Below are 72,089 nucleotides of genomic sequence, written 5' to 3' on the forward strand. Positions count from 1 at the left end.
ATGCCACAAATTGGCAGTGTTTCAGGACCTGGGAAAAACTACTATTCTCCCTTGAGGGTACTATCTATTTAAACAACCAGAATCTAATGCCTTGAAAAGATCTGGGCTCTCTGACATATTCAATGAATGTGTTGAGAGCCTATCATCTTCCAGACCCCAACTCAGAAAGGAATCCACTTCAGAACTGCTCCAGGAGGCACGAATCTGATAGTGAGGTCACTGAGAGCACACCTATCTTTGTCTGACTGTATCTAATGTAATGAGAGATGCTTCAGATGTCCAGGGGTGTATTCTTTGCAAGAGGTCACCAAACAGAAAACTTCCTGTTTTCTTACTGATTTAAAAAGGAGAAAACACCAGGTTCACAGCTTAATAAAATGACCTATGAGAACTCATAAGCTGATTTGTATGAAGAGGAAAACCTGAAATGCCAATCCTTTCTTTGTTTATATCACCTTTCTTTGTTTATTTCTGCATTCACAGTTGTAGCTGATGGTGTAAAGGCAGCATATTCCCTGCCTAAGGCCAACTCCAAATATGTTTGTGTTTGTAAACATCATTGATTCACTGAATCACTTAGACTCCAAAGTATAATTTTCTGAGTTTGAACATCAGGGTCTAGACACAATAAAATGTAATCTCAAACGTCATTTTTATTTGAAAGTAATCGTATAGACTATGTATGTACCGTACGTTCAAGCCTTCTGAAAAAGAGGCTAGCTGGTTAGATGAAGCCTTAGGTGGAAATTCTATTTCCAGTGTATCATTACTATTTGTTAACAGCATTCCTGATTTTGGATAATCATAGGGGAAAACACACAAAAAAGCCACTAAGCTATAAATCTCCAGCAAACTTGTGGAAAGGCGGGGGCAGCCAGCCTCTCATTATACAGCTGTTTCCCAACAGGCTCTTCAGGCACACAGAGGGCCTTACTGAATTTGAATGTGCTGCGTACCATGTTTTCTTCTTTACTAAATCATTTCGCCTATTCTATAAGCTCCAGTAGCAATCTGCTTTTTAAAATACTGTTCCGAATATTTGAATTAAGAGTATACATCTTGACTATTTGAAGGTATAGCATTATGAAGTTTTCCTTCTCTGTGGGACTGCAATATAGTATAATAATTAAGTATCATGTATATTTATACAAGTATAATTATACATTCCATATTTTATATATAATTTGAGTACCTTGCCAGGGTTTAAAAGGCCCTGTAGGGCTTCCCTGGTGGCGCAGTGGTTGAGAGTCCACCTGCCGATGCAGGGGATGCGGGTTCGTGCCCCGGTCCTGGAGGATCCCGCATGCCGCGGAGCGGCTGGACCCGTGAGCCGTGGCCGCTGGGCCTGCGCGTCTGGATCCTGTGCTCCGCGGCGGGAGAGGCCACAGCACTGAGAGGCCCGCGTACCGCAAAAAAAAAAAAAAAAAAAAAAAAAAACGCCCTGTAAAATGTGGCATGTTCTGATTCTCGCAGTCTCATCCTGTGCCCCTCTCCTCTTTACTCTTTGCCTTCTAGCCAACCTATCTTCAGAAATTGCTTCCAAATGGCCAGTTCTCTTTCTGGCATTTTAGAACCTTACATACATGCTGTTTCATCTATCTGGGTGGAAACCTGGCTACTTACAACTCATTTTTGTTTAGAACCTAGCTTAAATATCAGTTCACTCATTCATTTATTCATTCATTCAAGCAATAGGTGTTCATTGAACACATGCTAAGTTTAGGAAGTGTTTTAAGCCTTGAGTATGTGAACAAAAGAGATGAGGCCCTTATTTTCATGGAGCTTAGAGTCCAATGAAGAAGAAAAGCAATGAATAATTACACTAACTTACACATAACACAATTATGATGACTGGTTTGAAGGTACACAATAGAGAGAAAAACAGAGGACCTAATTTAGATGAGCCAGGGATGAGGCTGGTGGGAGAAGATTAAGGAAATTCTCTGAAAAGTGGCAGTTAGGTTGAGATCTGAGAATTAAACTAGACAAATGATAGTGGGAAGAGTTTTTCAGGTATAGAAAACAGCACAAAGACCCGGACCTCCTTTATAAAACCAGTTCTACATACTATGTTCTTATTGCATTCTACATTAATTACAATGGTAATTAAACAATTATTTGGGAAATACTTGCCTCTTCCACTAGACTGTAACTTTCATAAGATAGTAATAGTACCTGCCTTGTTCTCTGCTCTGTCCCAGGCACTAAGCACAGTGAGGGCCTGATCCATGGTGGGTACTGAACAACGGACTGTCAATGAATTGGATGAAGCAAACGTTGTTCATGAGCTGGGGAGGTCAGAAAAGGAAGTGCTGCATTGTTACTTTTAATCAACAATGAAGCCCTATTTAAATATGTACAATGTAATTCATTCCACTCTGCCCATTAAAAAGAATTTAGACTAAAGCACGCATGTTGGTTGGGGGGTAAATGTGGGCATTATACTGAAGGGGAAAGATCATAAGTGGAAATATTGACTCATTCTGAATTCACACATCATTTCAGTTAAAAACTGTCATTCATGCTATTATCTCCATATAGCACACTATCCTTCTGGCACATAGTAGGTACTCAAATATTTGCACAATCAATGATAATGAATGAATTAATGGAAGACACTGTTAAAGTTATGTTTGGTTATTCCAATTCATTTATTGAGCAATATCCACTGACCACCTACTATGTATGTAGAGTTTTGCTGGGTTCTGGTAATACACAGGTAGATCTCAAAGAGCTCACAGTACTCAGAAGGAGAATCAAGATTTATAAAAGCAATGAGGTAAGGGCTGAAAACGTCATAACTATAACTTACTATGGGAGTTAGGAATGGGGAGAAAAGTAGGAAGTTATATAAGTGTAGGGTGAGTAACAGTTTTTTCAAAAAGTGGCGATAGTTGCTATTTTGCATAGGACCAGTAAGAGTTACCCCCACTTGCAAACAAAGGAAGTACATTCATCCCAGCTATTCAGAATTTTAGCCATTGATAATAAAGACTAAATTACTTGGCTGTTCAGGCTTTCCAGCCACATGGGAACTGTCTCCCCAAAACATATGTAATTGAATTTTTCAGGCAAAGTTATTTCATACTGAGTTATATTGCTGAATTACCTGCATTACAACGGAAGCTGAGGTCTAACTCACTTGATATGTAATTAAAAGACATGAATTGAGGTTAGAAATGAACTCCTTACAAAGAAGGTAATTTTTGTTTTTGTTTACATCCTCAGTGATCTGTGCTTTCTTTTGGACCTGAAAGGATTTAGGGAGGAGTTCTGTTCATGAGAAAGCATTTCTAAGACAACAGTAGCTTGAAATTTACTCGTGATGTTAAAATAGTGGCAAAGGTGGCAGAAATGATTCAGTGTGACTGAGACCTGTTTGTTGTGAATTGCTAATTAGTATAATTATTAACATCCAAAGAATAGCAAAGCAGGAAATTTTCAGCCCCGACTGCTTATCATTCACATGACAGTACTAAATTAAAATAAAACAGCACAGCCACAGAATAAGTAACAAAATGTTCTATAACATTTCTCAGGAACAATCTATTAGAGAACTATAGAAAATTGTTCATCTATGCAGAATGCCATTCTATTCCATTTCTATAACATTTTTTTTAGAAATTTCAGAGACTGTGTTTTGTAAAGAGGAATATCTACAAAGGCTGTATATTGAACTCCCTGCAGATCACAAGTGCAAGAACATACCTTCAATATATGGCCTTTCTCTCAGCCCCTAAATATCCTTTATTAAATATAATGTTGAATCTCCTTTATTGCTCATGCAAAAGCTGAAAATTGTGTTCCAAAGAAATGAATACATATTCTAAGCAGAAGAAAATTCATGGAAATACGCAGGCATGTTGGAGATTATAAAAAAAATTGTATTATGCCTACTGGAAAAAAATGATAAAAGGAAAAAGCACATTCACACACAAAAAATCCTCAGACAAGTATTTTGAAATTGTTTTCTATCTGAGATTCAATTAAAAAATTACTAACTAAAATTAATACTTATCCTTGAACTGGGAGTTGAATCAAATTCAAAACAGAAGTCTGATTTGGAGTAGTTTTAATTTAAATAAAAAAGTAAACTCAAATCAGTATTTTTCTATTTTGTTTAAGTTCTTTTTGAACTAAATTCAAGAAAAGAATTACATAGGATCAAAAAGTAGCAGTAAATGAGGTTGACACCATCTACATCATATGAGTGTAGCTACAAAAATAGAGATGAGATTTTTAGAAATTACAGCCCTCAAAATAAAAGATATAGTGAGGCACATCAAAATAATTGCTGACGTGACTCCCTAAAATGTCTCTGACCCACCATGTGTGTGTATATAATATGAATTTTAATATACAAGTATTCATTTAGGGCACATTATTACCAATTTAGCTTTTAGAAACAGTGACTAAAGCTTCATACTATGTATATGTACCTGAAAATAGCATATATGAACATGTTAATTACATATTTTAAAGTTAAGGCATTATTTCACTTATTCTTATTCAACATTGAGTAACTCCTCTATGGGTCACACTGTGCTTAGTACCGAAAATACAAGAGAATGAGAAAGAGCCGACCCCACCTTCAAGAAGTTTTGATACAGGAAACACTCAGCATCCATTTTTATGGTAACCAAATAATTTAAAAGTCTAGTTAATATGGGTCAGACAATAATAAAACTAATTCCCTGGTCTATCGCGATATATTTTTTCCTTCTTGGGCTTCACAACTATGGACCAACATGGAGAGCATAGAGACTGTTTAAATGATAATTAGAAAATAGAACTATTGTCATCATAAATGAACCAGAAATAATTAAGTTTGAGTAAATAAATATTATTAATAGTAGTCCAGCATAAGGGAAATAACCATCAAAGAAAGGGTCTTTGTGGACTGAAGAGAATTTAGGCACAACCATGAATAAAGAAGACAAATTTAATTAGAACTAGAACAGAAACAATTCCCTTAGCTTCATCTGGGTAAAGACTATCTATCATTTTCTAAGGCAGAAGTGGAAGTTAAAACCAAATCATTGTTTTGAATTAGTTATAAATGGTAATATAATAATATGTATAGTTCTCACTCTATAGTATGGGTCCAACCATTCTCAACTAAACATCTCTACTCTCTTCATAAAATTCCAAGTTTAAGAAACACTTCATGTGTTATTACAAATAAGTGCCTGTCTCCCATTTGATCACTGTTTCCAAGCTTCCTGTGCCCAGAGCAAGGCTTTCTTACAGGTTGATGCTGTAATGATGTTATTTTTGTTTGGACACAGCATATTATTTCTAACTGCTTGGCTTGCAACTTTGATGTAATTTAGCCTCTTATCTAGTTTTGCTCATGAATTTCCTTGAAAGACGTCCTCTCTGGTAAGTAAGCTGCTTACCCATGTTCCCCATGCACTGCAGACAAAAGAGGGAAGCTATGAACACTCCCTAGAGATTTTATCAATGTTCCTGGAAATATTTTAGGTTTTTCACACCATCTTACTTCAATAGCATCACCACCCAGCTTTGTTCAACCTCTACTCAAGTCACTGGTTTTCAAAGTCCATCTTTGTTCAATTTAATCTGAGTTTCTTGGTTGTCAGCATGCATGGACTAATTTATCCTTTCCTTTTTTGTGAACCCATAGTGAGATGAGAGCTGCCATCACCTACTTCTTGAACCTGAGAAATGAGACATTGCAGGAGAATAATTGAGAGCTGTCAGGGTTGGTTCCTCCCTGATAGTATAATTAACTGAAACCAAGTCATATATTCACCCTGTGGTAAATGCCTTAATATGTGATTTAGTTTTTCCTTATTCTTTTTACTTTTGGTATCCTAAAACGTCTCTTTTCTGGGAAAAAAGCTGTATCTTTCACATTCTTCTCTATTTTCCATCTTTTTTGTCTTTCTACATGAATTCTTCATGATTCTCCTATTGTTCACTTCATTAATACTCTTTTTGGCTATACTATGCTACTGCTAAAACTATCCACTGAGTTCTTCATTCTGGTTATTGTATTTTTATTTCTGGAATTTGTATTTGGTTTTTTTCAAATGTGATAATTTAGTCTATACAGTTTCAGTTTCCTACTAGAATTTTCAAATGTGGATTTTTTCATTCTTAATCTGATACTGTATAATTTTAATCTGTTTTTGAAATTCTAATATGTCAACTTTTTGCATATATGTTTCTTTTGTCTACTGAGTCTTCAGATTCCCATACACGATGCCTTTTTCTTTATGTGTCTACTCATCTTTGACAAGTGCTAATGCCTGTGATACGTGCATTCCTAGCAGTAATTACAGCAGATTTCTTGTTGGAAACAATGTAAACCAGAAGACTATGGATCAATATCTTTAAGGTAATGAAAGAAAAAACTGTCAACTTAGCAAAATTATCTTTCAAATATTAAAGCAAAAAAAACATTTTATGATTTGCAAAAGCCAAAATGATTCATCACCAGCAAACTTACAAGAAATGTTAAAGAAAATCCTGCAGGGAGAACGGAAGTGATATCAGATGGAAATATGAATCTACACAAAGAACTGAAGAACATTAGAAATGGTAAATATTTTTTAAATTTAAAAATCCATTGAAAATACAATTGAATGTTTAAACACAAACAGTAACAATGAATTGTGAGGTCTATAATATATGTAAAAGTAAAATGGATGACATCAATAGCACAAAAACTGGAAATAGAGAAATAAAAGTATATTATGAAGTTCTTAAATATAATGTGATTTTACATGCTATCACTTATGGTCAATTGGGTATTTAAAAATGTACAGTGTATATCTTTTTTGAAAAAAACACTAAAAATGATTTATAATGAATAAGCAAACATAAGAGATCAAGCAGCATCATAAAAATGTAAAAAAAATTAGTACAAAAGAAAACAAAAGGATAAAAGAGGAACAAACAATAAATGTGACAAACAGAAAATAATTAGCAAATGTCAGATTTAAACTCAACCATTTTAATAAAAACAGTAAATATAAATGGTAAAAAACCATTTAAAATAAAAATTTGTCAGCATGGATTAAAAAAAAAAAACTTAACTATGTGCTGCCTACAAAAAAACTTAACTGTATGCTGCCTTAAAGTAACCCACTTTAAAGGTAAAGAAACAAATGGATTAAAAGTAAAATAATGGAATAGATATACTTGGCAACACTAATCTGAAAAAAGCAAAATAGATTTCAAAGCAAAAGATATTATTAGGGATAAAAAAAGGATCATTTCATAATGAAGAAGGGGTCAATTCATCAAGACACTATAACAATTCTAAGATTTTATACACTTAATAACAGAGTTTCAAAATACCGGAAGTAAAAACTGATGCAACTACAAGGAGAAGTATATAAATCCAGTTAAAGTGAAAGATTTCAATACTCTTCTCAATGTCTGTTAGAAAAAGTAAGTAGAAAATCAGTAAGGATACATAAGATTTGAATGACTGTCAACCAACTTGGCCTAACTGATATTTATAGAACACTCTGCTCTATAATGGCAAAATATATATTCTTTTCTAGGACACATTTATTTAGAAATAATTAGAGAGTTGAGTAAGTTGTCTGGATATATAATCAACATACAAAAATGTTTATACTCACCAACCATACATTTAGAAAATACAATCTTAAAAGATATTTACAAGCTTATAAGAACAAGTATAAATTAATAGCAAAATTGTATTCAACTGATCCAGAAAAAAATATAAAATTTATGAAAAATCACTACAGAATACCTAGAGAGACACCAGATACATGAATAGGATAATTCAGTATTTTAAGATGTCAGGTTTCCCAAACAATATGACTTTAAATCAATTTTAATCATAGCACTAATAGGGTTTTTCAAGGACCTAGGCAAGCTGATACTAAAATTTATATAAAAGGGGAAAAGTCAGAGGATAAGGAAGAGAGTCCTGACAAAGATTAGGGTAGAGGGGGGCTTGCCTTTTCATACTTCAAGACTTATTATATAGCCATAGTAATTAGAACTATCTATTATTGCTGATGCAATATTTCTATTGAAATAGAAAATGTCAATATTGGTACAGTTGGTAGAGTCCAGAAACAGACTCACACATATAAGCAAATTTGATATATGAGAAAGGTGGCATGGCACATTACAGGGAAATAAATGAGCCTGAACAATAAGTTGTCCATAAAAAAGAATGGAAATAGAATTAACACTTCATATCATACATATAAATCAATTTACAATAGGTTAAAAACTTAAATATGAAAGACAAAACCTGTAAAAAGCATTAAATGAGGAGAATATTAATAAATTTTAGGAATAAAAATAAATTAACAAAAGTCTTCATAAAGGAAGGACTTGGATGAATGGGACTACTTACAATGGGAATTTAAGTTACTGCAGTCACTATAGAACAACTTGGCACTATCTCACAAAGCTCAGCATTCACATAACCTAGAACCCATCAATTCCGCTCCTAGGAACTTTTACACATGTGCACTTGGATACATCTATAAAAATATTCATATTAGAGAAACTGGAAACAAGTCAAATATTCATCCACAGAAGGGATGAAAAAATTGTACTATGTTCCTTTACTATGTTCCTGCATTGGAATATTATACAGTCATGAAAAATTGTGAACTGTAGCTACATGTAAGAACATGGATGAATCAAAGAAAATATTGAGAAAATCTCAAAAGATTACATATATGATTTTTATAAAGCTCAAAGAAAGCAACACTAAACAATTTACTAGCTTTTAAGTTGTGTTCACATATTTTCATGTTAATGTTCTACATCATAGCCTACATCTTTTTTACCTGCATTCACTTGTATATTTCAAATATTATAAAATAAAACTTGTTAAAATCTACAGTCATCATTTTAAAATGGTATTCAGCTTCAAAAGAGCTGATTAAGTCTGCCCTCAGCGTCATTTTCTTCAGTCAAAATCAATCAATTCCATCTCTTCTCAGTAACTCCTCCATTTTTTTCTGTTTCTCACTGAAACAACTTCATTCTCTTATCATTCCCCTTATAGTACAAGCTATAAAAAAATAGAAATTATTTTCAAGTAGGTGTTGAGTTTTGGGGGAGGATTACTTTCTAAATATTTCTTGTTACTTTACTGTTAATATATCCCAGAATCATGTGAGTTTTTGGCTAGGAGTACTCCTACTGACTCATTTTAAGCACACAGTCAAAGCAATAATGCCTAGCAATTTATTTCCCATATGTATAGTTTATTTTTATCACATTATTTAGTACCTGGCATTTATTTCTATCTTTTAAGGATCACATAGCTAATTTGTGAAAATCACCTTAAATTATATGCCTGCCTTCAGAGAAGCTGACAACTTCATTTAAATTAAAGTAGGTCTACCTAACATTAAGCTATCTGATTAATATAGAGGAAAGGGAACATCTAGAATCTTAGGTTCTACTCCTGATAAACGAATTCAACAAGGTAGCAGGATATAAGATTAATGTACAGAAATTGGTTCCATTTCTTTACACTAACAATGAAATCTCCAAAAGGGGAAATAAAGGCAATTCCTTTTTAAATAGCTTCAATAAAAATAAAATACTTAGGAATAAACCTGATCAAGGAGGTCAAAGACTTATACACTGAGAACAATAAAACACTGAAAAAGGAAATTGAAGGTGACTTAAAGAAATGAAAAGATATCCCATGCTCTTGGTTTGGAAGAATTAATATTGTTAAAATGGCCATGTTACCCAAAGCAATCTACAGATTTAATGTGATCCCTATCCAATTACCCATGACATTTTTCACAGAACTCAAACAAATAATCCTAAAATGTATATGGAATCACAAAAGACCCAGAATTGCCAAAGCAATCTTGAGGAAAAAGAACAAAGCTGCAGACTTCAGACAATACTCCAAAACAACAGTAATCAAAAAAACATGGTGTTGGCACAAAAACAGATATAAGAATCAATGGCACAGAACAGAGAGCCCAGAAATAAACCTACACACCTATGGTCAATTAATATTTGACAAAGGAGGCAAGAATATACAGTGGAGAAAAAGTCTTTTCAGCAAGTGGTGTTGGAAAAGCTGGCCAGCCAGTAAATCAGTGAAGTTAGACCACTCCCTCACACCATACACAAAAATAAATTCAAAATGGCTTAAAGACTTAAATATAAGACAGGACACCATAAGGCTCTTAGAAGAGAACATAAGCAAAACATTCTCTGACCTAAGTCATACCAATGTTGGGTCAGTCTCCCAAGGCAATAAAAATAAAAGCAAAAATAAACAAATAGGACCTAATCAAACTTACAAGCTTTTGTGCAGCAAAGGAAACCATAAACAAAATGAAAAGACAACATACGGCCTGGGAGAAAATATTTCAAATGATGCGACCAACAAGGATTTAATTTCCAAAATATACAAACAGCTCATACAACTCAATAACAAAAAAGCAACCCAATCAAAAAATAGACAGAAGACCTAAATAGACATTTTCCAAAGAAGACATACAGATGGCAAAGAGGCACATGAAAAATTGCTCAAAATTGTTAATCATCAGAGCAATGCAAATCAAAACTACAATGATGTATCACCACACACTGGTCAGAATGGCCATCATTAAAAGGTTCACAAACAATAAATGCTGGAGAGGGTGTGGAGAAAAGGGAACCCTTCTACATTTTTGGTCGTTATGTAAATTGGTTCAGCCCCTATGGAAAACAATACAGAGGTTGCTTAAAAAACTAAAAATAGTTACTATATGATCCAGAAATCCCATTCCTGAGCATAAATCTGGAGAACACTCTAATTTGAGAAGATACATGCAGCTCAATGTTCATAGCAGCACTATTTACAATAGCCAAGACATGGAAGCAGCCTAAATGTCCAATGACAGATGAATGGATAAAGAAGATGTGGTGCACGCATGTGCACACACACACACACACACACACACACACACACACACACTGGAATACTACTCAGCCATAAAAAAGAATGAAATAATGTTATTTACAATAACATGGATGGACCTAGAGATCATCATACTAAGTGAAGTAAGTCAGACAAAGACAAATATTGTATGATATCATTTACATGTGGAATCTAAAATATGACACAAAAGAACTTATTTACAAAACAGAAATAGACTCACAGACATAGAAAACAAATTTAAGGTTACCAAAGGGGAACGGGGGGAGGGATAAATTAGGAGATTGGGATTAGCATATACAATCTATGATATAAAAAACAGATAAATAACAAGTCCTACTGTATAGCACAGGAAACTATATTCAATATCTTGTAATAACCTATAATGAAAAAGAATATATATAAGTATAACTGAATCATTTTGCTGTGTAACAGAAACTAATACAACATTGTAAATAAACTATACTTCAATAAAAAAAAAGTATTAACTACCCAAGTATTTAATGGGATAATGTAGGGATAAATCTGATAAATGAGGTGTGACACAAGTATTCTGAAAACTAAAATATATTGATTAAAAATATCAAAGACTTAAATAAATGGAAAGATATACCAAATCCATGGATCAGAAAACTCAGATAGAGAGTGCACAAAAGAGAGAGAATTCAAGAACTGTGGGAAAATACTGAATGCTCTAATGTAAGTGAAATTGAAATCCTAGAAGAAAAGAAATATAGCCACAAATTTCTCCAACATGTTTAAAGACGTTAACTCATAGGTGTAAGATCCCAGGGACATGCAAGCAGGAAGTATATCTCTACTATTCAAGTTAGGGTCAATGGAGTGCCATCTTTAAACTACTAAAAGGAAGAAAAATGAAAAAAAACAGATTGTCAACCCAGAATTCCATACCCAGCAAAAATACTTTTCAAAAATGAAGGCAGGGGCTTCCCTGGTGGCGCAGCAGTTAAGAATCCGCCTGTCAGTGCAGGGGACACAGGTTCTAGCCCTGGCCCAGGAAGGTCCCACATGCCACGGAGCAACTAAACCCGTACACCACAACTACTGAGCCTGCACTCTGGAGCCCGTGTTCCACAAGAAGAGAAGTGAAGACACCGCAAAGGAAAAAAAGTAGCCCCTGCTCACCGCAACTAGAGAAAGCCCACCTGCAGCAACAAAGACCCAATGCAGCCAAAAATAAATAAAAATAAAATTAAAAAAAAATGAAGGCGAAATAAATGCTTTTTTTCAGTGGAAAACAAAATTATTGGAGAGAATTCTCTTCCAGCAGAACTGCATTGCAAGAAATGTTAAAGGAGGGCTTCCCTGGTGGCCCAGTGGTTAAGAATTCACCTGCCAATGCAGGGACATGGGTTTGAGCCCTGGTCTGGGAAGATCCCACATGCCGTGGAGCAACTAAGCCCATATGCCACAACTACTGAGTCTGTGCTCTAGAGCCTGTGAGCCACAACTACTGAAGCCTGAATGCCTAAAGCCCATGCTCCACAACAAGAGAAGCGCACACACTGCAACGAAGAGTAGCCCCTGCTCACCGCAATTAGAGAAAGCCTGTGCACAGCAACAAAGACCCAGTGCAGCCAAAAATAAACAAATCGATTTAAAAAAAAAAAGAAATGTTAAAGGAAAGTCTTTAGGAAGAGTAAGTATGATACCACACTGGAATAGAATTTACACAAAGAAATGAAGATCACTGGTAATTATATAAATGAAAGTAAACGTAAAAGACAATTTTCTTATTTTTAATCACTTAAAAGAAATTCGACTGTTTATAGCAAAAATTGTAAAAACATTATTATGAGGTTTAAACCATACATAATATTAATGTATATGACAACAATATCAAAAAAGATAGGAGAGAGGATTTGGAAGTGTACTGTTGTAGGATTCAGAAGCTACTTATGTACTAGTACATTATTATTTGAAAGCAGCTTGTCATAAGGCAAAGATGTACCTTATAAGCCCTTGGAGACAACCACTAAAAAAGAAAAAATAGTATAACCTATTAACTAATAGTGGAGAAAAACAAAATTATTTTTAAACATACAAATTTTTTTAAAAGATAGAAGAAAGAAACAAAGAACCAATTGCACAGATAGGAAATAAGAAGGAAGATAAATTTAAACAGTTATCAATAATTAAGTAAAATGTAAATTGTCTCATCACCCCCAATTAAGACAGAGATTTTCAAAACTGAATAACAAAGAAAAACCTAACTATATGTTGTCTGTAAGAAACTTGCCTTAAGTATAAAGAAAAGGATAAATTAAAAGGTTTGAAAATATTGCAAAAACTAATTAAATAGAAAAGCTGAACTGATTATATAAGTATTAGACAAAATACACTTCAGAACAAGGTTCTGAATTACTAGAAATTTAAAGAGGGACATTACATAATGATAAATTGATAAATCCATCAAGAAGTCAAACCATTCCTAAATGTCACTGGATAAAAATCAATATACCAAAATATATATATATAGGAAAAATGTATATTATTATTATATTTATATAATCTATGTCATATAAGATAAATAAATATAAATGTATTATATAATATTTTTAAATGTGTGATATAAAATAATACATTTTATATATAATGATTACATACAAATAAATACCATAAATATAAAAGCATCAGAAACATTAAATACCTAGGTATTTAATGGGATAAGCTGAGGATAAATCAAACAAAAGAGATGCAAGATTTGTATACTTAAAACTACAAAATTTTGACTAGAGAAATCAAAGACCTAAATAGAGAGATATACTATATTCATGGATAAGAAAACTCAGTATGAGTAAGATTTCATTTTTCTCTGAATTGATCTCTAGATTCAATGCAATCCCAATCAAAATCCCAAACACTGTCCCCTCCCTTTTTTTTTTTTTTTTTAAGTAGAACTCAACAAGCTGGTTATAAAACTTGGATGGAAAAATGAAGAACCTAGAATAACAGAAGCAATTTTGAAAAAGAATAAAGATAGATTTCTTTATTTCTAGGTTTACTATAAAACTGAAAATTACTGACATACAGAACAATGTGACAGAATGGCAAGTACAGAAATAAATCCATATATATATATAAGCCATTGATTTTTTTAAAAGTCGCCAAAGTAATTCAATGGATAAAAAATAGCTTTTTCAGAAAACAGTGTGGAAACAATTAGAAAAACAGTTTAAAAAAAAAAAAAGGGAGTTCCGGGAAGATGGCGGAAGAGTAAGACGCGGAGATCACCTTCCTCTCCACAGATACACCAGAAATACATCTACGCGTGGAACAACTCCTACGGAGCACCTACTGAACGCTGGCAGAAGACCTCAGACCTCCCAAAAGGCAAGGAACTCCCCACGTACCTGGTTAGGGCAAAAGAAAAAACTAAACAGAGACAAAAGAATAGGGACGGGTCCTGCACCAGCGGGAGAGAGCTGTGAAGGAGGAAAAGTGTCCACACACTAGGAGCCCCTTCGCGGGTGGAGACTTCGGGAGGCGGAGTGGGGGAGCTTGGGAGCCGCGGAGGAGAGCACAGCAACAGGGGTGCGGAGGGCAAAGCGGAGAGATTCCAGCGCAGAGGATCGGGCCGACCGGCACTCACCAGCCGAGAGGCTTGTCTGCTCGCCCGCCGGGGCGGGTGGGACTGGGAGCTGAGGCTCCGGCTTTTGTCGGAGCGCCGGGAGAGGACTGAGGTTGGCGGCGTGAACACAGCCTGCAGGGCGTTGGTGCGCCGCGGCTGGCCGGGAGAGAGTCTGGGGAGGGGTCTGGACCTGCCGAAGAGGCAAGAGACTTTTACGTCCCTCTTTGTTTCCTGGTGCACGAGGAGGGGGGATTGGGAACGCTGCTTGGGAGAGCTCCGGAGACGGGCGCGAGCCGCGGCTAAGAGTGCGGAGCCCAGAGACGGACATGGGACGCTAAGGCCGCTGCTGCCGCCGCCAGGAGGCCTGTGTGCGAGCGCAGGTCACTAGCCACACGCCCTTCCGGGGAGCCTGTGCAGCCCGCCGCTGCCGGGGTGGGACGGCTCCCCCGGGAGAGCGCACGGCGCGCCTCAGGCTGCAGCGTCACGCCGGCCTCTGCCGCTGCAGGCCCGCCCTGCACTCTGTGACCCTCCCTACCCCCCGGCCTGGGTGAGCCAGAGCCTCCGAATCAGCGGCTCCTTTAACCCCGTCCTGTCTGAGCAAAGAACAGACGCCCTCCGGCGACCTACACGCACAGGCGGGGCCAAATCCAAAGCTGAGGCCCTGGGAGCTGTGAGAACAAAGAAGAGAAAGGGAAATCTCTTCCAGCAGCCTCAGAAGCAGCGGATTAAAGCTCCACAATCAACTTGATATACCCTGCATCTGTGGAATACCTGAATAGACAACGAATCATCCCAAATTAAGGAGCCCTGTGGATGAAAGGCTCTTGGTGCTGCAGCCAGGACTCAGTGCTGTGCCTCTGAGGTGGGAGAGCCAACTTCAGGACACTGGTCCACAAGAGGCCTCCCAGCTGCACATAATATCAAACAGCAAAAATCTCCAAGAGATCTCCATCTCAACGCCAGCACCCAGCTTCACTCAACGACCAGCAAGCTACAGTGCTGGACATCCCATGCCAAACAACTAGCAAGACAGGAACACAACCCCACCCATTAGCAGAGAGGCTGCCCAAAATCATAATAAGTCTACAGACACCCCAAAACACACCACCAGACGTGGACCTGCCCACCAGAAAGACAAGATCCAGCCTCATACACCAGAACACAGGCACTAGTACCCTCCACCAGGAAGCCTACACAACCCACTGAACCAACCTTAGCCACTGGGGACAGACTCAAAAAACAACAGGAACTACGAACCTTCAGCCTGCAAAAAAAAAAAAGGAGACCCCAAACACAGTAAGATAAGCAAAATGAAAAGACAGAAAAACACACAGCAGATGAAGGAGCAAGATAAAAACCCACCAGACCTAACAAATGAAGAGGAAATAGGCAGTCTACCTGAAAAAGAATTCAGAATAATGATAGTAAGGTTGATCCGAAATCTTGGAGATAGAATGGACAATAGAATGGACAAATTGCAAGAATCAGTTAACAAGGACCTAGAAGAACTAAAGATGAAACAAGCAACGATGAACAACACAATAAATGAAATTAAAAGTACTCTAGATGGGATCAATAGCAGAATAACTGAGGCAGAAGAACGGATAAGTGACCTGGAAGATAAAATAGTGGAAATAACTACTGCAGAGCAAAATAAAGAAAAAAGAATGAAAAGAACTGAGGACAGTCTCAGAGACCTCTGGGACAACATTAAACGCACCAACATTCGAATTATAGGGGTTCCAGAAGAAGAAGAGAAAAAGAAAGGGACTGAGAAAATATTTGAAGAGTTTATAGTTGAAAACTTCCCTAATATGGGAAAGGAAATAGTTAATCAAGTCCAGGAAGCACAGAGAGTCCCATACAGGATAAATCCAAGGAAAAATATGCCAAGACACATATTAATCAAACTGTCAAAAATTAAATACAAAGAAAACATATTAAAAGCAGCAAGGGAAAAACAACAAATAACACACAAGGGAATCCCCATAAGGTTAACAGCTGATCTTTCAGCAGAAACTCTGCAAGCCAGAAGGGAGTGGCAGGACATATTGAAAGTGTTGAAGGAGAAAAACCTGCAACCAAGATTACTCTACCCAGCAAGGATCTCATTCAGATTTGATGGAGAAATTAAAACCTTTACAGACAAGCAAAAGCTGAGAGAGTTCAGCACCACCAAACCACCTCTACAACAACTGCTAAAGGAACTTCTCTAGGCAAGAAACACAAAAGAAGGAAAGGACCTACAATAACAAACCCAAAACAATGAAGAAAATGGGAATAGGAACACACATATCGATAATTACCTTAAATGTAAATGGACTAAATGCTCCCACCAAAAGACACAGATTGGCTGAATGGATACAAAAACAAGACCCATATATTTGCTGTCTACAAGAGACCCACTTCAGACCTAGAGACACATACAGACTGAAAGTAAGGGGATGGAAAAAGGTATTTCATGCAAGTGGAAACCAAAAGAAAGCTGGAGTAGCAATTCTCATATCAGACAAAATAGACTTTAAAACAAAGACTATTAGAAGAGACAAAGAAGGACACTACATAATGATCAAGGGATCAATCCAAGAGGAAGATATAACAATTGTAAATATTTATGCACCCAACATAGGTGCACCTCAATACATAAGGCAAATACTGACAACCATAAAAGGGGAAATCGACAGTAACACATTCATAGTAGGGGACTTTAACACCCCACTTTCACCAATGGACAGATCATCCAAAATGAAAATAAATAAGGAAACACAAGCTTTAAATGATACATTAAATGAGATGGAGTTAATTGATATTTATAGGACATTCCATCCAAAAACAACAGAATACACATTTTTCTCAAGTGCTCATGGAACATTCTCCAGGATAGATCATATCTTGGGTCACAAATCAAGCCTTGGTAAATTTAAGAAAATTGAAATTGTATCAAGTATCTTTTCTGACCACAACGCCATGAGACTAGATATCAATTACAGGAAAAGATCTGTAAAAAATACAAACACATGGAGGCTAAACAATACACTACTTAATAATGAAGATATCACTGAAGAAATCAAAGAGGAAATCAAAAAATACCTAGAAACAAATGACAATGGAGACACAACGACCCAAAACCTGTGGGATGCAGCAAAAGCAGTTCTAAGGGGGAAGTTTATAGCAATACAAGCCCACCTTAAGAAGCAGGAAGCATCTCGAATAAACAACCTAACCTTGCACCTCAAGCAATTAGAGAAAGAAGAACAAAAAAACCCCAAAGCTAGCAGAAGGAAAGAAATCATAAAAATCAGATCAGAAATAAATGAAAAAGAAATGAAGGAAACAATAGCAAAGATCAATAAAACTAAAAGCTGGTTCTTTGAGAAGATAAACAAAATAGATAAACCACTAGCCAGACTCATAAAGAAAAAAAGGGAGAAGACCCAAATCAATAGAATTAGAAATGAAAAAGGAGAGGTAACAACTGACACTGCAGAAATAAAAGAGATCATGAGAGATTACTACAAGCAACTCTATGACAATAAAATGGACAATCTGGAAGAAATGGACAAATTCTTAGAGAGGCACAACCTGCCAAGACTGAATCAGGAAGAAATAGAAAATATGAACAGACCAATCACAAGCACTGAAATTGAAACTGTGATTAAAAATCTTCCAACAAAGAAAAGCCCAGGACCAGATGGCTTCACAGGCGAATTCTATCAAACATTTAGAGAAGAGCTAACACCTATCCTTCTCAAACTCTTCCAAAATATAGCAGAGGGAGGAACACTCCCAAACTCCTTCTACGAGGCCACCATCACCTTGATACCAAAACCAGACAAGGATGTCACAAAGAAAGAAAACTACAGGCCAATATCACTGATGAACATAGATGCAAAAATCCTCAACAAAATACTAGCAAACAGAATCCAACAGCACATTAAAAAGATCATACACCATGATCAAGTGGGGTTTATTCCAGGAATGCAAGGATTCTTCAATATACGCAAATCTATCAATGTGATAAACCATATTAACAAACTGAAGGAGAAAAACCATATGATCATCTCAATAGATGCAGAGAAAGCTTTTGACAAAATTCAACACCCATTTATGATAAAAACCCTGCAGAAAGTAGGCATAGAGGGAACTTTCCTCAACATAATAAAGGCCATATATGACAAGCCCACAGCAAACATCATCCTCAATGGTGAAAAACTGAAAGCATTTCCACTAAGATCAGGAACAAGACAAGGTTGCCCACTCTCACCACTCTTATTCAACATAGTTTTGGAAGTTTTAGCCACAGCAATCAGAGAAGAAAAGGAAATAAAAGGAATCCAAATCGGAAAAGAAGAAGTAAAGCTGTCACTGTTTGCAGATGACATGATCCTATACATAGAGAACCCTAAAGATGCTACCAGAAAACTACTAGAGCTAATCAATGAATTTGGTAAAGTGGCAGGATACAAAATTAATGCACAGAAATCTCTGGCATTCCTATATACTAATGATGAAAAATCTGAAAGTGAAATCAAGAAAACACTCCCATTTACCATTGCAACAAAAAGAATAAAATATCTAGGAATAAACCTACCTAAGGAGACAAAAGATCTGTATGCAGAAAATTATAAGACACTGATGAAAGAAATTAAAGATGATACAAATAGATGGAGAGATATACCATGTTCTTGGATTGGAAGAATCAACATTGTGAAAATGACTTTACTACCGAAAGCAATCTATAGATTCAATGCAATCCCTATCAAACTACCACTGGCATTTTTCACAGAACTAGAACAAAAAATTTTGCAATTTGTATGGAAACACAAAAGACCCCGAATAGCCAAAGCAATCTTGAGAACGAAAGAAGGAACTGGAGGAATCAGGCTCCCAGACTTCAGACTATACTACAAAGCTACAGTTATCAAGACGGTATGGTACTGGCACAAAAACAGAAAGATAGATCAATGGAACAGGATAGAAAGCCCAGAGATAAACCCACGCACATATGGTCACCTTATCTTTGACAAAGGAGGCAGAAATGTACAGTGGAGAAAGGACAGCCTATTCAATAAGTGGTGCTGGGAAAACTGGACAGCTACATGTAAAAGTATGAAATTAGATCACTCCCTAACACCGTACACAAAAATAAGCTCAAAATGGATTAAAGACCTAAATGTAAGGCCAGAAACTATCAAACTCTTAGAGGAAAACATAGGCAGAACACTCTATGACATAAATCACAGCAAGGTCCTTTTTGACCCACCTCCTAGAGAAATGGAAATAAAAAGAAGAGTAAACAAATGGGACCTAATGAAACTTAAAAGCTTTTGCGCAGCAAAGGAAACCATAAAGAAGACCAAAAGACAACCCTCAGAATGGGAGAAAATATTTGCAAATGAAGCAACTGACAAAGGATTGATCTCCAAAATTTATAAGCAGCTCATGCAGCTTAATAACAAAAAAACAAACAACCCAATCCAAAAATGGGCAGAAGACCTAAATAGACATTTCTCCAAAGAAGATATACAGAGTGCCAACAAACACATGAAAGAATGCTCAACATCACTAATCATGAGAGAAATGCAAATCAAAACTACAATGAGATATCATCTCACACCAGTCAGAATGGCCATCATCAAAAAATCTAGAAACAATAAATGCTGGAGAGGGTGTGGAGAAAAGGGAACCCTCTTACACTGTTGGTGGGAATGTAAATTGATACAGCCACTGTGGAGAACAGTATGGAGGTTCCTTAAAAAGCTACAAATAGAACTACCATATGACCCAGCAATTCCACTACTGGGCATATACCCTGAGAAAACCATAATTCAAAAAGAGTCATGTACCAAAATGTTCATTGCAGCTCTATTTACAATAGCCCAGAGATGGAAACAACCTAAGTGTCCATCATCGGATGAATGGATAAAGAAGATGTGGCACATATATACAATGGAATATTACTCAGCCATAAAAAGAGACGAAATTGAGCTATTTGTAATGAGGTGGATAGACCTAGAGTCTGTCATACAGAGTGAAGTAAGTCAGAAAGAGAGAGACAAATACCGTATGCTAACACATATATATGGAATTTAAAAAAAAAAATGTCATGAAAAACCTAGGGGTGAAACAGGAATAAAGACACAGACTTACTAGAGAATGGACTTGAGGCTATGGGGAGGGGGAAGGGTAAACGGTGACAAAGCGATAAAGAGACATGGACATATATACACTACCAAACGTAAGGTAGATAGCTAGTGGGAAGCAGCCGCATAGCACAGGGAGATCAGCTCGGTGCTTTGTGACCGCCTGGAGGGGTGGGATAGGGAGGGTGGGAGGGAGGGAGACGCAAGCGGGAAGAGATATGGGAATATATGTATATATATAACTGATTCATTTTGTTGTGAAGCTGAAACTAACATACCATTGTAAAGCAATTATACTCCAATAAAGATGTTAAAAAAAAAAAAAAAAAAAAAAAAAAAAAGAACCTAGGTCTTCATACCATATTTACAGATTAACTTAATATGGATCATAGGCCTTGATGTAAAACCCAAAACTTTTAAAAGGAAACAAAGAAGAAAATCTTTGTGATTTTGAATTAGGCAAAGATATTTTAGATAGGATAGGAAAATTGCAGTCCATAAAATTTTATAAACTGTACATCTTCAAAATTAAAATTTCTGCTCTGCAAAACAGACTAATAAGAAAACAAAAAGGCAAACCACAGACCAGAAGAAAATATTTGCAAAACATATCTTTGGAAAATAACTTGTATCCATAATACATGAAGGACTCATAACTTAATAATAAGAAAACAAACAACCCTATTAAAAAGTTGGCAAAAGATTTGAAAAGACACTTCACTAAAGAGATACTGATGACATATAACCACCTGAAAGATGCTCAACATCATTACTCATATGGAAATGTAAGTTAAATCCACAGTGAGGTATCACAATATATTTACAATCTAAAATAAAACGCTGACAACCACAAATATCACCAAGAATGCAGAACAACTGTAACTCTCACACATTGCTCATGGTAATAAAAAATGATACAGTAATTTTGGAAAATAGTCTGGTAGTTTCTTAAAAATTTAAACATACCTTTACCATATTACCCAGCAATTCCACTCCTAGCTATTTATTCAAAAAAAGACAACTTATGAACATGTAAAAATCTGCATGTACATGCTTATAGAATCATAAAGTCTACATAGCAGGAACAATCAGCTATAAACCCAATTTATTGTCCATTGTCACTTTAGTCAATGTCTTGTAAGCTCTATTTTTCTAGCTACAAATAAAAATATTGAGAATACTGGGCCTGAGATTATCCCTTATGGAAAGATTTATTCTCTCATAAAATGGCAATAATTTTTCATAAATCTTCCCATAAAACTTTCAGTTAGGTGAAAAGTCTTTCATAACTCATACATATTATAGCTACTGCACTCCATTAATAAATAGAAAACCTAAAGAACCTGCTATTTTTGAGAAGCTGTAGATGGTATCAAAGTACCACAGGGGCATGTTGATCAAGAAAGGCATTGGGGCAGAAAAAGAAAATAAGAATCTAATTTAAATTACTGGAAAATAAGTAGAAGATACCCTTAAATGATAAAAAAAACACTTCTTAAAATTATCTTCTAGTTACAAAATAAATAATAGGGATGTAATGCACAACATGATAAATATATGGTATATATGAAAGTTGTATGTTATACTACTACTGTACTAACTACATAACAATAGTTATACTACAGTAACATACTACTGTATGTTATATATGAACATTAAGAGAGTAAATCCTGTGTTCTCATCACAAAACATGTTCTTCTATTTCTTTAATTTTGTATCTATATGAGATGATGGATGTTTACTAAACTTATTGTGACAGTCATTTCCTGATGTAAGTCAAATCATTATGCTGTACACCTTAAGCTTGTACAGTGCTGTATGTCAATTATATCTCAATAAAACTGAAAGAAAAAAGGTAATAATCACAACTAATTTAATGGCTACTATATAACAATTTTTCAGTAAATATGAATGAATGAATAAATACAATCTAGAAGATCACAGTGGGCAAAATTTTATTCAAATATAATTAAAATATTAGTAGATGCATGCAAAACATGGTGATAAACGCTTGAAGTAAGTATATTTAAAAATATTACTTGAAGATAAATTCTCTTTCTCTTTTGTTCCATTTACCATGTTCTAGTTTCTGACGAGTTTAATACAAAGGAAGTTGCCCTTAATTGCACTGTGGACAAAGTGAGTGCTTGCTTTCATTTCATTGGTGACTCTGGTCGCACCATGAAAAAAGAAAACGAAAGAACTCTTTACCTGGCTGCCCTTGTTCTAAGGTATGAATTAGAGTGATCCTTAAATAAAAAGTTTCTTCTTTCTCCTCTTTGGCTTCCAATGTAGCTACCATATAACTCTTGAATTGTGCTGTCCAGTATGGTAGCCACTAGTCATATGTGATTACTTAACTTTAAAGTTAAATAAAATTAAAAATTTACTTTTTCAGTTACTTTAGCCTTAAGTTAAGGGCTCAAATTTCACAGGTAGTAGGGCTTACTCTACTGGGCAGTGCAGATTATAGAATTGTTCCATCATCAAAATAAGATCTATTGGTCAGCACTGATCAAGAGCCAGTAACTTCCCATCTAAAAGTAACTACTTAAAATAGCGATACTCTTCCTCAAATGTTATTCTTCTCCCTATCCCTATCTCTATAATGTTCTTATTTTTAAATCAAATTATCCATCGTGATATATGGCCTGACAAGGTCAACTGCCTTTGTAAGCTCTCTACTCCTTCAAAGTTTCTCCTACCTACAATGGATTTGGTTATCATTGAAACATAATAGCCTTTCTAAACTGCATCATTTCCTCTCCTCCTACACTGCAACTTTCTAGAGACCTATCTGAGAAAATTATTGTATTAAATGAGATGGGAGTTTAAAACACTGTGAAATGCAGCTAACAAAATTAATTCCCATTGCCCTACATAAAAGTACCATCAAATAGATTTAATACTGGATGAAAGTCTGTGAGTAGAAAACTGATAAATTGTTCTATTTTCAGTTCAGGTTTTGTGTCTCATAGGCTGCCAAGGAGTTCTTTGTTTGGCTTGGTTTTATTTAACAACTTTATTAATGATTTGAAAAGAGGAGTAAACAGGTTGTTAATGGAACTCATTGATGAGGCTGCCTTGGTAGTGTTACAAACACAACTGATGACAAAGAAATTACCTAATAAAATGCAGAGGGTCGTGAACTATTGACAAAAGCACCCCAAATTATATTCCAGTTGGTAAAAATTAATGCTTAGTACTAAGGATGCCTAATTCAAAACAAGAGTGCTCAATGAAAACATAAGGAAAAGAGTTTCTGGCCTTTGCAATATTAAACTGCAATATACAGGTACTTACAAAGGAAACAGTAGGTTCTATTCTCTTTGACTGAAGCTGTATTATCTGAAAAAGACAAAAATAGATATTTTTAGCCATGTCACTATCATCTGTGGTATGCATGGTTAATCAATATGTTAGAATAAATTTGACTTTTTTTTTCACTGAATTGATCTTCAGGTTATGTTTTTGAGTTTGGTTATATGTGTGTGCAAACAAGCACATGCAAAATGCAAATGTAACTAGAGACATTAATGTCTATGCTATTCGTAGTTTCTTATAATGAACTCTGGCATGTATTGAGAATATTTATATTTGGTTATACTCTTTTACAAACTGTACTCTCATATCCAATTGCATTCAAACAATGGTGAAAATAATAACAACAAATAAAAACTACTGCCTAGTTTATACATATGGTTATAAATATTTAAATGTTATATAACTCAATTTTTTTATTGTGGCAAAATATATATAACATAAAATTTACCATTTTTTGGAGTACAGTTCAGTGACATTGACATTGCTGTGTTACCATCACTACCTACCATCTCCAGAACTTTTCCATCTTTCCAAACTGAAACTCTATACCCACTAAATAATAAATTCCCATTTCCTCTATGCTCAGCACCTGGCACCCAGCATTCTATTCTCTGTCTATATGAATTTCACTACTCCAATTACCTTATATAAGAGGAATCATACAGTATTTGTCCTTTTCTGTCTTCCTTATTTCACTTAGCATAATGTCTTTAAGGTTCTCCCATGTCAAAGCATGTGTTAGAATTTCCTTGCTTTTTTAAGGCTGAATAATATTCCATTGTATGTGTATACCACATTTTGTTTATCCATTCATCCACTGGTGGACATTTAAGTTGTTTCTACCTTTTGGCTTTTGAAAATAATGCTGCTATGAATATTGATGTACAAATACTTGAGTCACTGCTTTCAATTCATTAGGGTATTTACCCAGTAGTGGAATTGCTAGATCATATGATATTCTATGTTTAATTTTTTGAGAAATTGTCATTCTATTTTCCACAGCAGTGCAACCCATAATATTAGCTCCTTGCCCTTTCAAGTCTCACTGTGCTCTGATATCCTTAGGAAAATGTAAAATATTCATTGTGTCCTTGAAAATTTCATAAAACAGTTCTACCTTTGTATTATGTGAACCTCCTTCCTTCTCACAGAATTGCTACGACCAACCGCTCATTTAACTTTTGGCCGCACCTGTCATAGCTATAGGTATATGGCTTAGGGAAACTCTTGCAACATGTTCATCAAGATACATGTATAAATACATTCATAGCAGTAGTGTATACTACATAAAAATAAAAATAGAAACAACTCAAACATTCATCAATAGCAGAAGGGATAAATTATGACATATGCACACAATGTAACATACAATAATGAAACATAGCTATGTATGACAACATAGATGAATCCCAGAATAAAATTCTATTAAAAAACCAAGTCACAGAAAACTACAAACAATATGATACAATTTCATGTCATATTGCTAAAGCTCAAAAGTAAGATAATCTTAACAATGTTATTTAAGGAAACACATGTGTGATAAATTTATTTTTTTAAGACAAGGGAATAAACATAAAATTCAGGTAGGTAATTATTTCTAGGGGTCCAGAAAGATGCAAAAGAGGTAAACCTCCTAGGAAGATGGACACTTTTTTTTTCTTTTTCTTTTTTTTGCGGTACACCGGCCTCTCACTGCTGTGGCCTCTCCCGCTGTGGAGCACAGGCTCCGGACGCACAGGCTCAGCGGCCACGGCTCACGGGCCTGGATCAGGGCACGAACCCGTGTCCCCTGCATCGGCAGGCGGACTCTCAACCACTGCGCCACCAGGGAAGCCCAAAATGGACACTTTTGATCATACTACAGATCTTAAAATGGGTAGTGTTCCTTTTAATTTGGAATGGAGTAGTAGACTGCTTGCAGAGATGCTGCTGACAATTCTCAAGTGTGTGTTAAAAGGTAAAGGTGAAAAAGGCAAGGCTTCCTTTACTGCCATGGCTCCTACTTCCCATCTGCCCACCACACCATGGTAAGGGGAAGTTGTGTCACTGCAGATCAGCGGTGCTCAACATTTTTTGGCACCAGGGACCGGTTTCCTGGAAGACAATTTTTCCACGGATGGGGGCTGGGGGAGGGGAGGATGGTTCAGCAATGCAAGCGATGGGGAGCCATGGGGGGCGACGGGGAGACAGCAGATGAAGCTTCGCTTACTTGCCCACCGCTCACCTCCTGCTGTGTGGCCTGGTTCCTAACAGGCCATGGACCGCTACTGGTCCGTGGCCCAGAGGTGGGGGACCCCTGCTGTAGACGGTTCCCATAATTTTCACTTATAAAATAGGTCTCTGGTATTTTTCCTTTTTCAAATATAACATTTGTCTCAATTTTAAGCCATTGCTTGCTTTCATAGTTTTTAAATTCCTAAAATTGGCCTATCTTACAATTGCTGCATACACATGCAAAATGATCGTGGTTTATTCGCAAACTTTTCCAGTCACTAAGATCTCTTCCTAAGTCAAGGAATTGTCTCTCAATAAATGAATGAATGAAGAAATGAGTGAAAGAATGAGTTAAATATATTATAATAATAGATTGTTTAATAGATCATTTAATACATCTTATAATAGATCATTTAAATTAATTAAAATACCCTGATACAGTTGAAAACTGTACACCATCAAAAAAGCATTTATGTATGTATTTATATGGAAAAACATATAAAATACAGTTTTTAGTAAAAGCATGTTTTATAATTATGTTTTTTCTATTTGTTTAAGAATTTTGATAAGTAATTATCTCAATTAGGGATGGATTGGGGTCCATCAAAATGCCTTTTAAAATGATTGTTATTTTTTAATAATACATGCGTATTTTTGTTTTAGACTCATATAATATATATCTTCACATCTCCCCAGTTTCCCTAGGGCAGTTCTCACATGTAGAACCACTTTTTATACTTTCCTTTTGGTTCTCTTTTTCTATGCCCTGCTTGACCCCTTCACTCAGTGGAGCAAGGGGAATGTTTTTATTACCTAAGCCTCCTCTACTCTCCCTTATATCTCTTAGCATTCTAATCTGGGGCCCACCGCATCTGCCTGATGTACCTGTGGCTTTTGACAATAGGTCTAAATTCCTTTTTATTCATTCTCTCCTAAAACAGGTCCTTTCAGTTATTGACATTTAGGTTTTCCATAACCAAAAAGAGCCACCCACTGTCTAGTCACCTGCAATAACACCTACAGTTTATTAAGTCACCTGCAATAACACCTACAGGTTATAAAGTCCTATCTTTATACACAGTTTGCAACAGCTTCTTAGCACTTTAAAAAATGTTTTTTATTAAACGATACACATACAGAAAGTGCACAAATTTAAATGTAAAGATCAATGAATTATGCCACAGTGAGCAAACTCTTATAACTATCCCCAAATTAAGAAATGAATCAGCAACCCAGAAGCCCTGCTTACATCCCTCCCATAATTAGCTCCTCCCTCTTCCTCAAAGGTAACTATTCCTGACTACAAACACAACAGATTAGTTTTATTTGTCTTTAAAATTTTTGTAAATGGGATTATATATTATGTATTCCTTTCCCTCAATATGTTTGTAAGGTTTGTCCAATGTAGTTGTGTATAACAGTAGCTCCTTCATTCACCTTCAAGTTTCATTCACTTTATTTATACATTGGATCATTGATAGATATGTGGATTTGGGGTTATTATGAGTATTTTTATTATAATTATATATTTTATATAATTATATATTATATATATATTATATGTTATATATATTTTATATATATAACATTTTTTACTGTAGTGCAGATCTGCTAATGAAAAATTGCCTCAGGTTTCATTTTTCTGAAAGAGTCTTTATTTTTTCTTCATTTTGAAAGATATTTTCACTGGGTGTATAATATTTTGGTTGACAATTTTCTTTCCTCATCTTAAAGATGTCTCTCCATGATCTTCTCACTTGCATAATTTCTGAAAACATGTGTGGTTTTATTCACATTTTTCTTCACAGCTGACGTTTAAGAATTTCTTCACAAATGACCTTGGGTGCGTCATTTATCAGTTCCTTTGTTTTTGAGGGAAGAGAACAGTATGCAGATTTTTGACTGCGCAGGGGTTAGCACCCTTAACCCCTACTGTACTTGTTCAAGGGTAAACTGTACTTCTAAAATATCTGTAATTTTCTAAAATCAATATTTCTAATTTTCTGTCTACCTTTTCTATCAATTACTGAAAGAGGTGAGAAATTTTATCACTATGATTGTGGGCTAATCTATTTTTCTTGTAATTACTTTATTGTAATTTTTCTTTTATGTATTTTGAGGTAACATAATAATGTGAAGTTACCTCAGAATTAAGTTCAGAATTACCCTAATTCCTTGCAGTTGAAATTTTTATTATTCTTAAATGTCTTTCCTTACAGTTGTTCTCAATATGAGGGTTGATCCAAATCACATAGTCTACCATTACAGGTATGGAACCATTGACATGTGAATGTATGTTCACAAATCGGAAGATATTTGAGGAAAGCTTCTTGTATGAAATATAGAGATAAAAATAATCAAAAGTGTAAAGGGAGACACAAGGAAACAAACACTTCTTTAATTAAAGCTATAACATTTTCTCTGGGACAAAGAGATAAGGAGATATTATATCCATTTAAAATAGCAGAATGCATAAATCAAAGAAAACAGGAGAAAAAATGATACTTGAAATCAAGAACATGGTAATCAAGTTAATACAAAATATGAAATTGAAAAAAATCAGAAGCTCTCACAGAAAGAATAAAAATTAAGACATATAGAAAATAGAAATGAGGGCTTCCCTGGTGGCACAGTGGCTGAGAGTCCGCCTGCCGATGCAGGGGACGTGGGTTCGTGCCCCGGTCCGGGAAGATCCCACATGCCGCGGAGCGGCTAGGCCCGTGAGCCATGGCCGCTGGGCCTGCGCTTCCAGAGCCTGTGCTCCGGAACGGGGGAGGCTGTGGCAGTGAGAGGCCCGCGTACTGGAAAAAAAAGAAAAAAGAAAAGAAAATAGAAGTGAGAAGATAAGGAAAGGAGGGACTTTGATGAGGAAAATGGAGGCTTGGTGTTAAGCCTATGAGGGCCAACATCCAACTAATAGGAGTCTAAAAGTAGAGAGAAGAGGGAACAGAGGAAGGAGTTATGAAAAAAATAATATTAGGAAAATTTGAACCTACACATTGAATGCATCCACAATAAAAAAACAATGTATCATAATATTTTTAATACACATAGTTCCATAATCCTACAGTTTCAAAATACCAGAGATCAGATGAATTACTAAAAGACTTTAAAGACAGGAAGAAAATGAGTACATATGATATGGAGAAGTCAAAACGGCATGGGACTTTTCAGAGAAGAGTAGAGAAAGTAATTCTATGGCGACAGTAAAGGACAACTCCAGGTCAACAGCTAAGCAGCTGGCCTGGGAACAACCAATATAGGTGGGAAGAGGGGATAGAGGTATGTCAAAGGGAGGTTTCTGGGAGAAAAAGTGGAACTCATAGATCATTTGATGTATTTATGAATTTGAAAAAAATTAAAGGTACGCGTTGAAACATTTGGCAAACTAAAAAAGCAGATCTATAGAAATCTAAGCAAGTGAAAAATGAAGACAATTATTGACCCCAGAAAAACAAGAAGTTTACATGAAACAAAAATTATAATCATAATTCATTACATGAATCATCAGGAAATAATGTTTACAAGGTCATATTAATGTAATAATGCAACCACTGATTTAACTAACATTATAATATTATTAAAATGAGCAAATAGTGAGAAATAAAATGGGGAGTTTAAAATGTTCAGAAAACACAGCAGGAAGTCAATGCCTGAAATTGATAAATCAAAAACTAGTGGGATATGAATATTGTTTATAAATATAGAAGTCACTAATCCAGCTCTTTCTCAAATCTCATTTTTCTTGATATTCTCCACTGCTTATCTACCTTTCAATCCACTTGCCACATGTCAGCTCCAGGGAGTTTTCAAAATGCAAATCTTGTCATTTTCACGCAACTCTGAAAACCCATAATAGAGTTCTTCAGATGCATCCCATTGTCTTAGATTAAATCTTTCACAGGGTTTTGAAGACCACGGATAGACTGGTTCCTGCCTCCTTCCACCTCTTATCACTCTACTCCTTAGGCCTTCTATGCTTCAGCCACACTGACCAAGTTCTACTTCTCTGAAAACATCAAACTTCCTGCCACACTGGGGTTTTGATATATGCTGCTCCTATTTCAAAACATTACCCCACCCCAGTTCCCACATCCTTTTTACACACACACACCTTCGGTTTCAGAAAGTTATCTCCTTTCTTTTCCTTTCAAACCCCAGTTCAAGGACTTAGTTTGATACCGATGACTCCCAGTACATTAACGTCCTCTGGCTTGAGTTCTCCTTTAGAGCCCTTACTCGCTTTTCCACCCTTATTTGACTGCCTGCCTCCACACCCCTCCCTTCCCTGCCATTAGACTGTAAACTTCAAGAAGTGACAAATATTGTCTCTTTGCTCATCACTGTACACCAGTTTGTAGCACAATACCTGGAACATAATAGGTGTTCAATACATATCTTATGAATGAATGAACAAATTAAAAATAGACTAAAGCAATTATACCCCAATAAAGATGTTAAAAAAAAAAAAAAAAAAAAAAAAATAGACTAAACATCCAAGACCTAGGTGAAGTCTTACCTCGCTAGCTCTACCACTTACTAGCTATGTGACCTTGAGCAAAGCATTTAACCACTCAATGTCTTACTTCCTCATATATAAACATGACAATACATAGTTCAAAAATTATTATAAAGATTATATGAAATGTAATGCATATAGAAATAAGTTTTGCCCTGTGTATATGCTATACAAACATAAGCTTTCTTTTCTTTCCTTTCTTTAAATCATTAATGATAACCTTGGCATATATTTGACCATAACATGTATTCTCTAAACTTAAAAGGAAAAAGGAAAAGAGATGGCACCTCATCAAGAGCAGTGTGCTTCAAGGGGCAGTGGAATATCTATGTTCACAGAGTAAAAAGGGCAAGGCTTCCCTGAGCTTTAAAGTTTTCAACCCAGTTCATCATTATTCACATTCTACCAACAAAACAAGTTTAACTATGGCACAGTTCATAAGTGCAAAATATTTCATTTGTGGCTGGAATAAATGAGACACATAATCACATCAAATGTATATTCAGTTGAAATTCCACTTTGCCATCTGTGAGTTTTCACATACTTCAGTGTAACTGAGTTTCTAACAGAAAATCCAGCTCTCAAGGACATTATATGAATTTGTGACATGACTGTAGGACACTCACTGGGAAGGTAAAATAATGAACAAGTTAGTTTTCTTTTTTTCATCTATCTAGGAGATTCATCTGTGACAGATATCATAGTGATAATAGTTGAATCATAATTTTACTATTATGCCATATTATTATGACAGTTAAGTTTATAATTTAATGTCACACCGTTTTAATTCAATAAAAGTTAGTAATACACTCAAAATCTTTTACTAGTAAAGGTTTACATTTAGCCAAGATTTTCTTTCTCTTGATAGTACGAAAATTATATGCTCAGATAAAAAATAATTTCATTGCTTGAGTAACAAACTGGGTATTAAATTTGGATTCTGAGAGGTGTTGGGTAACTTCCTAAATTTTCACCCATGGATCACGAGTGTTTCCTTCCCTCCCTCTCTCTCTCTGCCTCTCTGAAACATTTGTTCACTACTTCACCAAGATTTTTTGTTTGAAAAATTTTCCCTCACCAGTTATGTTTCGCTCTTTTGACATCATCCAGCTGTGTTCCCTTCATGACTGGAGCTGTAGTGAAAGCATATATAGGCATTAGAGACAGGTCTGGACAAAAAGAGAAAAAAGAAAGAAAAAGAAGCTATTGTGATAATGTTGGCAGCTTGCCAAGTCTCTACTATTTTGATGTGATTTCCCCTGAGTCTGGCTGGAAAGATTGCTGGGGCCTTAGCCTTTCTAAATCCCACGGCAACCCCTCCTGAGCAATCTCCCTCTTCATTAGAGTACAGAACCTCAGGTTTACAGACAGCACTGCAGGTCAACTCAAACTCTCCAAAGTGACTGAAAATACCAACTCAGCCTATATTCGATCAAATCAGTCACCTGACCAGTGCTTCTGAAAATTTAATATGCCCATGAATCACCTGGTGATCTGGTTACAATACAGATTCTAATTGGGTAGGTCTAGAGTGGGAACAAGCTAGTGGGCCCTGGACCATATATCCATAACAAGGACCGAGTGTATCGTCTCTACTCTGAAAATTCACGGATGCCATTAACTGACCGGCTTCTCTACCTCTCTTTTCCACTTCTCCCAGATTCCCACATTTTTACTACTCTGCTTACAGTAAAAATTAAAAAAACATAATTGACCCAGCATGAACCAGGCTTATATAGAATACAAAAATACTTCAAGGAGTATTTCTTCGCTTTTACAACTTTTCTAATTCTAAGAAAGAATGGCGTGGTTGAATGCACACTGGCTGTGTAATTATACAGAACTGGATGTGAATTCCAATTATGGCTCTTAAAAGCCAGGCAAATTTTAGGACAAGTTACTCAGTCTCATGTCAGTCTTCTCATCTGTAGAGTGGAGATAATAAATCTACTTCATAGGATTTTTGTGAAGCCTAAAAAAAGAAAACCATCAAATAGTTCCTGGTATACTATAAATTCTTTTTTTTTAATTTTATTTTTTTGTGGTATGCGGGCCTCTCACTGTTGTGGCCTCTCCCGTTGCGGAGCACAGGCTCCGGACGCGCAGGCTCAGCGGCCATGGCTCACGGGCCCAGCCGCTCCACGGCATGTGGGATCTTCCCGGACCAGGGCACGAACCCGTGTCCCCTGCATCAGCAGGCGGACTCTCCACCACTGCGCCACCAGGGAAGCCCTATAAATTCTTGATAAATGTTGGAAAATAGTGATTAGATATACTCAGCTCAATGGAATTACTAAATACTATATAAAATTATTTTTAAGTTGGAATTTAGTGTGCAAAATATGTCAAAGTTTAAGAAAATGCTTTTTTAAAAAAATAAAAAAATCAAGGTATTATTAACTGTTATATGCTTGGCAAAGAGAGTCTATTTTTAAATTTTGAATTTCATTTGAGATAAATTATTTTGTATTATAAAGCGGCTGTGTGGCAAATATTTTAAGCAGCTTTCACAGCCTTTGAAATACATTTGTTAATTGGAAACAAAATAAGTGGCTTAAAATTTCTGTGGATGCAGCAACTCTAGTTAATATTTTCTAAATGGTGCTTGAAAATAAATATGTAGGTAACAAAAAGTATTTGATAAGCAGCTAAATATGAAGACACCCCCCCCCCAAAATCACTAGTGCATCAAGTTATATTGATGCCTTGATAGAATGGTCTCTAGTGATTTGCTGCTAATCAGTTTTAAGAAATGGAGGACAGCAAGGTATTTTTAAAGAGTTCTCTTGCAGCTGACATGGATTTGGACTATGTAAACTGACTCACCATTTAAATTAGACTATATAGAATAGTGTGCTATTGATTCAGACAGTACTTGACCTCAAGGATAACATTTGCCTTAGCTGAGGAAGCCAAGTTTTAGTTTGTAACGTGCTGTCTTTCAGCATCTTTGCCTATTGACAACAATAAAACAGAAAGATTAGGAAAGCATACGTTGAGTTAATACAAGAAAAGGAATCCACCTTTACCCAAACTGCTCATGCTAGGCAAAGAATAACAATCTCCCTTCCCAAGCTAGGCTTTGGGGGTATTTTTAACTGCCACCCCCCTGTACAGTTTGATTCACATTTTGAGGTGAGCAGCTCTGGTTTCTTTTCAGTGTCACTATTGTCTTTAGAATGAAAATACCATTTGAATTGCCTGTATCATCCCGAATTTGGAGTATGAAGATATGCTGCTGGAATATGATTCAAGCTGTGTAAGGATGTACCTGACTCAGAATTGGAAAATTGTTAAATAAGTTTGGAGAACAACTCCCTTAGTGGTGCTTTCTCTTTTCACTCTCACAAATGGGAAAATAGAGCACTGTGATGAGGAGAGCATGTTTTCTAAAAGGGTCTTCTCCAGCTGGAGAGATGCCAAATCCCATAGTCGAAAGCAAAGCTTTTCAACCGAATATTTAATTTTATTTCCGCCAAGTAGCAACAGTTTCTTGTTCTCCTCTTTTCCTTCTATTAATTGTTTTTTTAAATTTCTCCCTCTCTCTCTAGATCTACAGATAGATCTCTATCTCTATCTCTATATATCTATATTTATAAGATTTATATCTATATTTTATAGATACAGATAGATGATAGATCTGAATATCTCTATATATCCATATAAGATATATTGATATAAAATATTTATATCATATAGATATATGATGATAAAGATGAAAGAAAGAAAGAAAAACACATTCTCATTCTCTTTTTCCCCCCTATTTTGCTCTTAGTCCCTCTCGTCCCGCCTCCCAATCCTGTGTATGGATGAAAATAAAGAAGTACATTATATATCCATCAGAATTAATCTACAGGAATTCCATCTTTGAATGGGACTATTAAGCTTAATGACTGTCTTTTTAATGGTATCTCATTTTGGTTCATGGCGTAATATAGAAAAGAGTGTTTTTAGGAAGTTTATTTTACATCATCTTCAATATCCTTACACACACACACACACACACACACACACACGAATCTGCTTGAAAATGTAGCCAACTCTTGATTATGCTGCAAATGGGAAATCATAGAATATACACAACTTATTAAAATCCATACATAATTTTTAAAAAACGTATCTAGTCCAACTGGTTTAAACTTTCTTCTCAAATTTTCATCAAAACTGCTACAAGTAACAAATAATTTCATTTAAAGTCTGAAAGCTTTGATTACTTTCTGTCCTTTTTGCAAACACTGAAATGCCCCCAAAAAACAATCAGCGAAGGATGAGGGGAAAATACTAAATTTAGATCCAGATAACATAGACATATTTTGACCCTAAATTAAAAATGAGACGTATATTTAATGGCTATGAATCAAATCATAACATGGTTATTTGATTATATATATGCACACAAATGCACATCATTTACCCGTATATTGATAACATTTTTATTATGTACCAATTCATTTGTTCTGCCAGTAATGGCAATCCATACACTCTCTACCTGGAAAACCCTATACTTACTTGAGACAGCTGAAGTGACATATCTCTTTTCTGTGAAGTCACCCAAGACTTCAGGATATAAAACTCAAAAAAAATAAAATGCATCTCTTCAAATTGTAATCTACCTATATACTTCTGTTCTGCTTTACAATGTCAGGTTTTTGAAGGTAGGGGTACACAATACACACGTACATATTTCAAAATTTTACAAGTCCCTTCTTATTCTAAAAATTCCATGTGCCAAAGATCTAACAGGAAAACTGCTGAAAGAAATCATATTACTAACATTTTATCAGTTCACAAATCCTACCATCTCTAATGATTAGAATATAAAGCAAATGATGCCACTATTTGAGTGGGGTGTGTGTGTGTGTGTGTGTGTGTGTGTGTGTGTGTGTGTGTTCTGCATGGCAAAACTACCCACTCAAGTACTTTTACAAGTACTCAACTTCTGCCAAAGCAAAAATTGGGGCAAAATTTATGCTTAAAAAGTCATTAAAAAATTGAGTGTACCTTGTTAAACCACACTGTACATATGGGAAAGAAACATGAGTGGTGTGAAAGTACAATGCAATCCATACATATTTTATTACACAAGGACCTAAGTGTGAATTTACCTAAGATTAGTGATATACCATGATTACTCTCATCCTAGGAAATCACTATGTGAAACAGTTCAACATCACAACAAGGACATTGCTGCTTTTTATGGGCATAATTTTAAGTAAAGTAATTGCTTCCAGTGACCTTCCTGCTTTTGTGAGTGTTTCATAGTGTATTTTCAGCATTGTCTACAGCTGAAATTCTCTTCATTATTTCCACTTTTAAACAAGAATTTTCCCTGTTGTGTGTACCAGTCATTTGCATTCTAAACATTTGAAACCATTAAGTCATTTTACATTCTTAGCCACAAAAATAACCACTTATTTCATTTATTTGTGATTCTATATATTTTTGCTAATGCAGCCTATAAAGAGAAATCATAATGCACATCTCAGCTTTAATTTCAAGAGATGCAGGCAGCAATTTCAGATAGTTAGTCTTTCTTACAGACTAGTGTCTTTTGATATATTGACAAGACTAGAGAAGCTGTTACAATGATAATGGAAGAACCTTATACATTTTCATTGACATCAAGTTGCCATTGACATCATGGAATTGACAAGGTAATGGTTTTCACACATACTTTCATTGACACCATAACATCAGAAATGTCAGACACAATGGAAGTGTCTCCTACAAGATCTACTCGTATTAAAAAAAGAAGGAAAGTAAATGCGAAGGGATATGATGATATAATATTATGTCTCTTAACATTCCTAATTGTCCATAATTCACCTGATTTATAATAAACTCCTCATCACCTTTCACACACACAAAGTTGAGGAAGGGGAAAGGTGAGAAAATTGGAGGCAATGAGTGTTAAGGCTATTGTGATAGATGTAAAAATAAACTTTATCTGGAGCTAACATTTATAAAGTACAATGTACAATTGTTCAAAACCAGGAGCAGACTGTGGTAATTAGAAAATAGTCAACGAACTTACACCAATTTGGTATTTTAGGTTAATTGCTTTATTATTAATCCAGAGAGGTTACACAATAGTTCTGTATAATTAGACAGAAATTATGCAGTGTTTGGTAATTGTAGCAGAATTCTGCAGTTTGCTATAACTCTGCGCTGAACCAATATAAAAAATAAAGAATTGCAATCTTTAAAAAGAGAGACATAGTTGGCATCAGAGCATAACTTGAAGCAGAAGCTGATAGATGACAGATTTTCATTGTTTCTGAGAGGTAGGTTAACTCGATCATATCTGTATGACATGGTATTAATAAGATACTGCGTGATATTTTTAGTGTAACTAGAAGTATCTCTAGCAGCCAGAGATTTAACTTGTTTTCTTCCCATTTAGAGCACTTAGATTTTGGATTACCTGATTCAGTTTATAATCTTAAATTAAGACTCTTTAGAAAAGTAGCTGGGATTGGATCTTTTCTGTTACCATAGTTAAAATTATGCTTATCTGAACAATAATTTTAATGTCTATAAATGTGTATAAATTTTAGTGCATTCTATGTCTCAAAGACATGCCAAGCATTAGAGATAGGGAGATGACCAAGGGAGACATCATCTCCGACCTGTAGACTGTATATTTCTCTGAGGAAGGCAGAGTCTGAACAGCTAATTTCCAACTTGTTATTTATTTACAGGACAGTTGAAAGGTATCCTGGAGAAATCATGGTGCTAAGAGATCACAGAAAAAGGCAGGTCTGAAATAATCTTGGAGAAGGCAGGCTTATCAGAGGAAATGGCATTTGTTCTGAAACCTGAAAACTGAGTAGGCTAGCTGGCAAAAGGAGAGGTGATGAGAAAAACATTCAGAGTAGAAAGAAAAATTCTACTTGAAAGCCTTGAGGTACAAAGTATGAATATGGAAGAAGATCAGGCTGGCACTCTGTGTTCCTTTAGAATGTGTTTATTTTCATTCTACATATCTGAGTGAAATACACCCGAGTGAAGGAAGCTATGAAGAAAGAGCATCGTCCACTTCCCTGTAAACTGGTCACTGTTGCCAGGTTAGTGTATCTGTGAAACTGACTTTGGGGGCTTCCATCATGCTGTCATTTTGCCAGTTTTGACAAGGTTTTCCCTCCCTCTTCCCTAATCTATCTCAGAATATTTCTGTTTAGAATTCCAATGATTAGGTTAATTTTTAAAGTAAATTTAATTGCTAGCTAATTTCCTTATTCATAACTAGAACTTACTTTTTCCTGAAATTCCTGTTAGATAGGTAGCAGACTATCTTTTTAAAAGAGGTATGTGCCAGGCTGGACTACACTAATGAATAAACATACATAGTTTTGCCCTTACAAAACTTATCATCTAACAGGAAGTCAAATAAAGCACAGCAAGTACCAATATATAAAATCATGAAATTATAAAATATTTCTAAAATATAAATTAGCACCTTAGAGAATACAAGGATGAGAGAATTAACTAATTCTGCAAATATATTCTCTGCCAAACATTATACTAAGTCTTAGAACTCTTTAACCCATAAGCTGTGTACCTCACAATTTCAAAACTAGATTTATTGCAAGTCAGCTAATATTTTACTGAGCACCTACTATATAAAGCACTATAGTTGTACTATTCTTCTCGCTAAGCTTCACTACTCCAGCCTCCTTGCTCTTCCCTGAATATGCCAGGCACACTCCCATCTCAGAGCTTTGCATGTGTTTCTTCTCTGGAAATGTTCTTCTCCTAAATTACCTCTAGGATCACTCCCTCACTTCCTTCACTTCTTTCTCCAATGCCCACTTCTCACTGAGACATTCTTTGGCCACCTTATCTAAAATTGCTCCACAACCCCCATAGTGCCCATCTCCATTCCATATACTTCAGTTATCTTCAAAGAAAAGGTTTCTTTACCATCTAACATGCTAAATATTTTCTATATTTATTTAAATTTATTTCCTATTTTCCTTCTCACTTCTGTATAAGTATAGTCCCATCCTGGCACATACCTCTTTTGAAAGAATAGTCTGCTACCTTTTCTTATCATTTCCGTAAACTCCTAGTGTTCAGAGACATATCCTATGATTATGAGGTCATTAACATTATTTTTATATATACAAGCTAAAGGGAATTATTAATTAATTTGTCAGCTTGATCACTTGCTAGAGTTGGTAACCACTTTTATCTTATTTATAGATTTGGATAAACCTAAGTAAATAACCAACCACTGGAGAAAATGAGAATTTGTTAACTATGTATAATAATGAAATTCTATTTAAATATTGAATTTTAATTTTTCTTATTACAAAAGCAATCAAGCTCATTACAGAAGAAAATAGAAAACAGATAAAAGAAGAAAATAAATACAAACTATATTCCCAAAACCCAACTACAATCATTGTTGTTTTGGGGTTTTTTTGTTTTTGGTTTTGGTTTTGGCTGTGCCATGTGGCATGCAGGATCCTAGTTCTCCACCCAGGGATCAAACCCACGCCCCCTGCATTGAGAGCGCAGAGTCTTAACCACAGGACCACCAGGGAAGTCCCTACAATCATTGTTAATCGTAATAATTTCTATGCCAAAAATAGAGTCCTAGTATTCATTCTACTCTGTAAACCACTCAGTCAATGTCCTACATGCATCAGATGCTCAGGCCTCTTCTGGGTGGGCTCAGACCTACTTTATACAGGCACACCTGACATGTATTGGGGATGATCACAGACGAACCCACTATTGAGTAAGCTGGAAGTGTGGAAGAGTTAACCTCCCATAGGAAAGAACTGACCAGTGGGGGATAGAAAGCTATAGATACATTCTTTCCCCTTTCTACTCCCAACACCCACTTCCAGAGTCTAGACAATATAATATAGAGAGAACTCAGTCTCACTGATCTAGTCACTGGTTTCATTTAGCAGTGACCAGATCAATAATGCCTTCTCCTCCTGTTGACTCTCCCTTCTTCCCTGCCTCACTCTCCCTGTCCCTCACTTTTGCTTCCTGGGCTTGTACTTCCTAATAAAATAATAGAACATAAGCCATCTGCTGATGGATTTGCTTCTTGGGGAACCCAAGTTAGGACCCTTCACTTTTCCATTAAAATATATGTTCTAAAGAGACATGTATCACAGTGTTCATTGCAGCGCTATTTACAATAGCCAGGACATGGAACCAACCTAAATGTCCATCGACAGATGAATGGATAAAGAAGATGTAGCATATATATACAATGGAATATTACTCAGCCATAAAAAGAAACAAAATCGAGTTATTTGTAATGAGGTGGATGGACCTAGAGTCTGTCATGCAGAGTGAAGTAAGTCAGAAAGAGAAAAATACCATATGCTAACACATATATATGGAATCTAAAAAAAAAAAAAATTGGCATTGATGAACCTAGTGGCAGGGCAGGAATAAAGACATAGACACAGAGAATGGACTTGAGGACATGGTGGGAGAGGGGGAAGCTGGAGCGAAGTGAGAGTAGCAACGACATATATACACTACTGAATGTAAAATAGTTAGCTAGTGGGAAGCAGCAGCAAAGCACAGGGAGATCAGCTCGGTGCTTTGCTATGACCTAGAGAGGTGGGATTGGGAGGGTGGGAGGGAGGCTCAAGAGGGAGGGGATATGGGGATATATGTATGCATATGGTTGATTCACGTTGTTGTGCAACAGAAACTAACACAGTATTGTGAAGCAATTATACTCCAATAAATATCTCTTAATATATATATGTTAAACATCCTTTTCTATCACTGTCAATGCTTCTATACATAATGAAAATTCAGTAAGGTCAAAACTTCCTCTTCCTTATTGCTTTATATTCAGTACCTGAGTGCTGACATATAGTAGGTGCTTCTTGATACAATTTTACTGAGTATATCAGTTTAACATTGCTGTAAAGTATGAGTCTACCTTATTTAAACCTTTGCTAGATTATATAAACCTCAATACATTTATTCAGACCACTATTGGACATTCAAGTTGTTCCTAATTTTACCTATTTTAATCTGCCATGCTTATGAAGCAAAATCTTGGCTCAGACCCATGATTATTTCCACATTCTTAAAAGTGAATTCTCTGGGTCAAAGGGTATGCACAATTTAAAAATGGTTTATATGCATTTACTCTTCAATTTGAATAAAAATTATGACATTACATTTATTTTAATCTATTGGCAATTCTTCCAGGGAACTGGGATATCTTCATAGTATCAACAGAGGAAAGGCATAACCTATGCTCACCTGTTTCATCAGTTTAAAAACCACATGCTTTTATGGGATGGAAATGAGGGGGCTGATCAGGAGGATTAAGCCAGCAAGTCTGAAAAGAAACATTTAAACCTTAAAAATCTTTGCTGCTGAAAAACAGCTTTTTTTTTTTAATATAATAAGATCCCTCTTCCTACTACCCCACCCAATAGCAATTTACTTTTCATGTCACAGAACTCAGCACCAAACAAATTACACACCTTATCCATAGCTGTAAGCTCAAAATGCTCAGACCAATGTTTTTCACTATAAACCACGATTCCAGGGTGATTTTTGTGATAGTAGAAGAAATCCTGGAAACTCTTTACAATTATTCCTGCATGGATCAATGTGGCATATAGCAGTAGTCTAGAGATCAGTATGAGACATATTTGAAGGTGAATCCATGCTGATAGAGAAATACTTTCTATTCGTCAAATACTTGAAGTAACTCATTTCCTATGAACTGGATTATCCCTTCATAAATTGTGGGCAACAACTACGACGAGTTTAGCTCCTACCTCTGTTACCAAATACAGCCAGCTGATCTGTGCATAATAGAGACAACCGAGTAATTGGTTTCAGAAACCAAAACATATTTATTGTTTGAGAAACTAATCAGTCCATTCTGTGCATAAAAGGAAAAGCCATTCTCTATGATGAGTTTGCTTGGATACCCCACACCAGACTTGGTATTACAACTTTATATGGGAATTTGGAGGATTGCTCTTGCTTAGTATCGAGTTAATTATTGGACAAATAAATTCAAATTGATAGATCCAAAACAGTCAGGTAACAGCCTTTACCACACGATATCAAAACAATGTCACTGAGCATCAGTACAGTTTTTTTTTTAAGGGTTTTTTTTCTTTCTCTTGAAATCTTTTTTGACTACCTCAAAATGTTCTTCGTAATATGTGATAAATGTATGTAAATATTTGTTTTCACAGACTCTTTAAAAGTTTGAATTAAGCACATATCTTTTAACGGGGACAACAGGATCATATCACTGATGAAAAAAAAAAAATCACCAGGTAGCCAACAGACAAGGCTACTGAGTAAACCAGGCCCCGTGGGCTAGATGTAAACCATAGCTCTGTCCATTGTAGAACTTGAAGGGTTGAAATAAAACCAACACATGTCACCAACGTATTTCTGCTTTAATAAACATTGTTTAAATTTCCCTTGGCATTTAAAAAAATACATATTAAAGAGAAGAATGTGCACAACGCAGGCTAAGGACAATTCTGAGCCTCCTCAAGTATAAATGTGTTCAACTTGATATTTTTAGTTCTGTGTCTATTGAAAGAAAGACATTTTTGCACAACCCCAGTCTATAAATTTCCGTGTGCTTATTGACATAATATGTAGATGTCCTTGGCCAGATAAAAAGACAAAAAGAAAACTGCCTGCCTGCTTGCACAAGCCATGAAGCACTGCAAACCCTCTCAAAGACCTCTCTCTAATCAAAACAATTCTCCAAGGCTGAGCGATGGTCTGAAAAAAACTAAGAGAAAATAACAAAGAGAAAAAAATCAAACTTGCACATTTTTAACCTACATCTGTTGAAATATAATGTCTTACAAATAAATAAGCAAAAATATGAAGTTTTGATAAAATATTTTCAAAGATGTTTATTTTTAAAAAAAGAAAAAAAAGGACCCAATTATGAGATAAACATTGCCAGGGGAACAAAAGCTATACATTCACCACAAACTTGGTCTTTACTTCATTTTAAAAGACAGGTGTCGTCTACCTTTCATATATTAAACTACGATAGATTTTTATTCTTTTTAAAGTAATTCTGTCTTTTCTTATGACTGCAATTATCTGATGCTAGCCAATGTTCAGTAAGGGATCAACCAATGAATTTCAAGTTTATTATGCTGCAAATAGCACCTCCAAGTACTCTAAGTTCCTCATCTCACTTCGAAGGTCAACTATCTATATCAGTTTCACCTTAAAAAATTAGTTTTTAAATATGAAGGAAATTTGCTATGAAACTTGGACTTGATTCTTTAATGACTGAGTTCTATTAGACTAAATCTCTAAAACGGGTGCTGCCTTAGATATTACCGTTCTCTTTGGAAAACTGACTCCATCTATACAGAGTTTTGGCAACATAATAGAAACTATTGTCATATTCTCAAAAGCTACCTTGCTTCCAGAATCATAAATGATCTTCATGTCCTAAATCAATACATCACTTATGCACATTTTCTTGAAAATGTCAATTGTATATATTTAGATTTAACAAATACTTTATTGTAGCTCTTTTCATTTCTTTTGGTTACTGGAGACTGTTCTGACATCATGGGGAGATGTATAAAGACAAATATTAAATGCCGCACTATACCAATCATGTCAGTAGCACTATTGAATGAGGTTTTCAATGCTAAGCCACATGACAACTATACTGTTTCTGCCAGACATTCAGTTGGCATTTCAGCACTTCTCTGGAACACAACCACTTTTTAGAATTACAAGGTTACTTAATTGAAAGTAGATTTTAAAATTATAGTAGTTGTTAAATACTAGGAGCTAAATTTTCACTTGTATACTTAAAGCTGTTATTTGGAGCTGAATCGGGCAGGCAGTTTAACAAGCAACAGGAAATGTTTAAAATCACCAAGATCATTATCCAGTGAAATTAAAATCCCCAAACCAGAGGGCTCAGCACTGCATGGGAATTTGCAAGTGAAACCAGCATCATCATCAGGGACACATCTGGATAGGTAAAATGATTAGATACACCTGGTCCCATCTAAGGAGGAGAAGAGAGGCCAGAAAGTCCCCAGCCTGGGGGAAATCATGCTCCCTGGGGCTGCAGACTTGGAGTCAGGAGTACAGTGTAAGAGAACTGTTAGTTTTAGTGAAAGTGGCTGTGTTAGTGCTCTGTGGTGTGTGCTCAAATGTATATGTGTTTGTAAATCCTATTTCCCAGGCCTCTTTCTTAGACCTATGGGAGTGGGGGGAGTGAGAGATGTACAGTGTGAGGCCAATGATCATGAATTGATAGCAGGAAAAGAGTAGCATGCTACAAAAGTAGGGGGAGGCAGAATAACGGCCCCTAAAGAGTCCACATCTTTATCCCCAAACTTGTAATATGGCACCTTAGATGGCAAAAAGGACTCTCCAAATATAATTAAGTTAAGGATCTTGAGATGGGGAGATTACCCTGGATTACCTGGGGGGACCCAATAAACAGGTCCCTAAAGAGAGAGGCAGGAGAGTCAAGGTCAGAGAAAGAGATGAACAATAGAAGCAGAGGTCAGAGAGAAGAGAAGATGGTATATTGCTGCCTTTGAAAATGGAAGGAGCAACAAGCCAAGAGGCCAAGAGGCCAAGTATGTGACCTCTAGAATCTGGAAAAAACAAAGAAGTGATACTCCACTAAAGCCTCCAGAAACCATCAGTCCTGCTAATGTCTTGATTTTCTCACCAGTGAGACATCCGATTTTCAGAACTGTAAGAGGAATTTGTGGAAATTTGTTACAGCAGCAGAAGATTAATACAGATATTTTATGGCAATTTAAAGAGTGGCAGCTTACATTGTGTCACAAAACTTTTACCCAATGCCCACTGTCTGTGCATAGTGGTGACCAAGATGGCCTTAACGTGTTCCACTCAGCTGTTTTAGCCGGGTTTCTTCCTGACCTCCCTTTTCTTAGAGCATTTTCTTTAGAGAATTTACATGTGTAAATTTTCTGCTGCTATGAGATGTAAATCTTCTCCCAGCCTCTTACCAGTTTCACACCCCCAAAATGTCTTTCTCAAAGGCCTGGGAGCCCTTGAAATGTAATCATCAAAGGAAACAGTGCCCAGATCTCCCTGTCTCTATGAGAGGGCAGGAACCTAACTTCCACAAGCACCAAGAAGCAAACGCAGATGCCCTAATCACACTGACCAACCTTCTCCTTAATATCTTCCAATACTTTTCCCCTGGCTTCCACAGAATACTCTTCTGTGTCTTGAATTATCTGTTCCCTCTGATGTCAGTTATCCCATTTTTTATCTTTGTCTTCTCTTTCCCATTGTTGGTTTTGCTCCACATTGGGAATGCTTGGTTATTAGTTTATGGGAATGGGTTGATTAGCGTAGCTGCTAATATGGTTTCTCTCTGCAGTTGTTTCAGGTTTTTTACCGTAACAGGATTTTTCCTCTAACATAAAGGCAGATGGCAAGCTCCATGTAGATTTTTGGGTACGTAAGTACAGGTAGCCAGGAAGGTTTAGGGCGCTCTGGCAATGGAGAATTTTAGTATATTTCTCTCCTGGGAAGAACTGCCTTGCCTTCACATTCTACTCCACGTTTGCTTGGGGACGCAGCATTACTTCAATCTTGACTTGCTCTTTTCCTATACCTATACAAGGTCCTCCCCAACTAGTGACATTTTCTGCAGAAAAAAGAAAAAAATATCATGATCTGTGAATGTTAGGGAGAAGGAGAGGATGGTGCCTTTTGGGCCCAACATCTCTGATTACCCTCCAGCCTACTCTAGCTCCTTCTAGTTTGACTCTAAGCCAAAGAAGATTGGAACCTCTCTGGGACTCCTTCTAAGACTGATCTTACTCTGTTGTTTGGGACCAATGGATCACTATTCTCCCTTTCCTTCATCATTCTCCTTTCAGTCTTCCAGGGTTTCCTTAAAATCCTCAAGCACTGCCTGAACTCTTTCTCATTTGCCAGCACTATTCTAATATCAATCATATGTGTATATATATTTTCTTTCATTCTATTGGAACTTGGGAAAGAGGGATGGTAGACCCACATGCTCAATTTGTCATTTTATACCTAATTTCCTGTTCTTAAACTGTTCCGTCAGACACTTTCACCAGATTAGACTTCTGTCTCTTCTACCCAGCCATTCACCTTGCTTTTTTTCTTCACTGCTCTTCACTAAAAAACAAAACCAACAAGGAAACAACCCACAAACAAACAAAAGCCTCCTTCTTTTTTATGCCAACAAATTTTGCTTTCTTTAGTCCCTATCCTGAGACCTGGACCTTTTTTTGCATTTCTAGAGACTCTGAATTCTGTGGTAAACTTAAATGAGTATTGCACTAGGGATTTCACACCTCCTACTTTCTTCACCAGTTTCTGCCAAGGGGAGAAACTGCTCTACCTCCCCACTGGTACAAGTTACGCCATCTCTATTAGAGGGCAGACACACTACATGTGGTTTGAGTTTTAAATATAATTTTTCCTTCCTCCTATATTTTATTTTAAACTAAACAAAAAAAAATCATATAGGTAGCTTTACATACATGATGTCAAAATATAGAGGAAGAAAAATGCCATTTGATTCCTCCAATTTTCTCCTGACACATGTACTCTGGGTTCTTGTTCATAACAATATCCAAGTTCTGTTCTGACTAAAGAACCTCCAAAGGTCAAAGTGAGTGGTGGTTACTATGTATTAATATCTCTTTCCTATAATAATTGTTCACTGGACTTATTTCCACCTAAGAATGCATTTTCTCAGTGTGTAGAAAACAGTAGGAGTGAAAAATCATTTTGTCACAGCTATCCAAAATTATGGAACCAGAAGACTGGGACTAAGGATGACAATTGGTTAGGGATATATATATTAATTATCTATGAAGGTAATAAAGTATTTTCCTCTTTTAATTTAGAAAGCAACATTGCTTTGGGCTTCCCAGGAGAGAAAAGGACAAATCAATTAACATAGCTCATTGATTGAACTGACAACCCCAAATCTTTCCTTTCTCCCTTCCTTACTTCCCTCCTTCCCCCTGCCTTCCCTTCTTCTTTCCATTCTTTCTTCCTTCCTTCCATCTATCCATCTATAAATATTTATTGTATGTAAAAAGTGTGCCAGGAATTTTTCTGAGGGTTGTAAACATAAAGATGACTAAGAAAGGGCACTTTTTGGCTTTCAGCTCTCACAGTCCATTGGGGCAGACAGTAATGACCACAAACAGTAATGATGTAGCCCCTGCAGTCTAACAACTGCTATAACTGAGGTGTGAACAAAACACTGTGGGAACACAATGATCACCTATTACATTTCATCAAGATGATGAAATCTGACCTGTAAGGAGTTTTTTCAGGTAAGACACAGGAAAGGAAGAGGTAACCGTACAGTACATGCAAATGCCTAGAGCAGTAACAGGGCAAGAGTTGTTTGCAGAGTGGTGAGAAGCACAGTGTGAATGGAGCCCTGAGTACACAGGTGCAATGCCACAGTTGATGTCCACATGGCACATTGGGATTAATCTGTCTCAAGCTTTGTGTTCCATGTCTAGAAATACGAAACACACCCTAACAAAGCAAAGGTTTACAAGCAAGGAAGCAGCATTAAAATTTATTTCTTAGGAAGCTCTTAGTCTGCTCAGGCTACCACAACCAAATATATAGACTAGGTGGTTTAAACAACAGAAATTTATTTTCTCACATTTTTGGAGTCTAGAATTCTCAGACCAGGGTGTCAGCATGGTCAGGTTCTCTTGAGAGTTCTCTTCCTGACTTGCACAGGATCACCTTCTTGCTGTGTCATCACATGGCAGAAAGAGAGAGAGAGAGCTCTCTGGTGTCTCTTAAGGGTGCTAATCCTATCACAAAGCCCACACGCTCATAACCTCATGTACATTTAATTACCTCCCAAAGGCCCCACCTCCAAATGCCACCACACTGGGTATTAGGGCCTTAACATATGAATTGGGTCAGGGCGGGGAACCAAAATAAAGAAACAAAGAAATAACAGAACTCCTGCAGGGGTGTGGAACAAAGACTTAAATGAGGTCGTAGATGCTGGTAAAATCAGATTGGGTATTTATAAAGTGAAAAATTAAGCAAAGCAAACCAAGATAGTGTCAGTGTGGATGAAGAAAGATGTTCATTTTATAGATATTTCTGAGATAGGAGTAATGATTCTTTATTCATCTGATATGAAGAGTGAGAAAGAAGGAGAATTCAAATATAAGAGGATTTAATTTAAGGCATGGGACCAATATTAAAGACATATTGTGTAGCATATCCTTGAACTTTGGCTTTTCACTTCCTGGTGGAATCTCTAAGGTTCCTTCACCATAGCATGTAGTCCTCTACTTCTTAACAGTAACTACTTAGATTCAATCACCAATTCTGTAGGTTTTGCTTAGCTTTCTTGCCTTCAAGCCTCAACAAATGCAACAGTATTTTTATATGTTGAAGAAATAAATCCTTTGAGTGTCAAAGCCAAATTCCCAACAGAATCGATTTCCCTCCGTGTGGGTTTGGAAATCTTCACTGCTTAGGCCAAATCCTGTAGATCGTGAGCAGGGCCCTGGCGTTCTGGGGAAGTCGGTCTATGTAAGTCAGCAATAGATTGGGAATCTTGGCTTGTGGACTCTTAGTTGGATTTTATGTCCCTCTTTATAGGTTGAAAAAATGCACCTGGGCTTTTAGAAGCCAAAAAGAGTCAGAAAGAGCATGAAATCTCAACAATTCAGTGAGGTCATCTGAGTGTTCACAGGAGAAATGAGGAAACACGCAAAAAGATTGTCTCGACAGAAGAGGGAGAGAAAAGTGAAAGGAAAGCAAGCCTGAAGAGGTGGCAGGGTCAGTGAAATAGGATGTGTAGCCTTTAGTGAACAATGTGTTTATTTCAAGGAAAATTAACAGAGTATTATGAAGCACCTATTGATCGCGCCAGGTACGTTGCTGATGCAAAAGAATACAAAGGCAGTTCAAGATCTGTGCCCTCCCACGAAGGACGTTTACATTCTATTCTCCTCTTTTCAGCTTTTCCAGTCCCACTCATCTTCTCTCCTTTCTACAAATCAATTCAAAGTGACATCAAAATACAGAATACCAAGAAAACACTTTCAAGTGTTTTGTACTTCTCTTCCCCCACATTCTGTATCCTATCATTTAGACCTCTCATTAATATATGGATATGTATGCCTCTTTCAATGCATTTATCTTAACTGTAAGCTTCATAAGAGCAGAAATTAAACACAAATAAGTACCTCCAGACCCCTTATAAATGCCTAGAACAGTGCCATATGAACAATGAGATCTTAATATTAATTGATGTTCAGTTCTGGCTGGGATGACTGCTAAATAACAGTTTTATGAGTGAACAATGTGGGCATGCTTTGTACCTTGGTATTTGGATCTCTAAAGCAGTAATATAACTCAGTTACTTATTTTACTACTGAACTTTTTCATTTAATATACAAAAAGCAGAAAATGAATCCTGGTCCTGAGATTTTTTTTCATACTTAGTTGACCCTTGTATAAAGCATTCCTGTTCCATTGTACTTCCTTAGACTCTTCCATCTCATTAAATTTATGCCTCCAGGAGATCACAGGAATACATTAATTTACCAGGCACTGTTTTTAAAAAATGTAATCATGTATTTTACAGCATTATTTATTATTGGTATCTTCAACGCAATTAAATAGGCATTTATTTTAGAAGGTAATATATGTAATTATTTTGTTACTATGATGGAGAAATAGAAGACATGACAGAACTTGGTTCTTAAAAATTTCAGTGAGGGGAAAGAAAAGACATATATCATCATCAAGTGCTGTATAAAGAAGCTCCAAAATGATCCTTCCACCAGGATTATACAGAATGTAGATTTCATTGTGAGTCAATAAAAGCAAGAAGAATTCATGGCATGGAGATATCTGAGCAGATCAAGCATTGAATAAGTGGAAAAGACAGGTTAGAGTATTCTGAGGGATTGGAGGGGCACGGTGGTGTTGTGAAGTAAAAGCAAAGGAAAGAAAATTCATATGGCTTGCACAAAAGGTCGTAAGTTCCCATCCAGCTGGGGCAACCTGGGAGGTATTGGAGGGAACAGTGTCTGATAGGTTGATAGATAGAAAAGACCAGAATATAAAGGACTTCTAATATTGACTTATTTTAAATTTTATTGAATAAATCAAATAATCCCAACCTCCCAGCATAAATATTTCATCCTTCCACAGTGAGACTCTATCGTTGGAGGTGCTGCTATTATAAACGCTTCAAAGTAGAATAGAGCAATCACTCTGTTAGGGTTTGGAATCAGGCAAATCTCACTCTATTTTTTACTACTTACAAGTTATATGATATCAGGCAAATTACTTAAACTTGCTGAATCTCACTTTATTTATCTATAAAACGGGGGTAGTATTACCTATTTCAAAGCATGTTATGAAGACCAAATTAAATTATATAATGCTGTGTAATTGTGATTTATAATAAGAAATACATATTTGATCTTCCAGTTTCTAGCAGAGTCCCTAAAACCATCGGAATTCCCTAAGAGATGAAAGCAATAAAGATGTCTTTTATTATGTTAATGATGTTACTTTAGAAAAGCCCATAGGTAAAGAAAGGATGGGGCTGGCTGCCAGGAGAGCCAACTTTGAACAGAGGGTTGGAACTTTCAGTCCCACCCTCTGATTTCCAGGGATGAGAGGGGGCTGGAGGTTGAATCAATTACCCAATGGCCAATGATTTAATCAATCATGCCCATTTAATGAAGCCTGCATGAAAACCCCAAAAAGAGGGGCTTTGGAGATCTTTCAGGTTGGTATACATGTGGAGATATGGGGAGAGTGGTGCTCCTGGAGAGAGCATGGAAGCGCCATACCTTTTCCCTATGCCCTATGTATCTCTTCCATCTGGCTGTTCCTGAGTTACATCCTTTTACAGTAAAACCACTGATCTAGTAAGTAAAATGTTTCTGTGAGTTCTGTGAGCCACTCTAGGAAACTAATTGAGCCCAGTGGAGGGATCCTTGGAACCACCAATCTATAGCCAGACAGTCAGAAGCACAGGCGACAACTTGGTCTTGTGCCTAGCATCTGAACCAAAGCGGGGTGGAGTGGGGTGGGGACAGACTTGTAGGACTGAACCTTAACCTGTGGAATCTGTTGCATCTCCAGATAGACAGTGTCCGTACTGAGTTGAATTGTAGGAGACCCAGGTGGTCTCTGAGAATTGCTTGGCTATATGTGGAAACCATACCCCACCGCTTGCTCCCCGCCCCCACTGGAATTAGGGACCAGAATTTAATATACTACGTATAAAGTTCACAGTGTAATACCTAATACACATTGAATAAATGCTGGCTGCTGTTGTTGCTATAATGGCTATTTCCTCTTGATAACCCTGCAGGAGCTACCTAACTTCTTAGAGCTTCATATACTCATTTCTTTGTGTCTCTACTACAGAGTTAACTTTATATATATGACATAATATATGACATATTTTTATACATATGATTTAACATAATTGTTGAATAATAATTTCATATTAATGAATGACTTCTATATAAAAAGCCACTGTGCTAGAAGCTGCTGAGTCTATACCGATAATTTAGAGCAGTTGCTGGAAAACTATGTTTGGCAGGCCAAATGTAGCCTGCCACTTCTTTTTGTAAGCTCAGTTTTATTAGAATGAAGCCACACTTATTCTATGTATTGTCTATGGCTGCTTTTGCACTACAACAGCAGAGTTGAGTAGTTGTGACAGTCTACATGGCTGGTAAAATCTGAAGCATTTACTATACAGCCCTTTAGAGAAAATGTTTGCCAACCCCTATGTTAGAGTATTCCTATCCTAGAGAAGCTTTTGATCTGGCAAACTGTGCTAAACAGACATAAATATCTGAGTCAGAATATACATTTTAGTATATACAGTAGTATACACAGATTTCATAGATGGAGGTATCTAGTTCAGTTGAGTTAATCATTAAAGAATTTGTTATAGTAGTAGCATTTGGAACCACCTTTTATTAAAGCTAAGATTTATTAACTAATTTCATTTGGTTAGTTGTTCATTCAATAAATACCCATTAATAGCCTCTCATATGCCAGGCACTGTTTTAGGTACTTGGGATTTGGCAATAAACAGAATGAACCAAGACCTTATTCTTATGGGGCTTATATTCTAGTGGGGCAGGCAATGTACAAATAAATGACTACATAATATAATGTCAGTTGCATTAGAGAAAAAAAAGCAAGGTAAAAAGATTGAGAATAGTGGAGATGGTGGGTACTCTTTGGAAGGTTAGGAAAGACTTCTTTGAAGAAGTGATGTTTTAATAGGGACCTAAGGGAATAAGCCATGCACATGTCTGGGGGAAGAGCATTCTAGGCAGAAGGACAGCAGGTATAGAGGTCCTGAGTCAAGACTGTGACTGATATGTCAGAGAAAACTTACTTTCTGGTACTCACTATGTTGTACCATTGCGTAATAACTTAAATTTAAGAATACATTATCACATTTAATTCTCTCAGTAACATTATGACATATGAAATACTATCATTCCTACTTTATAAATATAGAATTTAGGTCTAGAGAGGTTAAGTAACTAACCTAAAGTCATAGAGCCTTTATATGGCAGCACTTGAATCCAAGACTCAGACTCCAAGACTCAGACTGGAAATCGCCTTCAAGAGCATCTAGAAATATAATAGATTCAGGCATGATTCCTAGATGCAGAAAAAGAAAGTACAAGGGAATGTGTTTCTAATGTGAGTTGTGTTTGGATAAGAGCAAACTTCCTAATTTGGCTTTAATGTGGACTTTGTATGGAACATAAAATAAGATAAAGTTAAAAAAAAATATGTTGGTTGGAGACACATTGTGGAGGGCCAGGAATCTAAGGCCGAAGAGCGTGTTCTCAATTCAACTGGTGAAGGGAAGTCATTCAAAGATTTGGGATAGGGGACTAAGGGGAGCAGTGCTTTGGAAAGATTTATGTGGCAACTGGACAGTGTGATGATCTGTGTCAGGAAGATTGGAGGGCGTGGAACTAGCTCAGTATTTATTGCATCGGCCCAAACAAGCTGCAACGAGAAGGTGAACTGGGGTGGTGTTGCTGGGAATGGAAAGGAAGGAGGTATGAGTTGAACTTCAGAGGCTGAATCTGTATGATGTGACAGCTGACTGGCATCAGGAAGATGAAGAATTCAGAGATGACTGTGATGTGTCAAGCCTCGGAGTATGATCTGACCGTGAACAGAAACAGGGAAAAGGACTAGACAAGAGGAGAAATTTGGGCTAGAGTATGTGGCAATGACTCTCTGGCAGAAGGAGAGGTTGATCAATGGCCTAAGACATGAGACTTGAGATGTAGAACTGGGAGTCATCCATGAAGAAGTGACAGGTGGCACTAGATGAGATGATAAGATTATCGGGGCAGGAGTGTAAAATAAAAAATAAAGACCAGAAACTTTATGGAAAGCCTATGTTTAGGAGAAAGAAAGAAAGAGAAATAGGCACTCCAGGCTATAAGATAACAATGATGGCTAACACTTATCAAGCATTTACCGTGTTTGCGGCATGAATCTAAGTGTTTTACATATATCAACACACGGATAATGAACTGGCTTGGAAGGCAGGAAAAATACCATACCAAGAAGGAAGAACTTTCCTTAGAAATACCTCCTGGTCTGGCAGCCTTTGCGGTGGGTGACAGAGAGTGATAGGTGGGTATGGCTGAGCATTCAGAGCTCTGACATCTCAACACATTCCAACTCCACCTTATGCTTGAACTGGAGCAGTTCAACTGTTGTGTTCTATGTAAGGTCTCATTAGGAAAAAACCATGAGGCTCTGCTGCTAAAAGCACTCTAAAGTTCATTAGCTTAGGAGGAAGGAATGAACTAATGGGCAAACTTTCCCAATGATGAGGAAGGAGGAGTGACCAAGGTTGTAGGAATATTCACAGACAGATAAGAAATATTCACAAACAGTGGGAGAGTAAATGGGCCAGGATAAAATCATAGGACGCCCTTCTTGAGGTTAGTGCTCATGAATTTGAAGTGACAGCAGTCAGCATGTCACTTATTGAGAGCCTACTCTGATATCCTGGGACAGCAAACATGAAAAGGTGTTGTTCCTGACCTTAAGGAAAGGAAGAGAATTCGATCTTCCCTTATATACATTATCTCATTTAATCTTCATTACAATATTATAAAGTAGGTCACACATATATGTAGAATGGCTTGGTGATAACCAGTCTACTCATATAAAGGACAGGTATTAAAATGACCAGTCTCTTACAATGCAATACCCTAATTTGATACTTCCGTCCAAGTAAGGTCTTCTCCCTTCCCCCAGCTAAGGCCTGTCTCAGGCCTGAAAGCCCATGATGGGGAGGGGAACACTGGTGTTCTCTTGGCTCTTCCACTGCCTCTCTTACTCCAGCAGTAAGAGTTTCAGACCCCTCCAGTTCCAGCCCAGAGGGAGAAGGAACTTGAAGGAAAGTGTACAGTCTTACCTGGTGTTGGGGTGTCAGGACTCTCTGGATACAACTCTTTTAATCTTAAGCAGGGCCTTATAGATTCTTCCCGAGAATCTCCTCCTGGAAACCCCTGTCCGGAGCTCTTGGTTATAGGCAATGCTGCTCTTCTGACTAGACACCAGATATTCTGCCACCCACTCTTGCCCTCACAAGTTGCTGTATCCTTACAGTTCACTTGTAGTTTTTTGTTTGTTTGTTTGGGTTTTTTTTCTTTTTAAATTATTTTTAAAGTTTTTATTGAAATATAGTTGATTTACAATGTTGTGTTAGTTTCAGGTGTACAACAAAGTGATTCAGTTTATATATATATATACACACATATATATATCTTTTTTAGATTCTTTTCCATTATAGATTATTACAAGATTGGTTGTTTTTTTCTATTCAGGTTATCTTGCCTACGTTGGAAGACCTTGGGAGTCCCTCTTAAAATTACACTGGGTCAGTTTTCTCCCAAGAACAATGTGGTCTTTTGGAAACTCATGCACCCTTGTGCTGCAAGGATGGAAGCACAGCTTGCTCCCAGAGCAGTCTTTTTTCTCTTTGCTCTTCCATTACAGGCCAAAACTCTGGGGCACACATTCCAATTTCCCAAGCCCCCTTGAAGCCTGTTTCACTTGAGGGAGGAGGTGAAACTCTATGGCACTGCAAAAACTCCACAGCATTCTTATAACACTTCAACCTTCCCTACTTATAGAGAATAGAGGTGAGAGATTGTTAAGGCTGCCTGCACTAGTCTCACAACCTTTTAGCATATCCTGATTAGCTGGACTAGCTCTTTGATTTAGGACACAAGGTAACTTGGTAACTTTTATATTGTTCTCAGCCTTTGGGACCTCAGCTAAAATAGAGACAGAAAGAGTCCCATTTTATCGACTTGTCTGATATAAAAGCATTGTAAACATCGATAACCCTTTGGTAGCACACTTTGGAAGGCTTGCAGCATCTTGGTTAAACAAGTACCCTTCTGCTTTACTATGGCAAGTCTCTGTGGAAACATCCATTTCTATGTTAATGTCTTTTACAACACCTTTGCCTCACATTTATTTATTTTACCTCCTTGTTCCCAGTGACTTCTGTTTTCACGTTACCTCCATCAATCTTGGATCTTGGCATCACTAATAGTTCCCAACCTACAGATAACACATTTTCTTAATAACATCAAACCCATTCCACTATTTCAGTACTCAACTAAGAAACTTGCTTCGTTGTGCACTGAGAAAAAGCAAAGCGATTGGAAAAGGCTTTCATTAGGCTCCCACCACTACATCTACCTACTTCCCTACATCTTCCCTACATTCTCTGACTTTCCTTCTGTTACTAGAGAAGAACTGGTAATGCTCCTATTAAGGCCAATCAATCCCTTCTCCCAAATACACACACACACACACACACACACACACACTTTAGATATGATCGCTCACTCACTTAAGGATACCATCAGTGTTTTCTTATCAACCATTTTTCTATTTCTTCCAGCATTACAGACATGGTATTGAATCTACCATCTTAAAAAACAACAAAACATTTTCTGACCCTTTTTTATGCCCTTCTAGCTACAATTTCATTTGTGCAGTGTTCTTCTGTGCAGCGAAACTTCTCAAAAGTTGTCTGCACTCATTGTCACCAATTCTTCTCCTGCTTTGTCTTGGTTCCAGATTTTCACCCCCTCCACTCCTGAAATAGCCCTTACCAAATCACCAATGACCTATAGGTTGCTAAGTCCAATGGTCAAGTCTCAGCCATCTTCTTACTCCATCAGTCTACAGCATTTCACAAAATTGATTACTCCTTCTTTCTTGAAGGGAAGGGAACTTTGGACTCAGAGCTTTTAAGACCCTTCTACTTTGAATCTCCCCTTCCTTACTGTCTACTCCTATTCGATTCCCTCTTTGGCTCTTTTTTTTTTAATCTTCCTGGTCTTAAATGATGAAAGTTCCCAGGGCTTTTTCTTTAAACCTCTATTCTATCCATACTCACTTCTTGTGTGATGATACCCAATCTCAGGACTGTAAACCTTCACATTGATAACTTCCAAGATGATACCTCTAACGAGGCTCTCTCTCAAACAACAGATTCATATATTCAACTACACACTTTCTTTCTAAGAGGCATCTCAAACTCAAGCTGTCCAAAGTAGAATTTCTCATTTTCCTCCAAGACCTTCTCCTCCTGCAATCATATGCATTGTAGTAACCGTAACTCTATGCTTCAGTTAACTCAGGCTAAAAACCCTGGAGTCACCCTTCACTCATCCCTTCCTTATAGAGTTTACCTTCAAAAGACAGATATTTTCCACTTAACATTTGTGTTTCTGAGCATTGAGTGTTCTGCACAAAAATGGTTAACCAGGAGTCTACCTTATATTTTTTCAGGGGAAAAATATACATATAATGATTTATGTGAAACCAGAAGCTGCCAACTAAATTTTTAAAGTATATTTTAACATTAAAAGTTGGGTTATAAAATGTTTTATAATATTTCATGGTAAATAATATTGGTCAGAAAAAAATGCAGGCAAAAATTTACAATACAAATCAGGCAACTCCCTATAGTATCTGCATTTACTTACCAAGCAAAGTGGACACTTGAGGCTTGGCAAAGGTTGAGCAAGAAAAAGGGGAAAAGGTTAGAGCTGTCTTTGTCACTTGCTGTGGAAGGTGATGGTACTGACAATTTGAGTGATGAATGGGCAATTTCAGGCAAGTTATCAGACTCAGAGTAACTGATAGAGATTCTCTGTCATTTGGGTATTTATAAAGACCTTTGAAGAGTTAAGACAAAAAAATATTTGACGTGTTTGGATAAAACATGGAAAATGGAGTATGACTTACATTCCCAATGTTTTCTGAACAGAGTTATAAGGGATGGGCCATTTAAAGAAGTAAAGCTTCTCATCCAATCATCCTCATGCTTAAGGTTAATGTTTATTGTTGCTTCTAAATATGACTCTGTAATGCCTCTCAGCATCAGCATCATCCTAGATGAGCATCCTCTTTTTGACATTTGGTTGTTATCCTAATAGCTACACATGATTCTAATACTCTACCAACCGTTTTTGAGTTTGCAGTTGAGGTTTCTCCTGCATATTATAGTTTTTTAGTGCTTTATTGAGTTTTGGGGATATAAATATTAACTTTTCCTGTATTAGCATAGTCTTAAAAATGTATTAGGAGATATGTGTATAGTATGAAAGTGGGTATTAAAAAACCAAGAGGGATTCTAGTGGGAAAATATTTATTAGGAAGATTTTTGCATTGGATGTACCTGTATATTCAAAATCAAACCACTTCTTTCCATGCAAAATCATTAATAACCTCTTCTAGCACCCATCCTCTCTGCCTGGACTACCCAAGTAGCCCTTCAACTGTTCTCTTCACTTTTATCCCTGCCCTCCTTCAGCTTATAACACAGTGATCCTTTTAAAACATAAGTCAAATCATGTTGCTCCTCTGTTCAAATTTCTATAATAAATTCTATTTACTCAGAGTAGTATCCCATGTCTTTAAAAGACCCACTGACTTCTCTCCTATCCCCCTCCCCCTCACCACTCTACTCAACCCATACGGGTCTCTTTGTTAGTTCTTGACTGGTCCAAATGCACTCCTGCCTCAGAATATTTGCATTTGCTACTGCATTTCCTGGGTCACTCTTCCCTGTCCTATCTACAGGCTTTGCTCCCTCATTAAAGGCTTTCCCCAACATTCTATATTAATAGTAACAGCCTACCCTCCCCCATACTCTCTTTTTCTTTACCCTGTATGTTATTTCAACAGTTCTTATCACCTGATGTATACAAAGGGGGACCTTATAAGGTATCACCTCCACCGGAACACTGAGAGTTACAGAGGCTCTATTCATAACTACACTGAGGTTACAAGTCCATTCTCTACTACTTTCTATGAGAACATAAACTCTAGAAGGGCAAGTACTTCATCTGTATTATTCTGAGCTGTATGACAAGATTCTTAAAGTGTCTGACACATAGGAGGCATTTAGTAAATAGATATTTACTAAATGAATAAATCAGTGAATAAATGTTCTGGTTTGCTGTCTCTTCTATTTAAAATAGAATTATAAGAACGATCTGTGAATTTTTCCCCAGGGAGCATCCTTTCCTCTCCAGATGTCCATGCTTTCTATGGAGGAAATTCAATATGGGAGATATTTCCTAGGAAACACAAAACTGGTATTTTTTAGACAAAATAAGGCTGTCAATCTTATTCTAATTCAGAGGAATTTAACTGAGACATCCTAATTTAGAATCCCATGTAAAATGCTAACCCAATATATGCCCATCTTTTAAGTAGGTAAATTGTTATGATTTTATGTAAAGAATTTCTTACAAATTCAGTTTTGTGTTACATGATTTAGTAAAGGAAAGTGTAATTTTCATGAGACTGTGTTATTTTTCAAATTCCTAGTCCTATGGTTTAAGCTCTAGTATATTACATATCACAGAAGTCAAATCCTTTACTCCAGATCTCAGTTTCAGACTGAAAATTATTTTCTTTTTAGTGATCCTGTAGTCTCCATCAACCAGCTGCACAAAGCTGTTTGCTCTTTTTTATGGTGCACAAAATCCTGACATGCTCACTCTCTGAAAGTGGTGATGAATGAAATTTACTAGACAGACACTAAATGACTGTAGTTCAAACAAGATCACCTTGTTTATCTGGCATGTTCTGTTTGGGCATGAAAAAAGTAAGACCGAAGTTGAAATGCCGAGGTATAATTATAGCAGATTTTAAAGGATTCAATATATTCTTCACCTGGCCTGAGTTTAAATTGAATATTTAATTCATTTAGTAGCAGAAGTTCATTAACCTTTACTGGACTTTGTGCAGTAATAAGCACAAATCATTGCTGTTTTCCCCTCTGAAGCCTGTAATATTTAAAACATAATAGGACATTTTTATAACCAAAGACACTGAGAAAGACAGAAGAACACAAGTAAAAAAGAAAAATGATCCTAAATACATTATGGTGTTATTCTATAAAATGTTTTAATCTTAATAAAAGAAACATTTTAAGCTGTACTGCCTAGGCAACTATGCTTTTATTTCACTGTGAGAGAAATCTGAAGTATTATTGTGTATGCGTGCACGTAAGGCTCCTAAAGTCTTTGAGCTGTCATTTCCAGAAAGAGTTTAAAGTACCAAACAGATGGAGTACAACAAGGTATATTCATTTTAAAATGCACACAAATACATGTGAGCATGTGCCAAATTTTGTGGAAGCCCTTCTGAAGCCCTATAAATCTCTCTTTGTGTTTGAGTAGAATACATGTGAATTTTGGAAATTCCATTTAGTACAAAATAACTTCTTTAAAAATGTTTATAGGATTTTATGAGTCTCCTGATAGTATCTAAAAATAATTTAAAAGATTATACCCCATTCACTAAGTTTGAGGACAAGACTTGGAAACAACAAACTTCAATAAAAAGTGACAATTAATGTTTTCACAATATAGAACTCTAATTCATATAAGCACAAACCATAACAATTTATCTTCTGCAGTTTTCCTACTACCTCAGTGGTATGACTGCTCCATTATTAATCCCTAGTTTTAGTTGATTTTATTGATAATTTTCTTTGCAACATCTAATCCACAGTAAATATTCTAACCTGGAACTATTAGGTTGCAAAGAACAGACACCATGAAAGTTAACTTGGGAAGATCAGTAAAGAGGATTGTCATAACAATTTCTAATATTTAATATTTGCTCCTCTCCAACTTTAACTTGCACATGATTTTGTATAGCTGTGATATTGGCACTGGTTGCAATGTTATATGACATTTGAGCTAAGGATCTAACCAATGACTGACAAAAGTTTCCATCTCTTAGTTTCATATCTTATGAAAGAGAATCTGATTTGCTTCTGGTCAAGTGACCAACCCATTTGTTATCCAATCAGAGATAATTGACAGTAATCATATGGTACATCAGGTTTCCCCTTAGAGAGGCTCTGTGAAGTTCAGATTCTCTAGAACATATTGCTAAAAATGGATAAGACAAGTTAAACTAATATTTCCAGAATACTAATCATGTTGGAAGAACACTGATGCTCTCATAAAACATTCCTGTACAATATCTGTTTCAGTTTTACAGATAGAGTCTTAATCTGGAACAGTAGTTGTCAAATTGTTGTAATCCAACACACACAAAAAATTGCACAAACACCCCCTCCAGTTTATAAATTATGTACATAGATTAATGTTTTATCTTAAAAGGTATATTATAATATAGATATGAAATTTGAATTCTAAAAAGGTAAAATAAAATTTTATACAAATTGAAGTTTTTTTCTCTACATATCCACGATCAGAGACCACTTTTACTTAATTTTAGGTTTTATTTGATTATCAAACCCATATATCATACTAACCAGGTGTCAAGCACCATTCTAAATGTTTTTTCAAATATTTACTTATTTAATTCTCATAGCTACCCTGAGAGAAAGATACTGTTACTCTCATTTTACATACATGGAAATTGATGTATAGAAGGTTAATGTGCCCAATATCACCGAGCTAGTAAATGGTACCACCAAAATTTCAATCCAGACACAACCATAACTACTGCTTTCTTCTTCCTATTGAGAATCATCTATCTCAAGAGTCACAGTGACTCATTCATCATTAAACCAATCCAAAATTCCTAGGTGCCTCCAAGGTCATTGCCAACCATGTCTCCATAATTTAAATTTTTGTTTTTTTTATATTATACTTTACACTCTCTTCTACTTGCTGTTGTTCACAAACACATTAATTTCTCCTTGTCTCATTAGAAGTAAGGACCTCCCACAGTATTGGCAAAACAATGGATGAGATGTGCAATGTCAGATTACTGCAGGGAAAAAGCAATTGTAGAAAATCCTCAAGTCTATCATTGTAACTATAAACACAAAAATATTCCTTGGTGGATTATTCTTCACATGTGTATTAAGAGGAAACCCAGTGGGCAACATCTTGGGCAGCATCTTTTCCACCTTTCCTGATTATGCTGTCTCTATGGCAACTTAAGGTGAGTAACTCAAGATATTTCTTCTTTCTTTCCAGGGATGATGAGCTTGATAGTTTACACATAATGTGACATAAAAACTAATTAAAACCTTACATTTTTACTATACTTTCATAGTAGAAAATACGTCAGTGTAGCTCCAAAAATGGTTAGATGATGCAATAAAGGAAGGCCCCTGTTAATCACCAGAAGAGTACTGAGAGTGTGTCTTCCATATTTATTTTTTCCTTTGTCTTTATGCCATGACTGTTGCTTTTTGTTCCTGATATTAGTTCTTTGTTCTTGTGAATTCTAGCACTAAATTGCTTTGAGAAAATAATATTTATTGTTCTAAATGTTTCCATGGTCATTTGCAGTGATCCAAGTTTTCGTTTGAAAGAGACTTGGCAACACTCCCAAAAGCTGAGTAACAAGTGTTTAACCTGGACTCACTTCCTAACATTTGTACTGAAGACAAATTGGTGCTTCCCTGTCTGGCCTCCCTGCTGCAGAAGACACTGGACACAATTCTTTTCCCCTTCTCACAACCTCTGCTTGTTCTCATGCTGTCTGGAGCCTGTTTTTATTTCCTTAATATACCTTTTCATCTTTTCTACTTAATCTCAAAAACACCTCTCTTAGTTTCTAATTGAATATAACCCTAGGTTGTTTTGTCAAGGGCCTTGAGAATGAGGCAGAACCACTTCCTGGTGGTTCTTTAAATAATTTCTATGGCTTTTCACTCAAATGGTTTGTCTCTGAATCCTCCTTTGAGTAAACTTGATGCTGTTCTTCTTGAACACAAAGAAACAACTCAGAGTTGTGGAATTATTTGAAATATCAGTTGAGGTAAGGAACCATTATCAGACTTCTCAAAGTTTATGGACTTTATGAGTTTTAAGTTATCCCATGTGAATGGAATTGAGCTTCTCGGGTAAACAGAGATTCATCTATTAATCTAAGGGGAGAGAAAAGTCACAAAAATTTCTGCTCCTGCCCAAAGGGAGACTGATCCTCCTGCTTGCATTTCAGAAGGATGTATAGCACATTGTGGGGAAATAGAAACAAGCCTAAAGGGCTGGGAAACTGACATCTTTAAGAACTTGCCCACACTTTTTCCCTTTAGGAATTCAGCAGCAATGGAAATTGTCTGTGAATAGGCACTGGACTCAGATCTTTGACTCTGCAAAGAGAGATTCTACAAAGCATGGTCCCGGGATGCCAGACACAGCTTTGGGGAAAGTTGCCTTTGATATGCACATAACATGGCATGGAGAGAGAAATAATATGAAGTTCACCCTCCATTCCATAGTAACATAATGCAATAGTATACAATAAACAGAAATGAGTTTTGGAAAACCCACTGGGAAGGAAGGTTGTTGAGAAATCATGGTCTTACAGGTGGTAAAAACTGGTAAAAGGAAAAGAAGGTGGCTGCAATGGAATGGAAACAACGAAAATATGTCCCCCTTCCTAAGGCAAAGATGTTGAATTTTAAAAGAAAGAGAGCCACTAATTTAAAACATCCAAAGCCAGTCCCCAGAAATCTGAGCTGGCCAAATTCTAGTGCAGTCCCTAGGGACATATGCAGCTGATTTACACTAACAAACTCTCCTTTACTTACCCATTCAATAAACATTTAGAATTTCTTATATGTGAAGCCAGTGCTAGGTGAAGACACAAAGACCAAAAAAACATGGTACCTGTCCTGTCCTCAAGGATCTTACCCTTCAGTAAGGAAACTAACACACACACAAAGTAAGGAAAAACAATTGTTCTAAAGAGCACTAAAGACTGAGGAAACAGACTGAAGGAGTCAAGTTGACTTTCACAGATGATACAGTACCTGTAATGAGGTTTTAAGTATGGTTAGAAATGTGTTTAGTTGTTGAGACTTGTGATTGCATTTTAACCAAAGGGACTAACGTCTACCAAAGCACAGAAAGAAGAGGCTGCCTGGCCCATCCCAGAACAGATAAGGCAGATGGGAATTCAGAGCTATGGGAAAAGAGGCAGAGGACCAAATCTTTGAAAGAGTGAAGGAAATAAGTGTTCATCAGTTTCTCATTTCAACTATTAAGTGCATGCTCATTTATAGTCACTAAAAGTTTAATGTGACTCTGTGGTAAAAATAAATAAGTAAATAAATAAATATCCTATTCTGTGGTTCTGATGGTCCCAAGGAGAAAAAAGAAAGATTTCCAACGCATTATTTTTTCATGAAACTAATTAGCAGTGACAATGCATAAGAATTCAATGACATTGTTGTTATACCAGTGAAAGAATAGGAAATATGAAGTACATTCTGAAGCACATGCCCTTTTATTCAATTAAAAATTACTTTATCCAGAATCATTTCAAATATACACAAAGGAAGAAAGTATAATGATTCTCCATGTAACCCTCAAGATTTTGCTCTGATTGATAGCGTTGTGTTTTTTTATATTAGTTTTTGTTGAATTATTTTAAATCCTAGAACTCCTTTCATTTCACTCATATATTTCAGTTTATATCTTTTTAAAAATATATTTTTTTAACAATTATGATGCCATTATCACACCTAAAAAAATAATGATAACTCACTGTCATCATCCAATGTATACTCCATAATTAAATTTCCCTGAATGTCTCAAAAAATGTCCTTCTAAGCATCGGTTTATCAGAATCAGGATTCAAGCGAGATTTACTCGTTATGTTTAGTTGTTTTAAAATAAAGCAGTCCCTTCTCCCTCATACCTGTTGTCCCCTACATCATTGTTTTATTACAGAAATTGGTTATTTACCCTGGCAAATGGCTTTCGTTGCGGACTTATCTGTACTTCCTTATGACGTTATTTCTATTAATATTTTCCATTTCTCTTGTAAATGGAAGTTAGCTCTGGAGACTTGATTAAATGCAGAGTCAACTTGTTTCATAGCAAGAACACTCCATCAGAGATGCTCCCTCAGGAACACACACTGGCTGGTCCCCCTACACAAGTGACACTTAGCTAATCGGTGGTTCAGGTGGTGACAGCTGAACCCTCACTGTAAAGGTTCCCAACAACCTTTCACCTAATTCTCTATTCCATTGAAGATCACTGTCTCAAGCAATTGTTTCATTGGGGGTTGCAAGTTTATGAGTTTCTAATTCTTTCTACATTCATTAGCTGGCATTCTTCTGCAGAAAAGAATAATTCTCATCAGTTGGAGCTATTTGTTTACCCTAAAATATAGTTAGTACAGTAAAGGTAGGAAAATGCTTAATTATTTCCTTTCACTTGCCATTATCAGAATAAGAAGTTAGGACTACTCACGTTTTAAAAGCAGAATCATTTAATACTGTTAAAAAAAATTACTTTCAGAATACTACTGAAACAAGAAAATTTGAGCTTCAATATTTTCCCTTTCTGTATTGACTCCTAAGGTAAATCTTTGGGACCAGATTTATTGGAGTTATATGTAGATATAAACACTGAAAAAAATTCTAAACCATTATATAGATACAATTTTATCACTAAACAGCAGTATGCTCCTAATCAGCAGTTTTACCTTTCTTTCCCACTCTAGAACTTTTATAATGATTTCTACGGACGAAATCAGCCTCTGTTACCACTTCCTGTTCACAAGAGCTTAGAGGATAAGGAAGCCAGAAAATATGCTGTCCCTTTCTTTTCCTCAATTGTAGAAATTGTGAGAAAATGTAAATTTTTACAATATATGTATGGGAATTCATAGTATGTGCTCCATACTCATAGAATAGGCATTGTTAATTTGTGATTCTAATCTAGAGAGCATAAAGATTGCCATACTACAGGAAGAAAGTATTGGGGTGGCTTCAGAGAATGATTTGGGGACCATGCCTTAATTATATTTCTTCCAAATAGTGTCATTAATAATTGGTATTGCTGAGTTCCATTTCCACCTCCCCACACACAAAAAACAGTCTACAAAAAATTAAAAATCCAATTTGAAAACCAAGATAAGCAATTTCATCTAGGTATAAAATAGCTACAACTATTTTTTTAAATCCTGAATATTAATGTGTTGTGAAAAAAGCATGAACTCCACAAGCAGGTGGATCATCAACAAAGTGATTAAATAGGCCTCAAAAGTGTCTCCAAAGAGCCATTAAAAATTGTCAAGGAATCAGAAAATTCCATAGTAAATGACCCAAATGACTTTGAGACATGAAAAATAAGGAAGCTGAAATAGCAAAATAATAATAGTACTTGCTACTTACATAATAGCTTTCTTGAGAGAATTCTGAAACACTTTCCAAACATTAATCCAATAATTTTTGTCATTAGTCTACACAGCACTAAGGAGGCCTTCTATGGTATTTCTCACTAAGCACTTGGGGAAACTAAGGCTTAGGAAGACAAAGATGGGGCAACTTTAACAGATTTTCCTCTCATGTAGCAAAAAGTTAATGCTAGAAGAGAATTCCCAAAGAGAAAATGCCATCTGATTTTCCATTGTAATATTACTAGATGTCACTGATTCAAAATTAATTTGATATGTTAGTAAAGACAGCCAATATAAAAATATTATCAATAGTTATCTAAAACCTGCGGAATTCATTAATTCAGAGACAAGCACACCTAAAATGAAGATCTGGAGAGAACATGTACTCCATGTCTGGAAGAACAATTTTTAAACAAAAAGATAAAGAACTACATCCACACATGTATTTTTGTTAAAGAATTACATTCCATTCTTTTCTAAAATGGCACTTAGGAAAACAGCTCAATAAAATAGTTAATATAATACAATTCTAAATGAAAGTAACTGACTAATAGTGAAGGACAAACCAGGTAACTAAGACAAAATTTCAGGACGGAATCACAGCCTTCTGGGAATGAATTCACAGCTTCTTTGACACAAACTCAGTTCAATAAAAACAGCAAAGCACCTGAAACTCACAAACTGCTGCTGAAGGAAGTAAACCAGGTAAGGAATTCTGTAGGGGAGAACAATATAAACCAGAGGTAATGGGGAAAATTCACTTTGTAGTAGAAATTGTAGCAATACCAAAGCGCATCATACAACAGATGGAACAACTCACAGTAAGGGGAAAAGAGTCATGCCTCCTGTTTGTAAAGAATGGCAGTGAAAGAAAATACCTATGTGCTTTTAAATCTTATTCCTAAGAGATAAATTCCAAATTCCTAAGGGAAATACTATTTCTTATATGTGAGATTACTGAGTACGATGAACCCCATGCAGGAAGACTGGATTACACACATTAGAAAGAGTCCAGCTTAATGAGGTCAAGCTTGGGGCTCTCAGCCCATTGAGTTGGGATTCCTTTTTTTTTTTTCCAGAATTTTTCAGGAGGTGGGGAGGAATGGAGGTGCTATGTGCAGAAATTGGGCCTGGGAGTCATGAGTTTCTTCTTTCTGATTTTGCAGAACCTACATTAGCTTCTTTTGAAGGGAAGTATAGGCCCCAATGTCAGGCTGCCTGGCTCAACTACATACTAATATGTATTGTATTGGGATGATGAAAGAATTAAATGAGATTAAAAGAAGTAATATACATTCCAGTCTTAAAATGGCGCCTAGGCAATCATAGCACTCAGTGGTATTAGGTAATTTGGGGTCACTCCATCCCACCTTGGCTGAGTTGATCAGATTCTAGGCAACACCATTCTGTCTAAACCTGGCACCAGCCACTGGAAAGCAAGATTCATTTTGGTTAGAAGAGAATTCTAGTCAAAATTCTTACATGATTTAAGAAAATGGCTTCAACTTTTCAGACTAAAGGAAGAAGCACTCATGGTGCCTTGTCCAGATCCCCTAGGATCTCTTTTACAAGTCCTCTGTTCCTCTCCCCCAATGCCAGCTTTACTTCAGAGGATTGCCCTCTGGCGTGGAGGAGAAGCAGAAATGCAAGGAGTTAGCACTCCTGCTTCCAAGCTCTCCCCTTCCCAGTACACTTCCCAATACACCGACTGGTGTGAAAGACTAAAGTCCTCTTCCTTTGTTTTATAGCTGACAAACTCTCAGGACTGGACTGAATAAACCTGCCCCTGACTTGGCTTCTTCTCTCCTCTATCCTGCTGCCCCCATTTCCTTAATGATTTCACCAGAGAAATAAAATGACCTGCACCCCAATCCTTGGCTCAGGGTCTACTTCTAGAAGAATCTAATCTCAGACTGCCTTAATTTAAGATTATCTTGGGGAAAAAAATGACAGGAGAGAGCAGAGTAGAAAAGAGAATATATATTCCAACTTGGGAAAAGCAATGATTACAGAGTCATCAGTGAGTTCAATTCTATCTTCCATTCCAATTTCACACAGTCAGTTTCTTTGTCCTTGCAACACTTCCACCAGTACACAGGTAGTGAGGAGCAGAATCTAAGAGAGTCAGGATATGTGGTGGCAATTATAGGTAATTAATTCCCTCTCCTCTTCCAGAACAGCTGTATGGGGTAATCCAACTGACCTGGGTGATGCCGTGTGAAGGTGAAAAGTACAAGAAGACAGAAATTAAATATAAAGTTCTGTCCTAAAGAGAGGGCTGAGGTTCAGGTCAGAAAACATGTTCAAATAAGATAGTTAATGATGGGATCTGACACAAGAACTAGAAGCCAAAGACCAGTGCCACCATGAGTCATATAGCCTGAGATTATGGAAAGGAGTAACAAAAATTTGGTGACAGTGAACCAGAGGTGATATGGAAGAAAATCGAGTCAGGAGAGTTAAAGAGTTTTTATATATTCCTTGTCCTCTGTGGCATGGATACTTGAACTGGATTTAAGGACCCCCTTTCTCTAAAGGGACACAGAGCCAGGTTTTTATCATGGTCACTTAGCCAAACACTCTAGCATACTCTATTGTGTTCCTGATTTAGAATACACGTGGTTGTGCCTGAACTTTTATCCTCAACTGCACGTGTAAAGGGCGAGGGTAGACTACAGGGAGACAGGGTTAATTACAGTTTACCTATGACAGGCGGTTCTGGGTAGGACGTTCTGGTAGGACGCATGCTCTCTTCCCCTTACTGTGCAGAGCTGTGCATGGACCAAGAAGAGAGCATGCCATCATCATCTCTCTTCCCTCAGATGTCTCGAGGTAGGAACATTCTTTTTTATCACTCCCTGGTACAATGGAAGGGATCTCAATAAGACTCTACTTAAAGAGTCATTGATCCTGCAGTTGGCCAGGCTCAAGGTGTTTGCGGTCCCAGGAAGTCAGGGAAGTAGCAAGGCTCCGGGTGGGAGGATTAAGCGGGCAATTATTAGCCAATTCTTAAGTAGCTTGATGGATGGACTAGCTATGTTGACTTTCAAATGTTTTTGACAACTTCCCATAGTAATAAATATATTTAGATCATGACCCAGTAAACACATAGACACACAGACACAAAAACACACACAGACACACTTTAACCAAAACAAATATTTTACAAAACTAATAATGTCCTTATTTTGTATATACAAGCTGATGTGTTCTAACGTATTCTATTTTATTAAAAACATACTGATCAAAAATCTATTAATTTGATATTATAAGCCACTCATAATTTGAAAACTATTGCTTTACTACCCAGATGAAAAATTCTATCTGAGCACCATTGGTCTTAGGTGAAGTCCTCAGGGAAGGACTAGTGGTTGACATATGGATGAAGAAGTCAAGGGAATGGGGCAGTATCTTCCCAAACTGAGATACAAAACTATAAATCAAAGTCTGAGATAAGACGGTGTCTGAGATTAAGGATAATACAACAGGTGTTGGGACCCTCTAGGATGCATCTTTTTTGGATAGAGCATATCGTCTTTAAAAGCCCTCCTTTATCATGTTTGCCTCTCTCTAGACTTTCTTGAGTCCTTTATCCCCAAAATATCTTTCTATCTCACCACATCTCTCACTGGTTCTGAAATACCTTAGGTCTTCCTTAATATATTCCAGGTATTATAGGATAGCAGGAAGTGTAAAATGTGAAGAGTGGGTACTGTGAGAATGGATAAGAATGGGATAAAGATAAAAGTACAAAGTGTCAGCTCAGAAATGGGAAGGGCAATTTTTTAAAAAGAAACACTTTTTGAAAACAATCCTTTTCATCACTAAAAATTCTTGTTAGGCACTTTAGTGTATTTTGAAAGGTATCATTATACAAAAATAAATTAGAATAAGGAATTACTATAACTACTAACCAAAAAATATCAAGTAATCACTTAGTTCTAACTTTCTAGGAACCAATTTGAAAATTTCATATCTAACTTATCTCTTGTTTCAATGACAGCCAACTCAATTAATGCACTTTTATCATTAATGACAGAACACAATATGTTTTTGAAATTATCTTTGGGGTCTTTATTCTTCATACAATGACATATTACAGTGAGCCACCCTTATGGCCTTTTGCATCAATTATTTAAAAATCAAAGAGCCATTAATTCATGTACCTATACATTGGTAATAGTATTGTTTTAAAAGGTGGAGCATGAGAGAAAATCTGTCAATAAAATCATTGGACCTTTCCAGACTGATATGATTTATATGGAATCATTGCAATTCTATTTAGAGTACTGTGATCTCAGTGGCTGGGTATGAGAGGTTTGAATTATTCATGTTTTCCTGGTCAATATACATACACACACGCGCACACACACACGGAAGTTCTTCATTTTTAGGTTGCTTGCATGGATTTCTAAGTCTGGTTCCTTTTGGAGTGATTCAGAGTCCGTCAGTAACAAGCTGCATTCTCTGCACATGGACACCAACAGAGGCTTAAAAATAGGAGCCATGTGCACAGAGCTTCTTGTGCCAACCAACAGATTCTATCTGCATCTGCTACATATGGATTGACAGGAGAGGGGCCAAGTATACGTTGGTGTGAAGCAGCTTGCTGCTTCTGTTTTGAGAAAAGCTCATCATTGTACAAGTCCTGAACAAATTAGCCTTCCAATCACAATGCAAGGATATCGAAATAGGGTGAAAAACCTAGATGGTATCAGACAGTTCTTGCCAAATTAGTAGAGGATTAAAGAGGAAAAGAGAATCATTTTAAGACTGATAATTAGTAAGACAGAAAGATGTCAGGGTATGTTCAGATATGTGACAACCTTGAATTTAAAAAAAACAAAACTTGTTGCCACTCGTTGGAAAATAGCTGGAGTCAAATGGGTACAAAATATCACAGAGCTTTGAGTTGTTCTTTGGTAGAAACAAAAGAATTTCCATCAAATCCATAGAGTCGAGGTTGCAAGGGAAGGTTAGGTAGATCTCTGGATCATAAAGTCACTTATCAAAATTCATTGAGCTAAGGAATTGAAAACCTAAGGGGGAATCCAGATCAAATAAATATTAAGACTTTAGTTATTGTGAAATAGATAGGAAAGTGCTCTGTAAAATATAAAACCATGTACAGATTTTACTTCTAGTTATTTTATGTAAACAGTGTACATTATAATCCTTTTATACCTATACTACCTCATGCTGAAGGGATAACAATCATTTCCCAAGTGCCCAATACAATTAAACAAATGTATAAATCAAAGAGGGTGTGTGGACAAGGCTCATATTTTCATACCTTCTTTTGTCTCCTGAACAACTCTGTCTTTGTGAAAATTAAAATCCATATAATTTATTTATTTTACTATCACTGCCACATGTAATCTTTCACTTCATATCCCTTAAGCCTGAATGTCTATCAGAGAAGAACATACGTTCTTAAGAACGCAAGCATTGGAAGATAGTTACTTGCAGAGCTAGCTCACTCACTCAATTATTAACAACAACCACATGAAAATTACTGAGCAGCCACTGTGTGCTAGGCATTATGCTAGGCACTGGGTAAACAATGCTGCCTGTCCTTTCAGAGCTTGCAGACTGGAAGCATTAACAAGACAAGAAAGAAGGCAATCATCATAGGGTGTGGTTATGTGACAGGAGAAGTACAGGGTGACTTGGGAGCACACGGGAGGGACACCAAGCCTAGACTTCAGTGCTCAGAAAGGCTTTCTTGAGGAAAGTGACTGTATTTAAAAGTCCACCCTAAACTATTCTGGAAAGAATAGGTTATAAACCAATGTTACCTCAATTTATTAAAAAAAAGAATAAATGAACAAGTGAAAAGAAATCACCATGTGGAAAAACAAGGAGGACGGCCCCCAGCCTGGAATTCACAAGCAAATGGGCATGTTTGCAGGATGAGAAGGACTTAGGAACTAGTTTTCTATTCTCTGTCTGTTTCTGTCTCTCCCTCCCTCCCACTCTCAGTCTCTTAACAATCCCAAAGGGATAAGTGAGGAAACTATGAAGAGCTATGGGGACCATGAATACCCTGTAAGTTCTTTAATGGATACCAGCTCTATGGAGTTCTCTACCGTTTCTGCCCCAGAGAATATCTAACAGCTCAGAACTGAAACATTCCTTGCATTAGTGCACAGCACACTCTGCCACTCTTTCAATCAAGATGAAGAACTGTGTATAATACCAATACTTGAAGTTAATAGCTAAGATATACTGAGTATTTAACATATGCCAGGCACCAAGTATTTTACATATATTATGTATTTTAACCCTAACAACAGTGTGCATTGGTCCGATAAGTATCCCTATTTTACAGAGGAGCACGGAGGGTTACATAGTTTTCTTAAGGTCATTCACTGGCAGAGGTATATTTGACCCTAGATCTCCATGACTCATGAGTCTGAGCTTTTGAACACTCTATGGTCTTCCCAGGCACTAGTATCACATTGTTACTGCTATTATCATCATTATTATGATGAGGTGAGTTGCCATTTTATCTCCCCAGAATTCATTTTGGAATGCTGATAAGGTATTTCTATTCAAAAACACTAATTAAATAGATACTGGTATTTCCCAATATCTTTTGTATATTACCTCTTGGAAAGTTGCTAA

This window comes from Leucopleurus acutus (genome assembly GCF_964270905.1).
Source record: "Leucopleurus acutus genome assembly, chromosome: 2".
Classification (NCBI taxonomy): Eukaryota; Metazoa; Chordata; class Mammalia; order Artiodactyla; family Delphinidae; genus Leucopleurus; species Leucopleurus acutus.